The sequence below is a fragment of the Nicotiana attenuata genome, unplaced genomic scaffold, assembly GCF_001879085.1.
Source record: "Nicotiana attenuata strain UT unplaced genomic scaffold, NIATTr2, whole genome shotgun sequence".
Taxonomy (NCBI): domain Eukaryota; kingdom Viridiplantae; phylum Streptophyta; class Magnoliopsida; order Solanales; family Solanaceae; genus Nicotiana; species Nicotiana attenuata.
In genome coordinates, this window is record NW_017670966.1 from 41675 (window position 1) to 110410 (window position 68736).

Here is a 68736-nt window from a genome sequence, read left to right on the forward strand (position 1 = left end):
CAACATGCTGTATAGAAGCAGGGTACAATCCTTTGAGAAAACAGTGAAGCTGTGAAATCTTTAGAAATAATATTGGCTCAGTTTAAATCTCCTTTGAAAATGATCTTTTTTCAACAGTTATGAAACGATTTCAAAACAGTTAGTGCTGAGAAGCACAGAAAAATCCGTCCCTCGGGCACAAATATCAAGTACAACAGGTAAAAAGGCAAGTAATTATGCACGATAAGCACATAAAAGTTCGCCCCTCGGGCAATATCTTAAAACAGTACCAGCCCCTCGGGGTCACTCTCAGAAACACTCTCAGCCCCTCGGGCTCTCTCTCTCAGATCGCTCTCAGAACAGTATCATATAGTAAACGCTGCGGCGTGCAGCCCGATCCACATCTCGGTGCGGCGTGCAGCCCGATCCATATATCGTCTACGGCGCTCACTGGGGGTGTGCAGACTCCGGGAGGGGCCCCTTACGGCCCAAGCGCAATATCAAGCCACCTCGTGGCATATAACATAAGGCCTGAAAGCCTTCTCACATCACACTCGAGGCCTGAAAGCCTCCTCACATCACACCCGAGGCCTGAAAGCCTCCTCACATCACACTCGAGGCCTGAAAGCCTCCTCACATCACACTCGAGGCCTGAAAGCCTCCTCACCTATGGCCCTCGGCCTCACTCAGTCCAGAAAACATCATAAGCCCCTTAGGCATCAATAAAATGGTAGTGCTCAGCCCAAACAACAGTGGAAATATCATTTAAGTCTCAAAGTTCAATTAAAGCGGCTGAGTTTGTAAAACAGTATAATCAATAGGACTGAGTTCAAGTAGTATATCAAAATAGTGAGGAAACAGTGATAAAAATCCCCGAAGGGTTCAGATAATTGGCACGAAGCCCAAATATGGCAATCAGCCCAAATCATGATAATAACAAATAAGTTTCAGTCAAAATACGCGGTAAAATCATCAATCGGGACGGACCAAGTCACAATCCCCAACGGTGCTCTACCCCACGCTCGCTATCCGGCGTGCAAGTCACCTCAATATAGCACTACGGTGTGCAATCCGGGGTTTCAAACCCTCAGGATATCATTTACAATTATTACTCACCTCGAGCCGGCGAAATCTCTAGCTCGCGACGCCTTTGCCCCTCAATTCGGCCTCCACGCGCGTCGAATCTATCCAAAATCAGAGCGAATACATCACAATATGCTAAGGGAACAATACCCAATCGAAAACAAATCGAAAAATATCAAAAATCTCGAAATTAGCAAAACCCGAGCCCCGGGCCCACTTCTTAAAACTCGAAAATCTTCACATCAATAGGTTCCTCATCTCCTCACGAGTTCATACATACCAAAAGTACTCAAATCCGACCTCAAATGGTCCCCCAAACCCCCAAATCAAATTTCAAAATCTCAAGCCCTAGTTTCTTCCATTTTTGCTTAAGTTCCATGAATTTCTAGGTAGATTACACAATAAAAACGAGTTTTAAGTTCAAAAATCTTACCTCCAATCGATTCTCCTTGAATCCCTCTTTAATCTCCACCAAGAAGCTCTCAAAATGATCAACCATGGAGGAAAAATGACCCAAAATCGCGGATGAAGTGACTTAAAACATTCTACCCAGTTCTGAACTTCCTTCATCGCGTTCGCGACCTCAGCCTCGCGAACGCGAAGCACATTTTTATTTTATCCAAAATCAACCTTACGCGAACGCGATACCCGCACCGCGAACGCGACTCACATGATGCGAATGCGAAGAGCAAATCCGCTGGACCCCAACTCCTTATACGCGAACGCGAACAGGTCCATGCGATCGCGAAGCACAATATCTTAGCCTTCTGCGAACGCGGGTCTTCAAACGCGAACGCGAAGGCTTAAATTCCTGCCTTCCAATTTCCTTCTACGCGAACGCGAGGTCCTCTCGTGAACTCGAAGAGATAAATCTCTGCAACACCTGAACTGAAATTCTGCAACTTTTAAACTTTGTAAATAGTCCGATTGACCATCCGAAACTCACCCGAGGCCCCCGGGACCTCAACCAAAAGCACCAACACATCCTAAAACATCATTCAAACTTGTTCCAATCATCAAAACACATCAAACAACACTAAAATCATCAATTCTCACCGAATTCAAGCCTAAGTTCTTCAAAAACTTCCGAAACACGCATTTGATCAAAAACCCAACCAAAACACCTCCGAATGACCTAAAATTTTGCACACACATCCCAAATCACATAACGAAGCTACAGCAACTCTCGGAATTCCATTCCGATCCTCGGATCAAAATCTCGCCTATCGACCGAAAATCGCCAAAATACTAACTTCGCCAATTCAAGCCAAATTCTACACCGGACCTCCAAATCACTTCCGATCACGCTCCTAAGTCATAAATCACCCAAAGAAGCTAACCAAATCATAAAAACTCCGATCCGAGCTCGTATTCAAATAAGTCAACTCTTGGTCAAACCTTTCAAATTCCAAGCTTTCAACTGAAACTGTTCTTCCAAATTCATTCCAAATTTTCCTGAAAACCAAAACCAACGATCTACATTAGTCACAATACATAACACGGGGCAAGTCATGCCCGAGAACTGGCGATCGAAGTGCAAAAGCTCAAAACGACCGGTCGGGTCGTTACATTCACAATGGTCGAGGTCGTTCATGGCTTTACGGCTAAACTCGACATGGTGGAGAATGGGGATGGGGGGCTGCGATACGTGAATTGCAGCGTTGGGGGTGGGAGTGGGGGTGGAGGGTGAGGGGTTTGGGATACGAAGCTTGTATGGGGGAACTGATACGTGTGTAGCAGTTTCCTTATTAAATGCCTAACACCAGGGGATCCTTAATTATCACTAATTATATATAATTGGTAAATTGTATATAAACTTATAATTAAGCTTAAACCGCAATAATTGGTGTAAATAAGTATATAAGTAAAAATTCCTAAAATTAATCATCTACGCCAATCGTAACAAATGACAAGGTATGAAGAAATGTAAAGAGACTGTATATATAGCTGCCTCTAATGAGGTTACCTTTAAATTTGCAAATGCATATTATGCCTCTATTCATTTGATGTGAACATTCCGGTGTGAGTAAGTTTTTACACTCACACACAAAAATATCTCTTTTGTTTAGAAAGTACTAATATCCGTACCCGTGCATTGCGCGGAAAATATTAAGTATAATTTTTATAAGAAAATATTATTTGTAAAATGCGGTAGACACATAAAGGAACAAAATAAGGTGTGAGAAATTTCGAAGCTTCTTAAGGAAAAAAATAACTTTGGTTGAAAAATAAAATAACCTTCATTGCATTCTTACTTTGGTTCATCATAAAGGTAAATGGCTGTGATAAGAAAAATGAAAAGCTATACCTTTACGCTAGTCATGAATGTTAGCAGAATTATCTTCATTGCATTTCCTCCATTTCCTTCTAACTTTGGTTACTCCCTTTCTAATTGAAAAACAAAATTATTTTTTGGTCTGCAATTGACTCAATACATAAGCCAACTCATGCTTTAATATACCACTCTTTCAACCTAAATATTCAATAATTATAGAAATGGCTTTCTCTCCTCCATTGTTCTGTAATACAAAAAGATAAGCATAGCGTTCATACATGGGCTGTTATTCACTAAAAAAACTTTCCTTACGAGCTCGACAAAGGAATAATCAGCAGAAGCAGCTTGGACTACGGACAGAAAGGGTGACGACAACATTCTTGAGGAACCGTCATCAGTTCCTACATTCGTCAACTGTTAGATTGGATTGAAAGCTACTTCACATGTCTTTCGGACATGTTGACCTGGAACTGAAGACAAACTCCTTTGTAGAAGTGAAATATTTCCTTTATAAACCTATTGCAGCAAGACCAAGTAAAATAATAATAAGAAAAAAAAGAACTGTGAGGCGCTTACATTCCCTCTGCCATTAAGTATTTTCACCCATGATATGACGGTAACAGTACGAGCAATAAATTGAGGAGGCCTCATTAATGATAAATCACGGAATTAATCATACTTTGCTGTCAAGGTAACAAAGAGCACAATCAAATAATGAAGTATCAAAAAATATCTAGCACCTAGCAGTAAGCTATTGAAAACCAACAACATTAGGAAATTTATCATATTGAGTATGAGGATAAGCATATTAGCTTTTTTATTTACCAAGTTTATCTTGTCGAGTGGACCTCCAGCAACAGTAGGAGATAAATAATCCTTCGACTTCAATGGTAATATGGAGAACTTTATTTTATCTCAAAGGAACAAAACGGCTTTCATATTAGTATAATTTATCATAAGAAAATATTACTTGAAAAATACGATAGAAATAAAGGAGGATGAAAGAATTCTAATTTTGTTGTATCATTGGCTCGTTATATATGTTGAGGTATTTTTTTCTCTTCATAATATTTATGTACATAATCGACACTCATTGTACGTTTCAAACAAACACAAAATAATTTATCAGATGTAGTTTAATTTTTTTACCATATAAGAAAGTAGATTAAAAAACGTGATGTAATAATACTGGAGACATGTCTTGACATAATAGCTTCTAGCATCATTAATGGAGTACTATATAAGAGAAAAAACATAAATAAATAATGCAGCATAAATGGTGTTCCAATGTAGAGCAACCAAACAAAAGGTAAGCAATAGTAAACATACCCAAGAAAGTTGTAAATGCAACATATTGTAACTTTTGCAGATGAATTGGTATTTCATTTCCAATATCATGATGGATAATTGGGAAGAACGGAGGCCAATTTTTCTCCTCGATAACAATGTCAGCTGCAACTCAAATAAGAATTAAACTTGTAAGATACTGGACAAGTCACAAGATAGAAGTTCCATCTGAAATACAATATTCTACAGAACGTGAAAGTTACTCAATTAAATTGAAAGTTGCATTTGAACAACAGATTACATCAAATATGAAAAGGATGATGAACAACACTATTTGAGAAGCATAAGAAGAAGAAAGAAAAAAAAAGTAGCCCTAGATCAAAATCAGAAGGCTCAATCAGGAGTATAGAGGAAGAAGGTCCTGCTATCTTCCTTTCTTTCATATGCAGTTAGAAATTGTATATGCTTTTCTCCCTTCATTTTGAAGAGTATGAAGAGCAATAATTAAATTAATATCAATATGTACATATTACTGTATAATCAAATAACAGAGAATCACAAACTCCATGAAACATACAGCCAAAAACCTCAGCAAAACATAACACAAAACACCAATTTCTAGCACTAAAAACGCAGCAGCAGCTGCTGTTTGAGGAGCACAAAAAATTATTCCTTTTCACAACCTTCTTCTTCCACCATAAACCCACACAAATCAGCTATAAACTCCACCTTAGAAAAGCCCCAAAATACTCCAAAAAGCCGCGAAAATCAGCAGCAAACAGTCCAAAACGCTGTGACTTTCTCACCCAAAAACAGTCAAAAATTTCCAGCTGAAACCTGCTGCCGAAATCGCTCAAAAAAAGTCCACAAATCTGTACCAAGAGCAGTCAATACTTAGCACGATGATTGGAAGCAAGAAGAAGATAGGAATGCTATAAGCTGTTACTATTAACTACTGTATTATGTTTCCGTTAATTTCAGCTTTCTGCAGTCGTGTGAACATCAGAAGTTAAGTTATTTTGGTGGTGAAGAGAAAGCAATGTACATCTCCAACTAATTATGTGTGTGTATCGTGAATTTAGTGTGCTCTGTAGTATAAATTCCATCAAGCCTAAACAAAATTTTAGCTGCTCCACTCAAACATGTAATTAGCCAAAGTAATGTAGTTATCTGGACCTTTGGGAAAGCTGCCCTTGTTGCACCTATGAACACCTCACACACTGCTGTATTTCTCAATAAAAGCTTAATACGGGGATTTATAAATGTGTGCTGCATTCATGGTGGCGCTTAAAGGAGATATCAAAGTAACTTCCAGTTGATGCTTCTCTCAATTATCTTTCGAACTATGTATCAAGTTATTAGTATGTGAAGACCATGTCTTTTGTAGTTACTTCTGCATTTTAGTTTAATAACATGGCTTGGGCATCTATCTTTTTCCCAAACCTGCACAACATGTATGTATCCATGATTTTGGCTCAGTTTAAGTTGACGAATTAGTTGTTTATCAGGAACGTGGTTTACTTTTGAATTTAAACAGTAGGTTTTGGTGAAGGGTATTTAGGATGTTGATAGATTACTGCAAAAAATAGTGGCTCATGCAGATATAAATTCCTTTAAGGGACATTTGAGCAGAACATATGTTGTATGCTGTAGATAACAGTTGCTCCCCATTCTGATTTGCCGATAGTAAAAGAAATGAAACTTGCTTTGGTATCTGATTAGCTACAAAATGTTCCTAAACCACTGGCATATTAATTTTCTTTTTATGATAAGTTGTAAACTACCTACGTCATACCTCCCTGAATAAACTGGACACAGATAACAGTGGACTTAAAGTACATGGACACATCTAACACTTTGCACCAAAAGAATATGGACAATTCTAATAGTGTGCACTTAAAAGAGAAGCATATTTCTGTATAAATTATCAGTTATCACATTGCTATTTAGAAGTCTAACTAAGAGAGAGAAGCCTTTTACAAAACTAAAAGATATACATTCCACTTATTAAAATTTACGTTCAAGCTTCAAGAATTGGGTTATGCTTCTTAGCTCTATCCCTCTTATAACATAAGTGTCTGTGTTAATCTACTATGGGTTGTGCAGGTATCCACCAAAGTTAGATTTGCATCAATGCCAATCTAACTTTGAGCGTATGCTAATAAAATTATGGTCAAAATTGTGACCATAAATCCTTCACTAAAATTCTGACACCAAACAATGAGCCAAAAACTAAAGCACAACCAATAATGAAGCAGATAGCAAAATTATATGGCAACAGCACCACTTTCATTCGACATAAGTAATAACTGAATTCACGATTAATAAAGATAATATGAAGTTGCATAAGTAGAGTCATTTCACCAGATCACATATCAACAGCAGCACATTCATTCCACATAAGTACAAAATATATAATTGCATAGCTAGAGGCATATCAGTAAAACCAATCAGAGATTCTTTTCTTTCTTTACGACTCTACGAACCTTGTTGCTAGAGAGTTAGAGAATTGAAGTCATCTTCCGGTCCTACTGCTAATGCCTTATTAGCGGATCTAGTCTTCTTGTCATACGTCTTCAAAGGAGATATTTTTTCATTGCAAGCATCACTATCTTCTAACACCGACGATCCACTTTCTGATAAGCTTTTCTCAATGGGAGTTTGCAAAACAGACTTCAGCTGACTTTCGGCCATTAGATCCTTTGGAAAACCAAAAAAATTTAATAGCAGTTGGAGAGAAATCCTGTTGTTAGTTGCATAATTTTGACTAATAATTGTTAAATAAATAAATAATGCTGTAAAAGTGTAAATTTCATGAAATTTACCCCAAAAAGCTTATCTCCACTTGAGCTTTGTCCATCAAAAAACTATGGATCCTGTTAAACAGAAATTAAAAAGAACATTCATTCTATGAGGGCAAAAGTATTTATACTTAAATTTTGTATGAGGAGGTTCGTGAGTTAAAAAAGTTTACAGTGATATTGTCTTCGAATAAACTGTGGTTGTATTCCTTTAGAAGGTCATCATCATCAGTAAGCTTAAGAACTTTGAAGACTTCGACCTGATACTCAATATTCTCTTGCTTAACAATAACCTTGAACATGAATTTTTTATAAAGAATATCGTCCAGTTCACTTGGATAAGAACAGTCAGCATCCACAAGTAATTCTACACCAAATTTCATAGGTTAGAAATATTATTATGGTTAATCAAATTAACTTTAGTAGTATACCTCAAGTAATCTTTCCTTAAGTTCTTTTGCGGACTTCCCTATAAGCTGCATAGCTTCGCGATTCCAAAGCAACAATGAGATAAAAGCGGTTCCATCCATAACACGAACTTGAAGCCTATACCTGCAACTCAATTTTGATTAACCTTATGCATATTTTTTATAGATAGAAGATTTTAAGTATACATAAATAGTAATTACCTGTGAGTAAATGAAATATCTTCTTCATTGCAATTCTTACAAAAGTATTTATTTCCAACTTTATCAACCTTTCGACTACACTTGTTGCATGCCAAGTATAACCATCCCCGGTCAAGTTCCAAATTAACCAATTTTGCCGCAATCCAATAGCTACATTCCTATTTTAAAAAAAAAAAACATTTATTGTAAATGCAAAATAGAAAACATAAGGTAAATATAATTGACAAAGTAAATTAAACTCACTTGCGTGCACTGAACTAAATCCCTAATAGTTTTAAACAGTACAATTCCTTTGTCTAACTCATCTCTAACAGAGTAACTTTGCTGCGAACTTGTTTGAGTGATTCGCTCAATGTTTGATTGACGTGCTCCAAGTAATCTGCATAAGTCAAAAATTGTAATTTATAAATACTATTGTTATATTTTGTGTACATATAGAAAAGGACTATACACTTGACAAACCTGGATTTAAAGTCAATAGACTGCGGCAACGTAGAATTTATCCATATCTTTGTCTGATACCAACAGCTACGCACAGAGTAATTACCTGTGTATCAAATGAATTATAAATAAAAATTTGAAATTTAAAAATTCTTATACACTAAAATAGAAAGATACATGTAATTTATGGTAAACCTCGAAATTTTTGAGTTTTCATATGCTGGAAAACAACAATCAAAGGCTCATCGGTAGATTCATTCAAGTGAAGTTGAATTTGATCCACAAGTTCGCTCCATAAGGTTGCCACAATCCTGTTCCTCCTATACGTTTAATTTCATGGTAAGGTTAATAAACACATATATAGGTAATCTATCTATAAAATATTGCTTATATTTTTGAATTACTTACTGATCATCCTCGAGTACAACATTAATAAAGACACTTTGGTCGTCTCCTTGCTTATAGGTCTTAACATCTTCATAGGTCACAACCTGACCAACAACATCTATTATAAATATAAAAGTTAGTCACATAGTTTTACAAATATCATTAGTTCATTAAAAATAAAAAGAAGAACTACCGAGTAATTCTGTCTCATCGACATCATGTTGATTTGTTAGTTGGTCAAAAGGGCGCAAGTTAAAGATGTTCATATGAAAGGAAGGATCATTTGTTTCCTCAACAAATGTCTTTTGAGTAAATGTCAGTCTCAGGTTGTGTGTCGTAGTCCTCAACTTCAAATTATTTGGTCCGACGACAAAGTAGTTCATACGATATAAGCGAAGTTCATGTATCTTGTTCCTAAAAAACTTAAGAACATACTTTCCGATTGAAGTATGTATACGATCACCCTACAAAATCAGATTCATTATTAGTGCACAATTATGAAGCCAACAATTATAAGCTCGTATATACTTTCATCACTGCCTAAAGTTGTCCTCAAGATTTGATGTAAAAAAGCAGAATGCTACAGTTTGTTGTATATCAATTATGAAGGCAACATTAATGGACAGAAAGAGGACCACTTGTACTAAAAAGAGGTAATGCCGATCGCTTTAACAAAAACTAAAAAGAGAAACTGAGAAGAAAAATAATCTATAAGGCTAATCAGTTCCATCGATGTCCTGCCATGTTGCAGCCTTTGATTTATTTGCTTATCTCATTTTCCTAGCTGGTTTGCTCCTCTGATTCTGAATTTTCATTTAGAATGCGACTACATTACTAAGTTTAAAAGTATGAGAAAGTTTAATGTGTTACCTTAGAATCCTGTAAAACCAATTCAATTTAATAAGGTATTTCCGGCTTAAAGCGATCCGGCATTATCCACATTCGAACGACTCTAACTTTGAGATTCCATTGCATCGAGTTGCCTGAAATTTGTTTGATATCATGAATTTGTGTGGCCATATTTGCAAAGTAATTGTAATCAGACTGGTATACTGAGTAGATAAAATATGAAGTTGAAAAGGTTTTGAAAATATAAAGCGCATAAATCATGCCGTTATAGATGTGTAGATAAAATAAGGATTTTTGAGTTGGAAACCCAAGTTTCGGAGCACGATCAGTCGTGGGATAATGCCGACTGTTTTGCCTTTGATGAAATAACTTCACGTTTGATGAGATGCGGACTGTTTTGTTGAAATAACTTTTTTTTTTAAACTTTTATGTATAAAAAAACTAATTGAAAACTTTAGATGGTAGTTGTTGAGTAAAATAGGGCAACTAAGAAAGTGGGAGGATTCCCTTTTTTTTTCTAATAACAACCACCACAAATAAGGGAAGGAAATTTCGGAAAGCAAAAATCGTGGGAGGATTGGAAACCAGCTTCGTGGGAGTATTGTCAGTTTTTTAGATTTGAAAAATTTACTTTTGCTGATTTTGCTGATTTGTAGTTTGAAGACAAAAACTCCAACTATCTTGGAGAGTTTTCCTAATTATTTACATGTGTTAACATTGTGGATGTTCCACTTGTCAGCCTAACATTATTTTGCCTTTTGTTATAAATAGAATTTTATTTATGGTGAATGTCTATATTTAGAGAGATTTTAGGGTTTATTACTTGGTGGCTATGTCACCCTCTGCCTATAAATAGAGGGTTCTATTCCATTGTAATTCATCTCAAATCAATAAGAATTCTCTCTCCCTACTTTTATCTGCTATACTATTCTTCTTCTTTTATTGTTTTATAACACGTTATCAGCACGAAACTCTAACCAATTGAGTAGAAGCTTTGGGATTGAGCATAATGATTGTCAATTATTCCATGAACTTCCTTCATGATTAAATTCTGGATTTAAGGTATGTATTTTATCGTATATTTCTCTTTTATTCTATAATTTGATTTTAAATACAAGCAAAGAAAATAAATTTTGATTATAACTCTAATGGAGTTAGTAAGAAATTATAACCACTCGAAGTGGTAAAATTTCTATGTCTTGCCATGATCAAAGTCATGTATGATCGTGAGCACAAGAAGTGCAAACCCGTCCCATTGAATTTGCTTCATTCTCATTCCCTTAAGAGAATGTGGTAGCAATATGTGATAAGCCTGAAAGAAGATAAAATTATTACCGTGAAGGTATCAATGGATGTAGACATGGTAATAGACGAAATTATAATCGTCATCATTGTGATAATGAGAATAATAAGGATTCTCAAAATAATCCTTCACTCTGTGAAAGTAATATTTGTCATCGATTTGACATGAAATTTTATAAAGCACATATAGATGATTATGGTCCATTCATGATGTGAATGTGACAACATCTGATGTATGAATACATATTCGTTCTTTAAAGAATATGAACATGCTAGTGGTAGTGAATATACCACACTCACCTCTAGAAGGAGCTTTGAGATGATATAAGAAAATAATGTCATTATTATGGCATGAAGTCATTGGTCACGTACCTATTGTATGTCAAAATATTTTGGCAATGTGATTATTAAAGAACAACAATAATGCAAGAAACATATCTTGCATATAATTTTGACCATGACCATAATGGTATAACTTTCTCCTTGAAAGAGATATATGACCATATGGATGTTGATGAATTTGTGATAGTACAAAACTAATTGAGAACTCTGCAAGAGCCAATTATACTATTTTGGAGAAACACAATTGATTACCAATAAGGTACTGTGTTGTAGTAAGTCTCAAACAAACTTATTCAGTTTCCAAAGTATACGCGAAAGCGGTTGATTATATTGAGACTATAAATAAAGGAAAGATTTAATATCTTCTATTACTACAACTTGTAGCGGGATAATATGTATGTGAAAAGCTACCCGCTTTATTCTCCAATTTGTACTACATAAACAAAAGAATACCACAATGAAATGGATATTTATTGATATAAAAACCCATATCATAATAAACTTGGAGTTTATTCATAATTGCACACATGATGGTGTAAATCTGAAGTTTATCAATATTGATAATTTATTCAGTTGGCATAATTGGTTTACCCATATCAATTTAAGTATGATGTGCAAAAATAAAAGAGAATTCACATGGGTAAATATTAAAGAACTAGAAAATCTTTACGAATTCTCTTACATTGCTTGTTCTCATTAATTAATAGACCAATTAAAATTGGGATTGAATCCCATGAATGCTGGAAATATCAAAGGTGAATATGGGTCCATTCACCTGCCATGTATACCACATAAGATGCATCTATGAGATGGTTACATGTGCAATTATTATTGACCCGCAACCTGGTGTTTGCGAGGTAACTTGCTCAATAATTAAATATAGAGCATAATTTCCAGATTTTTTTATTCAAGATAGTTCTTCTTGATAAGTTGGTTTACATCACAGTTGGTTTAGCAAAATAATTTATTGAGTGACTCCACTTAATAGCTAAACTATTGCTTATGAGAACAAAGTTATCTATATCAGTTTGATATAGGTTATATACGAAAGTATATTACATTCTCCCCTCACAAGTGGTTTCAGGGTCAGGAACCAAATAATTCTATCTCATTATTATTGATGTGCGGTGTATATTTTGATTAACACCTTAACGCACAAAGATGGGTTCTCAAAGTTGAGGAAACAAGTTAGTTTTTCTAACATGAGGGGGAGACAAGATACAACAGTTGAGAAAAAGTTACATGGAATGAATTATCATTTATACATCTAGATCCCCGAATAAAATAATATGAACTTGAAGTTCATAAAAGGATAATTCATGTGCAATTTATTGCAAAGCATGCCAGACGCATTTGCTGACCCAAAGAAAGTAACTATATTCTCATTGCAAATGCTCCTATTAGAATAAGTCTTAGAAGGACAAAGTCTATAGTACGCTCAAAGCATATAGACAAATCGGTTTCAAATAAACTTCTTGATAAAGAAGATGAGAAAATGATCAAAATGATCATAATAAAGGAGGCAAGTGATCTAGAAGATCACATGACATAACACTTCATAAAATCTAAAGAGAGATTCAGGTACCTGAAAATATGAATGAAGAGATCTCTATGTCATGTCTTTATGAAAAAATATTGAAACTGATATAAAATGTTTGTCGACGACATCTATGATAGCGCTATATATATATGAGGATCTTAAGTCTGAAGAAACAATTCAAATAGAATTGGTTTCATATGAAAGCCATGTAGTTTTGAACATGTAGTTCAAACACTTGAAACTATAAGTCAATGGTATGTGCAATCAGTTTTCGATATCTTATATGTCTAGCATGACATGAAAACTTGATATGCATCTAAAGTCTATTATATGGCTTATATAACTTAACAATCCCTGAAAGATTTAAATTGCTTAAAGCATATAGAATTCATGGTCATGAAGTACTACATCCTCAATGCAATTTGTGCACAAATGTATCTTGCTATAACTATATGCATGATAATATGACAGCAAGAGTTTTCATCTCTATGTGAAGATATTGAACTGACGATTCCAACAAGATCATATAAAGACAATCCATCTCTATCAAGATTGATGATTTCAAGGTGCAATATATTCATTCAAGTTAATATGGCTGATTTGTTCATCAAATCTCTACCAAAGATCTTTTGAAGATGGTGCACAAGATTGGAATGCAAATGTTCAAGGATGTGAATTGATGCTCTCATCAGGGGGAGTTAATACGCGTTGTACTCTTTTTCCCTTACAAGGTTTTGTCCCACTGGGTTTTCCTTGCAAGGTTTTTAACGAGGCAACCAAAAGGCGTACTGTTAGATATGTGTACTCTTTTTCCTTCTCTAGAATTTTTTTCCCACTGGGTTTTATTTTAGTTAAGGTTTTAACGAGGCACATTATCTGTTGAATAGACATTCAAGGGGAGGTGTTATAAATAGAATTTTATTTATGGTGAATGTCTATATTTAGAGAGATTCTAGGGTTTATTACTTGGTGGCTATGTCACCCTCTCCCTATAAATAGAGGGTTCTATTCCATTGTAATTCATCCCAAATCAATAAAAATTCTCTCTCCCTACTTTTCTCTGCAATACTATTCTTCTTCTTTTATTGTTTTATAACACCTTTGTTATTCTATATAGATAGATATATACTCTTGTGGGAATTTTACTAATCAAAGTTTTTCCACCCTCTTTTTTCTTTTTCCGTTTTCGGGAGCCACAATTAACTGCTAATGAACCATTTAACGTGTACTCAAAGCCATTCTCACGTTAAATCATCGTGTTAACAAACCAAGTTCTTCCTGAATTTTTACCTATTTGTTGAGAGATTTTCGTAAATGTTATTTTGTTGTTGGAACACTATTGAACACTTCTCTTTCTGGTTATAGAATTAGCTGACGACATTTTTACTCATTTTGTCGCGACAAATAGATGATAAATTACGCTTCACCAATAATTGTAATTGTAACGCTAGCCCCTTTTGCGGTCCGATACTTCAAAAGTTGAAGTTTGAAAAAAATGTACAAGTACAGCTAGTAGAGAATCTAGCTGCATGCTCAAATATAGGTGGCATGTGCGAATTTTACAATCAATTTTTGCCTCTTATAAATGAGTAGGAATTAATTAACTGGAAAATACAATCATATCAGATTGATTTGAATTTTATGTTAAGATCCATAAACTCTGGATAAGATTGCTGTTACATTGTGCAAAAATTCACTTTAATCGTTGTTGTGGAAAACTTTAACAAGTAATCATATTAAACTTTAGATTACTTGAACTAATGGAATATTGTGATCCATATAAGTAAAAGAACGAGCACTATCTATTTGGTCTAGAAATTATTGATAATTGCTTATCCAATAAAAAAAGGATTATTTTTGCATTATATAATAACTAAATATGTTTTAAAAAAATAATTGTTACGAAAAAATGAGAATTTTATTATCCAGAATCAAGTGCAAAACTGATTGACGAGAGACACGTGTCATGTTTAGGACTAGCAATGGCTGATTTGGGCTAGGCTTGCCTTCAACCGGAGGTGGATCTACGATTTTAGTTATATGGGTTCAGCAATAAAACTTATGGGTTCATATTTATTATTTATTATAATTTTTTTATATATAAATTTATATTTTGCGTCGAAAATACCGGGTTTAATTGTACCTAGTATTTATATAGTGCATTCGCCCCTGCCTTCAACGAAACCTGATTTTGCAATGCTCTTGCCGCAAGGAATTAACTTAATTGATATGACAATGTCTTTTCACCATTACCAATTACCAAAGCAATTAATTAAATAATTGGCAGGGGTTATTTTGGATGTATGATTAGGGAATTTTGGAATATGCTGTTTTGGTGTAAAGATGCAATTTATTTCTCCTATATATACTTCTAACACAAGCTAGCACATAATGGGAATCATTGAAATTTGAGGATTATTTGGACGAAAGATTGAGATTTTAAAAAAATTTACATTGTTACTCTTTTTCGACACCGAAGCGGATATATTATACCCTTGAAGAAACAAATGTTAGAGGATAAACAATAGTATAAAAGAATCTAGCACTTAAATTGACATCTCGTATCAGCTAAATAAAGAAACTTTGCTTTTCGATTGTGTTGTCACCTAAAAATCATATAAGCTGTTTTTTCCTCTTCTTTTAGACTTTTAGAGGTTTCTGTCCCAAATTAAGTTACAGTTAGTCACTAATTAGAATTGTATTTACTCTTAAGTCATTGTTTAAGATGTATTTACTTTTTAGTCAGTGCTTTAATAAATTTTTATCTGCCTGGACGAAAATACCCCTGTGTTAAACATAGTGTCCTTAACTTCATGAGTGCTGTGTAAATATTAAGGATATGGTGTCCTTAACTTCATGAGTGTTATGTAAATATTGAAGACAAAGTGTCATGTATTTGTACCTTCTGTTGTTAAACTTTAGGACATCATGTCCTTAACTTGAGTATTGTGTAAATATTAAGGACAAAATGTCCTTAATATTTACACAACACGTATGAAGTTAAGGACACCATGTCCTTAATTAGGGGTGTTCAAAAAAATCCGAAAAACCGAACCAAACCGACAAAAAAAAGCCGATTGTTTTTTGGTTTGGTTTGGTTTTAATAAAAAAATTAACTGAAAAAAACCGAACCAAACCAACTATAGAAGTAGATATTTAAATTTATTATTACACCCTATATATATGTATATTTTTATATAAAGTTTCTAAAATTTTATGGTACTTATTAGTCGTTTATATTTTTAGTCTAGTTTTTTGCTATTATAATAATCTCATTCTATGCCTTTACATTCTAATTTGGTTGGTAGTTTTCTTTTGCTAAGTACAAAGGTTTATTTCATGTTAAAAATAATCGATTTTTAATTGAGTACATAAATTATTCATCACTATTTGATTCAATTATCATAAATATAGCTTGGTAAATGATAGATTTCTCAAAGAGCAATTGGTTTGATGGTGTTATATTGAAAATGTAGTCTCCGGAATATGTGTTTGGTAGTGTATGTCTCATATTTAAGAAAAAAAATGATAAATAACGAAAAACCGAAAAACCGACCAAAACCGATAAAAACCGAATCGATAAAAAACCGACTTAATTAGTTTGGTTTGGTTCCAATATTTGAAGAACCGACTTACTTGGTTTGATTTTTTTTTTTTTAGGAAAAAATCGATCCAAACCGAACCATGAACACCCCTATTCTTATTATTTACACAGCACTCATGAAGTTAAGGGTAAAATCGTCTTTTCATATTAATTTTAATAGAGTAGCGGCTATTTTTGCTCCGCATTAAAAATACTGGATAAAAACTGAATACCACATTAAAAAGTGGCTACCCCACGCCATTTCTACCCAAATACAAAAACTCTTAACATGATGTGATATTGTCTGTTTCGGCCCAAGCCTGTAGGGTTCCCCCAAAAGGCCTTACACCATTAAAAGTATCCAACTCTTTATAAGTAGCTTATTTTTCTTTTTTACTTTTCATGTGGGACTTTGTTCACACACTCCCAACAACCTCCCCCTTGAACTAAGTTCCTCATGACCCATCACCGTTTATGGGTTAATTTGGAGATTAATTGTCTGTCACCCACATGATCCGAATATTTACGGTCACTGAAGCCCAATGAGAGGCTGTGTATGCGTCTTTGAAGCTATGTGTAAAGGTAGTGAACCAGCCCATAGACGGGCAAAGGCACTAAGCCGGGCCCTATGCTATCACTTCGCCATCTCCATACTCGTCTCGCCAAACTATTGGCTCTGATACCAAGATAAAGATGTGGACATTGGGCCTAATTCAACCCCAAAATCTAGCTCATGAGGTGAAGATTGCCCAAGCCATATAAGGAGACCAAGTCCCTCAGCCCTTAGCTGATGTGGGAGTAGGGTGTGCATCGGTCGGTGCGGTCCGGCTGTGAATATCGATTTCGCATATCGGTTATCGGTATAAATATGGTAAACTGATAACCAAACTATAAGATATTCGTTATTGGTTATCGGTTATCTACCATTATCGGTTCCGTTATCCATTTACTCGATAAGATAACTCAATCTAGAGGTAAGAAGCATAGTGTACAACACACATGAAATGAACTTTAATCACTGGAGTTGCTTACTTGACTACAAGATACCATTTGCAAATTCCCTCGATTTTTCACACTACAAACGAAGATAAGGAAGTAATCAAGGAATAGTTTTACGTAAAGTTGACATGAAGTTAAGCAAAAAATAGAAGACAATTCACTTGAGACTGAACGTTACAAAAGATATCCTATAGCTCCTAAATTCAACAACACAAATTTCAACAACGAGCAAACAAAACCTTAAAAATTCAATAAAAGAACTAATAAAACAGTGGATGAATTCACATGTGACTTAGTAAATTTGTATGCAAGAAAAGAACCAACAATACAGTGGGTGAATTCATATGTGACAGTGAAATTGGAACAACAAAGGAATATGCCCACTGTCCAGATATCAAGAGATGTCAACAAACAATCAAATGTTTTAACTCTAATTAAACGAATTAAATCCAGAACTTCGAAGACCAACGCACAAGAATTTTCTCAAAATTTTAGTACATATCTCGAATTAAATCCAAAACAACCTCAAACAATGAGTTAGAAAATCCAAAAACAGTGATCCAAAAAATAATGAGGAAAATGAGAATTGTAAAGTGATGAAGAGAATCATAAACTTACCTAAAATTGATGGAGATTGTCGATTGAGAAGTGAGAAAAACTTGTCAATCGTAGGTATAGGCTGCACGATAGCCGACATGAGTTAACCAAATGAAAATCGAAAATAAAGAATTATAAAACATGAGCACAAAATAAAGAATCGAAAACAATCAAAAATCATGTATTTTTATTATCAAAATCTACTGTAAAACTCAAAAGAAAGGAATGAAATTTGTTCTTAAGAAAGAAGTAAATAAATTTCAAATTCTGGAAAACAAACTTACGCTAAGATTCTAAGAATGTGGTTGTATTTTGAAATTTGAAGAAAAACTGATGAAAAAGTTGAATCAATTCATCACTGAACTCTGAAAAGTGAACTGTGAAACTTGATATTCTGAATGCGGCTCGGGAAATTAGGAGAAAAAGATAGAATGAAGCCCTAGATGTATAGTAGTAACTTAAGGGTAAAATCGTAATTTTATTAAATCTTATTGGGTAACTGAATAATACTCTTCGGGGAACTGAATAATACTCTTCAGGGAGCTGAATAAATTTTTAAAATATTTTTACTTATCTATATTAATTTTGAAACATATTTATCCTCACTATTAAGGTTTTAACTTAATTACAAGTCTATATATAAATTACCAATTTTGTACAAAATAATGTATTAGACTCTAATCTTCCATACACTCTCTCTCTCTCTCTCTCTCTCTCTCTCTCTCTCTCTCTCTCTCTCTCTCTCCTACTCCAAAATTAAAATTATAAATTAAAAGAAAGTTTGGCCACTTTCTCCTCAACTTCAGCCATATCTTTACGAGAACAAAGAGATTGGACATCAAGCAATTCTACTATGTTTTCTCTTTCTTATTATATTCAGGTTTTTTTTCTATGTTAAATAATGAACGAATTATCACTTTTGAATGAGGAAAGTGTCACGACCCAAAATTCACTAGTCGTGATAGCACCTAACCCAACTCGCTAGCTAAGCCAACAACAACAATGGCCCGGTATAATCCCACAAGTAGGGTCTGGGGAGGGTAATATGTATGCAGACCTTACCCCTACCCCGAGGGGCAGAGAGGCTGTTTCCAGGAGACCCTCAGCTCAAGAAAGCAACAAGAGACGATATATTGGTACCATCAATAGTATCATAATAAAATAACAGCAATATAAGAAATACGAAATAGATGGAAGGTATAATAATAACCAGCAGATAAAGCCCTGCATCAGTAGATGACCACTAGCATCCTAAAACTAACTCCTAACTGGCTAGTTTCACTCTAGTGAGCTGTAGAAATATTCACAACTTCCCTCTAACCTACAACCTTAATGCTCGACCTCCACAATTCCCTGTCAAGGGCGATGTCCTCAGTAATCCTAAGTCGCGCCATGTCCTGCCTCATCACCTCTCCCCAATTCTTCTTAGGTCGCCCTCTACCTCTCCTCGTGCCCACCACAGCCAGTCGTTCACACCTCCTCACCGGTGCATCAGTGCTCCTCCTCTGAATGTGCCCGAACCATCTGAGTCTTGATTCCCGCATCTTGTCCTCCATGGGGGCCACGCCCACCTTCTCTCGAATATCTCCATTCCTAATCTTATCCATCCTTGTATGCCCACACATCCATCTCAACATCCTCATCTCTGCTACTTTCATCTTCTGGATGTGTGAGTTCTTAACCGGCCAACACTCAGTCTCATACAACATGGCAGGCCTAACCACTGCTCTATAAAACTTACCTTTAAGTAACGGTGGCACTTTCTTGTCACACAGGACTCCCGACGCTAACCTCCACTTCATCCACCCCACCCTTATACGGTGTGTGACATCCTCGTCGATCTCCCTGATCCCCTAAATAACCGACCCAAGGTACTTGAGACTACCCCTCTTGGGAATGACTTGAGAGTCAAGCCTCACGTCCACTCCCGCTTCCGTCGGCTCGACCCCAAATTTGCACTCGAGGTATTCCGACTTCGTCCTGCTCAACTTGAAACCTTTAGACTCAAGAGCATGTCTCCAAACCTCTAGCCTCTCGTTGACGCCGCCTCATGTCTCGTCAATTTGAACTATGTCATCAGCAAATAGCATGCACCATGGCACCTCCCCTTGAATATGATGAGTTAGTGCATCCATCACCAGGGCAAATAGGAATGGGTTGAACGCATACCCTTGGTGCAACCCCGTAAAAATCGGAAAATGCTCGAAGTCGCCTCCTACTGTCCTAAGACCTCCCTAGGAACCCTGTCGTACGCTTTCTCCAAATCAATAAACACTATGTGGAGATCCTTCTTCCTATCCATGTATTGTTCCACCATCCTCCTAATAAGGTGGATAGCTTCTGTCCTAGATCGCCCCGGCATGAACCCAAACTGGTTGTCTGAAATAGACACCGTCCTTCGCACTCTCATTTCTACCACTCTCTCCCAAACTTTCATGGTATGACTCAGTAATTTGATACCCCTATAGTTGTTACAGCTCTGGATATCGCCTTTGTTCTTATACAACGGAACCATTGTACTCCACCTCCATTCTTCAAGCATCCTATTAGTCTTGAAAAAAACATTAAATAATCCAGTAAGCCATTCCAAGCCTGCTCTACCCACACACCTCCAAAGTTCAACCGGAATTTCGTTTGGCCCGGTAGCTCTGCATGACCTCATCGACCTCAATGTCCCTACAATAACTTAATTCATGGGGACTGTCGGCATTCCTCAATTCACCTAGTACAATATCCTGATCTCCTTCTTCATTTAGAAGTTTTTGAAAGTAGGTCTGCCACCTCCTCTTAATCTGGTCATCCCCCATCAAAACTTTGCCGTCATCATCTTTTATGCACCTCACTTGGTCCAGATCCCGAGCCGTCCTCTCTCTCACCTCAGCCAGTCAGAATAACTTCTTCTCCTCGCCTTTGTTCCCTAGTTCCTCATACAGACGAGCAAAAGCTGCAGTCTTAGCCTCCGTGACTGCCATCTTCGCCTCCTTCCTAGCTACCTTATACCTCTCACTGTTCGCTCTCCTCTCCTCCTCGCCAGTGCTCCCTACTAACCCCAGGTAAGCCCCCCTTCTTTGCTTCCACTTTACCTTGGACAACTGCATTCCACCACTAGTCTCCTTTGTGGCCACCGGTGCGGCCCGAAGATATCCCCAACACCTCTCTCGCCGCCTTTCTTATACAGTCCGCCGTCGTCGACCACATAGTGTTTGCGTCCCCACTACTTCTCCAAGCTCCCATTGCCGATAACCTTCTTTCCAACTCCTGAGCTTTATCCTTAGTCAAGGCGCCCCACCTAATCCTCGGACGGCCTCGTACTGGCCTCTTCTTCCTCCTTATCATAATACCAATGTCCATCACCAAAAGCCTATGCTGCGTTGCGAGGGTCTCACCTGGGATAACCTTGCAATCCTCGCACAACCTTCTGTCGCATCTCCTGAGGAGGAGATAGTCAATCTGAGTCTTCGCCACCGAACTTTGGTAAGTAACCAAATGCTCCTCCCGCTTCGGAAAACTTGAGTTCGCAATTACTAGATCGAATGCCTTGGCAAAGTCCAACAGCGAAGTGCCCCCGCCATTCCGCTCCCCGTAACCGAAGCCGCCATGCACCTCAGTATAACCACCTGCAGACGACCCAATATGACTATTGAAATCTCCTCTTATGAATAACCTCTCGGATGGCGGAATACTACGAACGATCTCATCCAACCCCTCCCAAAAGCGCCTTTTAATCTCCTCATCCAAGCCTGCTTGCGGCGCGTACGCGCTAACGACATTTAAAGTACACTCACCCACCGCCAACTTAATAGTCATTAATCTATCATTCACCCGCCTGACCTCTACCACCGACTCTCTAAGATGGCTATCTACCAGGATACCCACTCCATTCTTACCCCTCAGGACTCTAGAGTACCACAACTTATACCCATCCGCATTTTTCGCCCTCGATCCGACCCACCTAGTCTCCTGGACACACGCTATATTAATCTTCCTCTTCTGAAGGATCTTCGCCAACTCTATAGACTTACTCGTTAGTGAACCTATGTTCCATGACCCGATTCTCAACCTATAGGCTCCATTGCCCCCTCTACCTCCCCTGTCTCCCGTCCCGCCCCCTGACCCCGCCCCACACTCTGCCCCACCCGAGGACATGCCCATATTCTATCATCCCAGACTACAGCCACTACACCTACGACAATCTAAAGAAGACTCGCTAGTGCATAACGGAAACGAAATAAACTAGAAGGAAACAAGTGACTACTAGCACACTAGTTGAATGATTGAACTATTGCGAACTATTGTAACATCAATTTAGCTAACACCAAAAGGAAAACAGTAAAACGGGAGGTACCAACTCCCGGGAACAAAACCTGTGATTGATTTGCTGTACTAGATGTAGTTGTACGCTCACGCTCCGCTTCCCACCGCCCTTTGCTGACACTCGCCCAGGCTGCTCTCTTTGCTAGTGCTCGTGCGCCCAACTTGTCTCCAACAACTTCGAGAATTTCCCTGAAAACACAGAAAATACCACGACCCAAAACCCAAAAAGGGGATGTCACCGCTACCACTGGTGTAGCCCCGACAGTAGCAGGGGAAATGTAGGGAAAAAGCAGAGAACTACACAACACACAAATTAATTTAATTTCCAACACCAAATTAACAAGAAATACAGTATTTCACAATAAGAAATTAACGTAATCTGCAAAAAGCCACCAACTTTATCATCAACCATCCACAAATCCGACAAAATTACAGCGGTAAAAACTCAAAAGCGTACAATCCCTCAAGTCAGCAACAGATAGAGCAAAGGAACAGATTATTAAATTAACTATAAGATAGGTATAGGTAATTTTCAACCGACCGGACCAATTTATTTAACAAAATAGAGATTAAACAAATTCACGAAAGGCAAAAAATTGACGAGAAAATCAGATCTGTGCTCAGGTTAACAGATTTGAAACATATAATCAAATATGTACAACATACATAAAGGAAGACAAAAGAAGAAAGAAAATTCAAAGAAGAAAACTGGAACACACAAAACACACAACGGGACCAAGAAAAATAAAGGAAATGTCGGGCTGCCACCGCTTCCACTGGTGAACACAGATCTGGTGTTGGAGCTGATATCACCGTAGAATAGCGGTGGGGCAGAGACACAACGGGCAGAGAAAGAAGAATAAAAGAAGAAAAGAAGAAAGAAGGAGAAAAGAAGCACAGGGGAGGGGGTTGGGCTGCAACCGGACTAAATAGAAGAAGAAAGGAGAGACAGGCCGGCCCGGGGACAAGTCGCCGGAAAAAATGGTTGCTACTAGGGTTAAGAGGGAGGAGAAGAAGATAAAGTGAAGGGGGGAGGGCAAGAGAGAAGGGAGGAGAGAGAGAATAGAGAGAGGAGAGTGGGGGGGGAGGGGGGTCGGGGTCACTTACCTGGTCGCTATCGCCGGAGGGTTCGCCGGCAAAGTAACAGTCGACAATTGTGGTCGAGGAGAGAGAAAGTGAGAAACTCAGTAACGGTCTAATGACAATTGAGGTCGAGGAGAGAGAAAACCAACAAAAAGTCGAAATTGTTTACAAGAAATTGAGAAATAAATTATATGGATCTATTACAGCTCCCAAGGACTAGTAGTACAAATCATGAGCTTCTAAGAATAGAGTTTACAAAGCTGGTATGAAATAAATACATCTCCTGTTTGAAAAGTACATAAACAGAGTTTTATAAATCAACGACTACCATGAACAAGAGGTAGCCACAACCAGAATGCAGGTACGCCTTCAAATCCAACAACCATCAAACCTATCATCGGCATCCAGGAACTGCACGCACTGTGCAGGAAGTGCAGTATGAGTACAACCGACCCCATGTACTCAAAAAGTAACAAACCTAACCTTAGGTTGAAAGTAGTGACGAGCTGGAACATAGGTCGGGTCCAACACCAATAGCCAATAGTGTCGCGCCCCCTTTTTCCTCCGCGGAAATTAGGTTTGTGACATTTGGGAGGATAACTCATTCCTTTTGGGAATTGGATTTGATTTAAAGAGTCGCCACCTAATGATTAGGGTGCATTAGGACACCAAGGAGGTTTGATTTGAATAACCAGAGATAGGGTAAGGGCTTGAAATTATTCTAAGGGGAAGGTGTTAGGCACCCCTCAGAATCCACTAGTGTGGTTCCCGGCCAGACTATTATTGTGAATTTGGGTACAATTAACATATAGAAAAATAAGGCTCAAATAAGAGGGGATTTTTATCACATAAAGGTTTGAAAGTAAACACGTTTTGAAAGAACAATTAGAAAAGCTGATTTTAAAAAAAAGAGTTTAAAATACTGGAAAGAAAGAATAAAGGGAGGGGGTCCTAGGTTTATTAATAATATGGATCACCCCACACAATGCCCGGTAATCACTCCTGAATGAGGGGCTACACGTGACATTATCGCGTGGTCATCATATCCATATCTACCCTTCCCACCCCGTTAAGGTATTAAGCGCGGAATGGTCTCGCTTACCTATTGCATGCTACTACCCGTCCCAATCCTATCAGTCCCGGGGCATTTAGGACTACTAATCCTAAGGGAGGTAGGGATGTTAGGCTTATTTGTGGTTTTAAAGGCAAAAATTCTAAGGCGACATACAAAACATGTATAGCAAGTTGGGAAAAGCACATAACACGCAAAGGCTCAGATATATCCCCTTTAACAAAGAAACAAATATTTAGCATGACTTACACATACTAGTTAAGGTTTGTCTAAACATTAAACATGCGAGAACTTAAAGGTTAGGCAGACTGATTTATTACATAATTCAGATAAGAAGCCCGAATCAGGCCTTCTTGCTGGTTGTAGTTATTACAAAAGATTCAAATTTTAATTTTACCCTAAGGCTTGCCTAAGTGTGGGACAAGGATCCTATAGGCATGGTATCTACTGAATTACGAACGCAATAACAAAAAACTGAATACGTACTGGTTAAAAAGATAGTCAGATTATTAAAGAAAGGCAAGTTTTTACGAAGGTTGTAAGTTCTGCAAATGATGATACATCGTTATTACTGTTTTTATGTAACGATCCGACCGGTCGTTTTTAGAATTCACGCCTCGATCCCCCATTAACTGTTTCCCCTAAGTTCATTTCTGCTATTTTGGTTTGCCGGGACGTTCGGTGTAGAGTTTTGGAGAGTTTTGGGACACTTAGTCCCTAAATGAGAGCTTAAGAGTTGAAAAATGGTCCGTAATCAGAACAGTGTGAAGACGATATCGGAATGGAAATCCGATGGTTCCGTTAGCTCCGTTAGGTGATTTCGGGGTTGGGAGCGTGTTCGGAATGTATTTTGGAGGATTGTAGCTCATTTAGGCTTGAAATGCCGAAGTTTGAATTTTTGAAGTTTCCGGTCCGATAGTGAGTTTTTGATCCGAGGGTCGGATTGGAATTCCGGAAGTTGCAATAGTTCCGTCATGCCATTTGGGATGTGTGTGCAAAATTTCAGGTCATTCGGACGAGGTTCGGGTAGGTTTTTGATCGAAAGCGTGTTTGGTTGGAATTTGAAGTTCTTAGGCTTGAATCTTTGATTAATTCGGGTTTCCGGCGTTGTTTAGGTGTTTTCAAGATTGGTACAAGTTTGAATAAGGTATTAGGTGGTATTGGTACTTTTGGTTGAGGTCCCGGGGGCCTCGGGATGATTTCGGGTGGTTAACGGAAGAGTTTTGGAAGTTGAGAAATAGCAGCACTGCTGCTTCTGGTATCTTTCCGCTTCTGCGGCTTGGGAACCGCAGAAGCGGAGCCGCAGAAGCGGACTTGGTCGTCGCAGAAGCGAGTTTAGCCCTCCCTCTCAGGAACCGCAGAAGCGGTCGCCATTTCGCAGAAGCGGAACCGCAGGAGCGTTATGTGTCCGTAGAAGCGGACTCTGGTCCATTAAGTGAAAACCGCAGAAGCGGTTGTTTTTCCGCATATGCGGGACCGCAGAAGCGGAAATCCCTGGGCAGAAATAAAAATGTCGAGGGTTTGAGTTCATAAGTTACAAAATCAATTGAGAGCTCGGGAGAGGGCGATTTTGAGTGGGTTTTGAAGAGAAGATTTATTGGGTAACGTTTCTTAATCCCTTCTAGTTATATTTCATTATTTTGCAGTTAAATCCATCATCTAAAATTCGAATTTGGGACTAAAATTGGAGGAATTTGGTTAGAACTTCTTAGGCCAAACTTTGGGATTTTGAGTGAGCATTTGACCTCCGATTTGGGAGATTTTTATATGGTTAGACTGGTGAGAATACGAGGGTTCTGAAAATGTAAAAAATTATTTGATTTCGAGGCGTTGGCCTGAAGGGCATTTTGGTCATTTCACCTAATTTAACGCCGTAGCTTTGAATTAAATAGTAGAATCAATTGCTTGAGATGTTATTTACAATGTGTGATTTAATTGAATAGATTTGGGCCATTTGGAGTCGAGTACTCGTGGCAAGAACGTGGTTGCTAGTTGATTTTAGCCGGTTCGAGGTAAGTATCTTGCCTAACCTTGTGTGGGGGACTTCCCCTTAGGATTTGAGTCTTCCTTGTTGATTGTATTCCTTGTACGCGAGGTGACGAGTGCGGGCTAGGATTTATTTGTGGAAAATTGTCCCTTTTAGGCTCTTAGATCCTTGTAGTCACCGAATATAAAGTTGTTCTTGATACGATTGAGTTCCCTGTTATTAGCTTCACCTTTACATGTCTTACTTGAAATTTATTTGCCCCTTTTTGGCTTATTCTTGTTGCCTAATCGACCTTTACTTGTTTCACTGTAGACATTACCCTTCTATAGTCACATTATCATTCCTAACTGTTTGTCTTTATTTGGAAAGCATTATTTCTATCTCTCGTGTAATTAATTGGTCTTAATTGGAAAGAAGTTAGATATCCTATATTCAGTTGATACTTCCTTAATTGTAATTATTTGATTCCTGTTAACTTCCTTGTTGTTGAACTTAGTATTATGGAACCGTTGTTTCATATTATTTCTCCCTTGTTGAGTTGTTCTTATTGCGCTTAGTATTTCTCTGTTACGGTTATTCCTTGTGAGTTAGTTGTACCGTCTTTTGGTGAACGGAAATACCTGAGTTGATTCTCTTGCCTTGATCCTGTATATATTGTCGTTTGTTGTGTTGTACTTGAGATTGTGACGCACGAGGTTTCTGCCGTGCGGTTGTGATACTGTGATGCACGAGGTTTCTGTCGTGCGGTTGTTGATACTGTGATGCACGAGGTTTCTGCCGTGCGATTGTGAATATTGTGATGCACGAGGTCTTTGCCGTGCTGTTGTTGTTATTGATGTTTTGCACATGCGGCGTAATAAGGCGGGATATGTTATATGCTTATATGTGGGTTGCGCATGTGGCGGAATAAGGAGGGAACATTGTGATGCATGTGTGGGGAAATAAGGCGGTGCTTATTATGTTATTAATTGCACACGTGGCGAAATAAGGCGGGCTATGTCAGGGGATGATTGTAGAGAATTGTGATGGCCTGTGGAGGCATTCCTATTTGTTTAATAATGTGATTGTGGGTTGCTTACCGGTATGAGCTTTATCGCTTGGAAGTTGTGAGGGAACATCGCACGTGCGGTCCGTTCTCCTTTTCATGTTTACTAGCTGGTAGAATTTTGTTAGAAACATTTGTACAAGAATACACGTAGCTGAACACCCCTATTAGAGGTGAATTCCTCCTGATTTTGCTAAGGGTGGAGGTACGCCCTCGTTTATCCATTATATTTGTGAGAGTGGCCCTAGTTAGCCAGTTAGTTGTCGGTATGACCATGAGATTGATGGGGCATAGGATGCCAATTGTTAGATTTCAGATGCTGGGTCTTCGCGAGTTGTGGTTTGTCCGAGACTTGGTGAAATTGTGAAAAGGGTTGGATAAGACCTTTGTGAACATCATTGTAGGATATGAGTTATTGACTTGTTTTTCCCCATTGCTGTGTTGTGGCCTTAGGATTTGGATTGTGATTCTGCCGTCATTTCCTATCCTCATTTATTATATTCTCGTTGTTACTTGTTGTATTTTTCCCTTATTGTGAATTGTAGCATTCTTGGTCATTCATTCAGTCTTTACATATTTATATGTCTTTTCCATTATTCCTATGATTATACTGTTTATTGACCGGTAGGTGCCTTGACTGTTCCTCGTCACTACTCCATCGAGGTTAGTCTTGATACTTACTGGGCACCGCCGTGGTGTGCTCATGCTACTCTTCTGCACATTTTTGTTGTGCAGATACAGGTACTCCCACTCAATTCTGTCAGCCTTGGAAGGAGGCGTATCGGTAGAGACTTCGAGGTATATCTGCTACCTCCGTAGACCGAGGAGTCCCTTTCCAGTTTTCTGTAATAAGTATAGCTCTTTCAGCATTTCTCCTTTGTATAGATATTCTTGAGTCAGAGCCTCTTATGTATCACTTAGCTTGTGATTTGTGAGTTTCCGGGTTTTGGGAACTGTTTTAGACTTGTGATATTGAGTTGTACTTGCCATGCGGCATTCAGTACAGTTTCCTTTAGATATTTGATTTGATTTTTCTCTATTTTTCTGCAATTATTATATTTCCGCAAATGTTAGGCTTACCTAGTCATGGGGACCAGGTGCCGTCATGACATGTTCACGGTTGGTGAACTAGGGTCGTGACATTTTAGCTCTATGCGCGAATGAAGCGATTCAGATTCAATTAATAGTTCCTATAGACATACTTTCTATGCGTAGTTGGTTTTATGCCTTTTGTGGATATGGTATAAAAATGCAGAAGACTCGTTTTAAACCTATGAACATGATATCTAAGCGCGGAAATTGTTAAAACCTATGCACATGATATCTAAATGCTGAAGTTGTTTTAAACTTTATGAGCATGATTCTAGATGAAAAGATGAATATACAGGATTCAGAAGGACCTATAGGCATATTTTCTATATGCATATGCAGAGTTCAGATTTCCAGATACTTATGGACATGATTTCTATATGAGAGAAATTATTCAAAAGTACCTATAGGCATGATTTCTATATGCATTTGAATATGAATAATTCAAAATACCTATAGACATGGTATCCACCCGCCCTTTTCACTAGCCATCCTCAAGAGTTTATTACAAGTTATTACAGCCCAGAATAAGGTAAATACATCAAAAAAAAATAGAAATACAAGTACAACCAAGGAGAGCCTAATTCAGACTTCATGTCTGAAATATGAGGTAAACCAACTCCATAAGATCATGATCCAAAGCCTTTCTCCCATTTGAGTGTGTCAAAGTTCCCTAAGAGCCTCAAAGGGACTCCGGGCAATGCTTCACCCAAATGTAATATCAGATTGGAACAAGTACAGTGTGGAAAGGCCAGCCGTCAAGTGTCTAAGTTCAGAGAGAGCTCAAGGGTCCCAAAGTAAGGCTCACAAGAGGGGGCAGAACTTAAATACTACGAGAGTGTGCAAGTGCAGAAATAGAATTCTAAAGGGGGAGAAGAAAGGGAAATAGCTACAAATAAGTACACATAAGGGATTCATGGGGGAATATGGAAATTGAAAGAGGCAAGAGCAGGCTGTGGGCATACCCAGCAATGGAGAATGCTAGCACACCCATAAGCCTGTTAGAACACACTATTAGAGGCTAGGATCCCAAGGGATCAAGCTTAATTCATGGACAATAATTTGCATATTGCCCTGCCTTAAGCCATAGCTCAAACACATAGGGGGCAGGTGTAACATCCCACACATTCGGATTAGGTATGAATGAGTTAAAGGAGTAGTAAGGTTATATTTTGGACATATGAAGTCCTATCGGGATGATTATGGGTGAAAATAGTTGTTTAAAAATCAAGATGGAAAGAGAGGTGCATAAGATTTGACAAAATCGACTAAGTTTGCAGAAGGTCTATATTCCATCAAGTTCTAGTGAAAATGTGTAAGGAATTGGGGAAAACTCAAAGCATAAAAGTTTTAGGCCTTCGAAATGGCTTTCCAACGATATATTATGGAGCCCCAACGGATTTCTGTGCAAAAAGTTATGTGTATTTTACGGAACAGTGCGTGCATGCGCGCCCAATAGCGCGCCCAGTAGCGCGGCCGCGCTAATTTTGAGGCAGTGTTACTGCCATTTAGCGCGGTCAGTAGCGCAGGCAAGCCTCCAGTAGTGAGGGCGCGCTAGTGGGGGGTCATTTTAAAGCTATATTTCGTCCCCACAGCCCCAAAATATAAAAACTTGCTCTAGAAAGGGGAACACTCAAAAACCTAACTCCTTAAGGGTCCTTCCACCACCCAAGATAAGTTCTAATGGTGATTCTAAGTTAATTTCAATTTTCCAACATCTTATTAACATGAGTAAATCCTCCATATCATTAGATATTCGATTGGGACATCATTGTTGAGAGAAGGAAGCCTAGAACTCGGAATTCAAGGGTTTGAACTTCAAAAAGGTAATGTCTTCACCCTCTAATTGATTATAGCATTGGTTTAATGATTTTAAACCCTAGTTCATGAGATATGAGTTGATGGGTTTGATAGAAAAGCATGAGCAATTATAGGTTTGGCTTGTTGATTGTGGATTATTGGTTAAAGGTGTTGTTTATCTTATGGGTGAAGAAGAATGACATTCATTATAACCGTTTGAGACTTTAGAATTTATCTAGGATCAAGAGAATGGCTTGTTGGGTGTAGAAACACCATTAATAAGGACCATGAAGCTTTATGTCACCAAGTGTTTGAGAAAATGTTTAAGTGACTAAAACATGAGAATTTATGCTAATATGGAATCCCTCTGACTTGTATTGATATAGATTGAAGTTGGAAGGGTTGGCGAATGTTGTATTATGCTTAAGAGCAAGAAGTTGAGGTATGTGAGGCTAACTCTCTATGTTTGGGAATTTTAATGATTCTCCCTACAGTACGTTTCTTTTACGACGTATCAATTGCCTCAGAAATATAGTTAAGCATAGTTCCTTGAATAGTTGTAGAACTTCTATTCTCTAGCTTCATAACTCGTTCATGACTTTCATTTCGAACGTTGTGAGCTCAGTTCGTATTCAATATAGACTTGGCCTTGATGTCCCTAAGTCTCAGTATAGCTTACTCAGCATGTCTAAACAGTCGAAGTTTCAGTGTTCATAACCAGTTCAAGAATACATGTCTCATTCTAGTCCTATTCAGTATTCCAGTATTATGTGACTCAGTATGATTCAGTATTCCAGTATAATGTAACTCAGTGTGATCCAGTATTCTAGTATTATGTAACTCAGTGTGATCCAGTATTCCAGTATCATGTAACTCAATGTGATTTAGTATTTCACTATCATATATTGCAGTATGATTCTCAGTTCCTGATTTTAAATCCCTGAATGTTGAACACTTGTATTTGGGCCTGAGGCCGCAGTTTATGCTTTATACATTTTGGACCTCGAGGTCACAGTTATGTATACGTATACTTGGGCCGAGGCCGCAGCTTGTGCACATATATATAATTGGGCCCGAGGCCGCAGTTTAATATTCAGATAAACAGGTTGTTCATCATTCACAAGAGGGAGTATTCATAACCTTACTCCTTTATTCAGTTCATTATCAAGTTATTAGTTATCTTTTCAGTTATCAGTTCAGTTATCAAATATCAGTTATTCTCTTCAATTATCAGTTCAATTATCAGTTATCAGTTATCTTTTCAAGTTATCAGTTCAGCTACCAGTTATCAGCTTAGTTTCAGTTTCAGCATTTATAATTCTTTCTTTCAGTTGCTTTACATACCAGTATACAATTCAAATGTACTGATGTCCCTTTTGCCCGGGGCCTGCATCTCATAATGCAGGTAATGATTTACAGGTTGAAGATTCAGAGTCGCTAGGATTCTCTTACCAGTTGTTTGGTAGATCCCCAGTTCTTTCGGGGCATTATCATTACTTTACAGTCTTTCAGTATTTACAGACAGTCAGTGTTTTCAGTACTTCATTAGAGGCTTTATAGACTAGAGTAACAGTTAGACCCAGTCACAGGCTTTTCATATTAAGCATGTTGGCTACAAATATATTTTAGAATTGTATTAGTATTTCCGCACTTTGATTTATATCATCCAGACTTTCATGTATATCAGCATGTGTTAGTTTATCTTCCGCATTCAGTATGTTATGATACCACATGTTGATTCAGCGAGCCAGTTGGTTCGCTCGGTCACATGTAGTCAGGCACCGAGTGCCGTGTTACGTCCAGGCCCAGGTTCGGGGCGTGACAGCAGGCGTTTGGATTCATAATAGAAACAGGCAGAAGAAAATCAACATGCTAACTTGAGTGTTTGAACTATGCAGAAACAATAAGTAGATATGGATAACAAAAGCAGTAAATAAAAACACATGTTGTGGTGCTTAAGCTTAAATCAGGACATACCAGTTTCAAAGAAACAGATAGAGAAAAGCAGTAGTTGTAAACAGGCCACAGTGCAGACAAGAGAGAGAATACTATGTGTGTATAAGTGTAAGTTCAGAAAGACTATGAATGAGTGATGTGTGTTAATGTAAGAGTCGTGCATTTATAGTGTTGAAAATCAGGCAGAAATAAGGTAAGAAAACAGTTAAGGAACTGAAATCAATTAAGAATCAATCACACAAGACTTCCTTTAATAAGGATTTACAGATTCAAACGGTAAAAGTTATTTAAGGAAAGAAATCAAACAAGAATTTTGTGCAAAGTAGGCAATTAGGGGTAAATACATAGAAGTTTATTTTAGGGGCAGAGCTTTGAAATACACGGTTGCATAAATAAGGTAAGAGAAATCAATTAATAGCCAGTAAATCAAGGATCGGAGATTTTGTAATCACTGGTCCATGAATGAACCAAGTCAGAAAAGTTAAGGAAAGTCAAATAACTTAAATCGAGTCATAGGAAAATCAGCAAACAAGGAAAGAAATCAATCAAACCTATACAGAAGGAAGTCTGAAACTAATCAAAATTTGAAAGCCATTTTAGAGGGGAAGTTCAACGCATATAAAGAGCATACAAACATGTTAAGAAGATGTCGTGTCAATGCAAAATCAGTAGATAATAGACTATAGGAGCATGGTAGTCACATAGGTTAGCAATGTAGAAGAGAAGTAGCATCTAGTAGCATACAAAAGATCCAGTCTAAAAGACCTTAGAAAAAGTTTTAGCGGAAAGTCAGAATTGCTTAAAGAGACAGAGGTTGAGACAAAGAATTTCGAGACTCAGTTGAGAAACAAGTTCAGAACCTCGAAATAGTTAGGGTTTCTGAAATCAGACAGCTTTAAAGATGAAGAACAAACATATCACATTGCCAATGTTCTCAAACCCGGATGAACCCCTAAATTTTAGGGTTTTACCATCAATCGAGTGCCAAGATGAGAGGGCGAGTAATCAAGAAGGCAAAAGATACTAGTCGAAACAAGTTCAAAGGTCTCAGAAAGGAACTGGGACCTTCGACATGCTTTTCAGTAACAGAAAATCATGAGAAACAAAGTGAAAAATAATATACGAAACAACAGTAGAAGAACTGGTAGAAGAAACAAATAAGAACATGGTAGGAAAATCTTAACAAGAGCACAGTAGGAGCAATATAATAGAAGAACATGGTAGAAGAGATTTAACAAGAACACAGTAGGAGAAACATAGTAGAAAACGCACAAGAGAAGAAGAAAATCAGAGAAACATAACTCAAAACCCTAGATCGGAAAATAAAGGTTTTGAAAGCATAACTTTTTTTTTGAAAAAATATCAGAAAATTGTTTAAAAACTTAGGGAAAGCATAAATCTGGGACAGATCTAAAGAGATCAGAAAAACCTCAAAGCTAGGGTTTTCAGAGGAACCCAAGCGGTGAGAAAGGCTTGGATCTAAGCAGGAGGAGTTGAGGCCAGGCTCGAACAGACACGGCTTGCCGGAGCAAGGCCGGAGATGGTCGTGGAACTTGAATCGACAGAGGTCTGGACCCAACTCTTCGTGGTCAAGTCATGAAAATTCAGTAACCAAATGTGAGGAGCCATATGTGGCTTTGTGGGTGGTGAAACCACCATGGATTAAGGTCAGAAGGTGGCCGGAGAAGATGAAGGGAACTCATCGGAGAGAAGGGGAAGGGGGGAAGGTTCTAGAGAGAACCAGAGGTTAGAGAGATGGAGACGAGTGAGGCAAATGAGGGGTTTGGGGGGGTCGTTTGGCTTAAAATGGTAAGAACGGATGAGGGCCATAGATCTTTTAGATCAACGGCCAGGATTTAATATGGTTTTGGGTCGGGTAGGGGTAATGGGGGCCTGGGTCAGGTTTTAATTGAAATTGGGCTGGAAATTGGGGTCCAATTTGGGGTCAGATTTTAGGCTAAAATTGAAACGAATTGGGCTATTATTTAAATAGCCAATTTTTCCTTTTAAAATTATAAAAAATAGTAAATTGATTTCTGAAAATAAATTGAAAGCACCAAAATTATCTATAATACATAATTATCCATTTAAAAATATGAAATCTCATTTTTGTGAATATGAGACGAATTTAAACCTAAAAATGGCTAATATTGCAATTATGCAATTCTATCCTTAAAAATACAAAATAAATTTGTAAAAAAATGTGTAAAAAATACCTTAGCCATATTTTAATATGAATATAAAATTTCAATAAATGAATTACCAAAATAATAATTTTGAAAATAATCATTGGGTTTTTTATGGATGAAAAAGGGAAATAAATCAGTTTAAAAACCTTAAAAAAAATTATGGAAAAAATAGTAAGATGCTTGGACATACTTATATATGCATATATATGCTATTTTTTGAAGATATTTTGCATATAAAAATATACATGAAAAAATTGGGTATCAACAAATAGTAGTTCATAACAATGTAAAGCAAATAAATAAAGAAATAGCTCAGAGATAAAGTGCTCAGCCTTTTCATAGTTTTCCGAAAATCGTTCCACTTTTCAAGTATACCAATGAAATCCCTTTACCGAAATCGTCAAAAAATATGAGTAAGTTTGAAAACTGCAACTTTTCCAAAAATCCTTTCAACAGTAAATATGATTTTTCATTTTCTTTCCAAATAACAAGTATGAAATACCACTCTATGCCCACATATCAATGTGTATAAAAAGTCATGAATGAGGTGATACCGTACCACATGAGAAAAATGCGTCTCTATGCATGTATGCCATATATGCATGCCAATGCCATGTATCTCAGAGATGAATCATGAAGTCACATTCTCAGAGTAATCAACCTCGCGGCATCCCACTCAACCACTCGGTACTGTATATGGCCCATACGGACCAGGGAAACCTATCGCGAAACATATACAACATTGACTATAAGTCGCCCAGTACCGAGGATAAAGGGTAATCCAACCCTGTGGAGAAATCCATCTCCAGGTATCAAGTACTTCGGACAAATCCATGCCCAGGGAAATCCATCCCTCAATAATACATAAATGCTCAACCATCCGGTACCGTATATGGCCCATGCGGCCTAGGGAAATCCATCCCGGAACATACTCAACAATGACTATACGTCACTGGGTACCGAGGAAAAAGGGAAATCCATCCCTGTGGAGAAATCAATCTCCATATATCAATACTTCGGACAAATCCATGTCCAGGGAAATCCATCCCTCAATAATATCATCTGCGCTCACTGGGGGTGCGTTACAGACTCTGGAGGGACTCCTACAGCCCAAGAGTTATCATAATCATCAATATAACAGTTGCGGCGTGCAGCCCGATCCCATAACTGTCACTCATAATCAGGCTCTCGGCCTCACTCAGTCATCACTCTCCAGTCTCACCCACGGGCTTACAATGTCATGAAAACTGACCAGGAACAATGATATGATGTATCAATAAGTAACAACTGATACTGAGATATGATATGAATGCATGAATACGACTGAGTACGAAATATCAATAAAATCAATGAGATGACATCAAGAAACAACCACTATGGATCTCAGCAATATTAGCATAAAGCGTAAACATGATACCTAGCATGATGTACATCTCATTTACTTTATCACATGGTGAAAAACACAAATATCAACAAAGTGGGCCACTAAACAGTGCCTTGGAAACAATAGAGTCATGATTCACAGGGTGCACGCCCACACGCCTGTCACCTAGCAAGTGCGTCACCTCAACACCAATCACATAACACATAATTCGGGGTTTCATACCCTCAGCACTAAGTTTAGAAGAGTTACTTATCTTAAACAAGCCAATTCCGACACCGAACAAGCCAAGTGATGCTTCAAGAACGCCATCACGCGCGTTCCGACCTTCGAACGGCTCGAAACTAATCAAAAATAACTCAAATATTCAAACAATGCTAAAGGAACCAATCCCAATCGAAAAAGGTCGAATCTTTAATCAAAAGCCCAAGATCGGCCAAAAAGCCCAATCGGGCCCGCACCTTGGAACCCGTCAAAACTCACAAAATCCATCAACCCATTCAATTACGAGTTCAACCATACTAGTTTCACTCAAATCCGACTCCGAATCGCTGTTCAAAACTCAAAAATTCATATTATGAAACTTTAGGCCAAAACCCTCAATTTCTTCTTTAAAATTTATCAACCAAAAGCTAAAATCGAAGATAGATTCATGAAATATAACTAAAATCGAGTAGAGAACACTTACCCCAATTCATATGCTGAAAATCGCCTTGAAAATTGCCCAATTCCGAGCTCCCCTACTCAAAATATGTTAAATAAACAAAACCCTCGTTTTAACAATGTTCTGCCTCGTTTCTTGTGCCAAAAAATCTTGAAACTCACTTTTGATGCCTCCAATGGATTCCTTGTGAAACTATATTCAAGTTAGGCTCTTGAATCACTCCATTTGACCTTATATTGAAGGAGATATGTTGGTTTCAATATTTGGAAATAGTACAAATTTTTAAATACGCAGTCAGTGGCAATTTCGTAATTAATCAGAAAAATCTGGCTACCCAATAATTGACCATAAAATCCTCATACGATGTCCAAATTTGACAATTCTTTTTGTTATGGCTCCGTAATTACGGTACGGATCTAATGCTTCAATCAAAACAGAAATCGAAGCTGATTTGTTCAATGTGGTAGCATTTATGCTTGAAGAAACGACGTCGAAACATAAGAAAAACGAGTTCAACACAACTCAAACCTATCTGAAACTCACCTAAGCCCTTCGGGACCCCGTCGAAACATACCAACAAGTTCCATATCATAGTACGGACCTACTCGATGCCTCAAAACACACATAAAATATCGAAACGACGAAACACACCTCAAATCAAACTTAATGAACTTTCAAACTTTCGACTTCCAAAAACTCACGCCGAAACATATAAAATCAACTCGGAATGAACTCAAATTTTGCATACAAGTCCTAATACATCATACGGAGCTACTCGTGCCCCCAAACTACGGAGCGAAGTGCAAATGCTCAAAACGACCGATCGGGTCGTTACAGAAAGACCATTAATTTCTTTTAGCTTTTTGGAATCAATAAACAAAATAGTATTAATCAGAAGCGAGTAGATTGAATTGAAAACTATGTTAATCCATTACAAAGCTTAGAAGCTTTGAATTCGAAAATCGAATTTGCAAAAAAAAAATTGTTTGGATTGGGCCTTGTTGAAATGATTGGAAATATCCTCTGGAGTTTATATCTCAATTTTGAGAGAATTTGGTGAAGATTGAGGTGGTTTTGGTTGAAATTTCACATTAAAACTTGAAAAAGAAGACATAAACAAATTGTATATATTTTGTATGTCGGGTGTAGAAACGGTATGCAAAATATCTACAACTTACATAAGTGTATACAAGTTGTATATAAATTATAGTTTTTGGTACAAAAATGTTTATAATTGTAGATTTTGACCAGATATATATGGTTTTTGAAAAAACTTTAGTTACTTTCTGTAAATATGAAAACTTAGATAAAACTGAGTAAATAAATTTAAAATCTCGTATATATACGAAAACGCCCCAATTTGTAATCTCAATCAAATAAAATTTAAGAAATGTTTGATTTAATGATATCCGAAATTTCAAAAATAATGTTTATTTTACAAATATTTGAGATACTTGTGTGGTACTCATTTGGAATGTATATATGTTTTCGGAACTGCAATCTAATATAAAAAGTAATTTTCTTTTTATGAAATATAATTTGTATTCTTTCATAATTTTGAACAAAATGCTAATGATTGACGGTTCCGATTGTAACATGATGGAAACATTCATAAACACTTTTTTCGTAAGAAAACAAACAAGCAAAAACATTTTAATAGAATATATATATAATTTTAATAAAAGAAATTTACTTATTAAAAAATACGCGCAAGGCATGTATCCAAACACTAGTTAGTATAACACAAAAAAGCATTCATGAAATTTTGGTCAAAAGTAACTAAGATTTTCATTTAAGGAATGCAATTATAAACTTACGTAATTACAAAATTAATAGGGAGAAATTCAAAAATAGCCAGATTTATCACTGGTCGTTGAAAAATAGCCAAGTTTCAAAAGTCATCGAAATTTAGCCACTTTAAATCTGAGCGAAAACACTGTTCAAAATCCGGAAAAATACGCCCGCAAATTTTACGGGAGTTCCAGCATAAGTATGCTTGAACTCCCATAAATTTTACGGGAGTTCCAGGATAACTATGCTGGAACTCCCGCAAATTTTACGGGAGTTCAAGCATAATTATGCTGGAACTCCCGCAAATTTTACGGGAGTTCCAGCAAGTATAATTGTCCAGTATAATATACTGGAGTTTGGAGCACTGGTGCTCCAGTCTCCCGCAAATTTTACAGGAGTTAGCAAAGTATACCGGTCCAGCATAATATGCTGGAGTTCGTACACAAATGCACCAGAACTCCCGTATATTATACTGGACCGGTCCCTGTTGCAGCAAAGTAGTGGCTATTTTTCATTGACTTGATAAACGCTGGCTATTTTTCATTGACCAGTGTGAAAACTGGCTATACCATGATATTTTATCAAATTAATAATCTAAATTATAGAACTACAAACCCAAGTTCAGCATGAAGAAAAAAAAAAAAAAAAACAGAAAGTCTGAATAAAAGTCAACCGCGAGCCTTCGTCTCCTCCCTTCTCCTTCCTACCATCTCCCACTTCTCCTATTTTCTCTATAAATTCACACCTTTGCTTTCGCCCACCTAGCCACTACCACTACACCCCCAGAAAATAAATTTACAGCCATAGGAGTATATAAAGAGATCACCATTTTCAGTATTTCTGTATATCAAAATTTCATGGTTTGTGGCTTTTCTAATTAAAAATAATGATGCTTGTTAACTGTTCCAATTGCCACACACCTTTACAATTGCCACCGGGGGCAAAATCCATTCGCTGCGCAATCTGCCGAGCCATTACCCTCATCGCCGATCCTCGCACTGCCCCGCCACCACCACCACCAGCTTCCGCCTATAGCAACCACTACTATCCTCCATCCCCTGCCCCATCTCCTTATAGTTACCACTCAACTTCTAGTCAAACCCCGTCGTCGTCGTCACACGGCGGCCGCAAGAGAGCTGTGATTGTCGGAATTTCGTATAAGAATACACGGAATGAACTGAAAGGCTGCATCAATGATGCTAAATGTATGAGGCACTTGCTGACTAATCGGTTCAAATTTCCTCAAGACTCCATTCTCATGCTTACTGGTAAAATTCTTTATTTTCATCTTACTTCTATTCCAGATTGATCTATCTGACTGCATTGTACATTTCTTGTTGATATATATTACTGCTTCCTCATCCTGGATTACTTGATTCACTTGATTTTGACTTGTTCTGAGGTAAGTTTGACTATTTCTGAATACTGTGTGTCCCAATTTTTTTAAGGCAATTACATTAATCACTTCATGATATACAAAAAATTTGAGCTTATTAATTGAATTTCCAAAACAGGGGTTAATAACCAATACTCTATTTTGGAGTTCAGGGGGGAAACAAACTAGCAATTGAAAGAATATCAATGAATAAATACTTTACCTTTCGTTACAAATTTTTACTAAGAATGGAGGGTCCAAACAAGCATTTTAGGTTCTCGATTAGTTATTTTGTACAACTAGAATATTTTATAAATCTCATAACCAACTGATACTGTTGATCTCCAGAAAAGTAAGAGCAGGTGCTCAGAACTGACTAACGGAAAAGTATTTTTTTAACACTTCATTTACAGGAAAGAACGACCACTTTTTGTGTAACCTTTTCACTTAGTTCTTCTCATGTGAACTTTTCGTAAAGCAGTGCTTCATTGTCAATTCTGCCTAGTTAGGTTCTTTATGTATCTCTTACTACATAAGTAGACGAATATTTCCACTGTGCTATTACTAACCAAATTCTTGAGTTGCCAGTTGCCACTATTCAGCATAAACTAGTTTAATAGTTAGAGATTTTGTTGTTTTAGAAGACCAGTAATGTCTGTATTTTATTTCTCACCAGCCGTGGAAACAGCCTCTTGCAGAAATGTAGAGTAAGGTTGCGTACAATAGACCCTTGTGGTCCGACCCTTCCCTGGACCCCGTGCATAGCGGGAGCTTAGTGCACCGGGCTGCCCTTTTTACTCCTAGGTTTGTGCTGTATGTCTAAGGCACAATAGAATTCTTTTAACGTTTGTCCTATTTATTCCTCTGTCTCAATTAATGTACTACTGTAGTAACTATCTTTCCTTTTTGGGAAGTTGCAAAATACTTCAAAAAAATTGCAACCTTCACTAGTTTCCAAGAAATTAAACTTGTTTAACAAATTGTATTAAACAATAATGTGGCATTTTCTCTATCAACTAACCTTTAGCTACAATTTAGCAATAGATAAGTCAGATTAACTTCTAAAACTGTGTTTAGTCAATTGTATTACATAAGAGGAGACAGAGAGAATACCATGAGGAGACAGAGGGAACAACATTTAATAAAAAGAGATGTACTTAAAGCCCTTTATTTTTTACTTCACACCTTTATGTGACAATCACAGCTTTCTCCCAAAGAGTGTGCTGATGTAATGCCTGGAAGTGAGATGTCAATGCTGGAACAAGCAGCTGATGTCTCATATCCTTAACTACTATGCATAACTCAATCATCAATGTTAAAATAACCTTATTAACATTTGCTACTTAGCGTCATGACTTAACCATCTGAAAGCAGCGTGCAAGCTTCCCCAGAACAGTAAAAACAAAAAAAAAAAAAAAGAACCTAAAATTGACACAAATCAGAATGTATTGTTTGAGGATTTAATTCCATGTTGAAGCTTGAGGTTAGGTCCAGACTCCAGACTAATCAATGGAACATATAGGTTAGAAGTTCTCTGGTATATAGAGAACGGCCTTGACATAGAAGTCTCATGTCTAGAGCCATGTTTTAAAATCATGACTTCGTGCATTCTTGTAGAGGACTGTGTTACTTTGTGCTCACAAAAATTGCTGTTAGTATTCTGTTATGTGTTTCTCATGTTTGGTGTCTTGGTAATAATCCAATTCATAAAGGCTATTAAAATTTTCCTCATTTATTGTGATCCCAAAAATTGCAAGTTCTCATATTATATAATATATCAGTCTGGAGAAGCTCACTATAACTAATCCTAACTACGAATCTCCATTTTCCTACGGAAGTATACTTTCAGAAGAAGAGAGGGATCCATACAGAATTCCAACTAAACATAATATAAGAATGGCAATGTACTGGCTTGTGCAAGGATGTCAAGCAGGGGATTCTCTGGTGTTTCATTATTCAGGTCATGGTTCACAACAAAGGAACTACACTGGAGATGAAGTTGATGGGTTTGACGAAACACTTTGCCCTTTGGATTTTGAAACTCAGGGAATGATTGTTGATGATGAAATTAATGCAACACTTGTTAAGCCTCTTCCACGTGACGCTAAGCTTCATGCTATTATAGATGCTTGTCACAGTGGTACTATGCTAGATCTACCGTTTCTTTGTAGGATGGACAGGTCTGTAACACTGTACTTTTTCAACTTAATGCGAAATTGTATAATAGGCTAGGTGTTAGGAGGATGAGAATAGAATAGATATTGTTTCTGTTCAATGCACAAATGTCTAATAGCCATAGGTGCTAAAACTAGACTATAATGGATGGCTCTAGTCTAAAACCTTTCCAGAAATATCTATATCTCATATTTGATTCCTTTTGAATATAGAACTGGACGATATGTATGGGAAGATCATCGTCCTCGATCAGGAGCATGGAAAGGAACAAGTGGTGGAGAAGTTATATCCTTCAGTGGCTGTGATGATGATCAAACCTCAGCTGATACAGATGTAAAATTCCTTTATCCTCTTAAGTTCTGAATTCTGGATATGGACGTTAATTGATTCAATGTAATGGGAGACAATTGAATGACCTTTTGATTGATGACAGAGTTTGTCCAAGGTCACTTCAACTGGTGCAATGACCTTTTCCTTCATCCAAGCAATTGAGCACGGACAAGGAACTACATATGGGGCTATTCTAAATGCAATGAGATCTTCCATTCGCAGTTTTGATCATGGTATAGAGGGTGGCATTGTCACATCTCTTCTGATAATGCTGATTACTGGAGGAAGTGTTGGTACTGGAATGAGACAGGTATATTTTGCTAAAAGAATATGTTTGTTTGCTTAATTTAAATGTTTAAATCATAATTCTAGGTAAAAAATTTTAAGAAGAATTTTAGGACTGGATGTGGAATAGGTTCATTTGTAACCAATTGCCTATGGTACATAGAATTGCATGATTGATAGCTTTTACCCATTTTTTTCTTCTCAAGAAAAGTTCTTTTTTTTTCTTCTTCAAATGGAAGGTACTCTTTTCTTTGTTCTCATCAGTACCAGTCCAATCATAAACATTGAAACATAAGTGTCTAGTTATATGGAATCAATATTTGAATGTCAAACGTGTCGTTGTCCTCTTTGGTTGCAGGAGCCACAGTTGACAGCCAATGAGCCATTTGATGTTTACACCAAGCCATTTTCATTATAGCATCTTATCAAGCAAACACTAACAACCGAGGTCTCAACTTTTCATATTATTTTGGGTGTAGAGTTCCTGTACAGTTGTCAGTTATTAAGAAGGCACTTGTAGTGTATTAAGATTCTGAAATTCATTTTCAAACAAGTTAATCATGTAAAAGTCTGATTATCGTAGTAGGAATTTCATCTGCATTGGAGTATTAAGATTCTAAAGTTCTTCAATTTATACAAGTTATATTCATGTAAAACTTGTGATTGTGTAGTTGGCATTTCATCTATACTGCTGGAGTATAGATCAATATCTGTGTGCTTTCCCAGTTTCACATTCTTCATCCCTAGCTTTCCCCAGGATATCAACAGACCATTGAATAAAAGCATAAGTATTAACTTCAAATAATTTACGAGGGCGAACATATTTAAAACAAAGTTTGCCAAAGTAAATGAACTATGCGGACGTCAACAGTAGAATTACAGCTGAAGAGGAGATAAATAAGTAATCTCGTATACTCCTGGGCATTCTTTATGCATTCACATGGGTGTTGTGATCATTTGTGATTCTTGCCACTTCCTCGCATCGTTTCTCAGTAAGATGCACTGTCTCCTGTACCTTAACCTTAAGTCATCCTTGGAAGCCATATCTTGAATCACCTATCAATGCAAAGAAATTATGAACAAAAACACTCAAAGAAAAAATAGAACAGATAATCAAATATCCTTTCCCAAAGAAAGTTTAGGATTCCCATTTTTCAGGACCTACCAAGAAGAAGTTCAAATACCTTCTTTTGACCACGGGAGAACTTAGACCATTTCTTACTCAATCTCTTGCTCGTTTCTCCAAATGAAGAATGCTTGACTTTACTCCAAGTTGGCAATATAATTGCCATCACAAAGAAAGAGTAGGAGGGCTTGACTGGAATTAAAACCACGCCGTTGATGTTCAAGAACTCTTTCCAACAAATTAAATCTCCTTTTTCTGTTCCTCGAAACCAAAGCGCGCCTTGGAACATGCACCCCATAACTGCTGATCGAGGAGAATAGTTCACAGGAGACTAAACTCCACTTCTCAACCTCGTTAGAATGATGTCTCTTTTGCCATTGTTATTGTCACCATATTGCTTTTGAATGGTGTAATTGTGTTCTTGATCCTTATCATCAGGGGTTAAAATGGAATTAGGAGTGGAATCAATCGGGGCTTGAATTTATGTATGTCTGGAAAAGGAACACAAGTGTGAAAATCGATGGAGGTTATGTAATTAATTGTATAGAGAACTGTAAATTGGCCAAAAACTTGAATGGTGTTACAGGGGGCGTCTCCATCATTAAAGCAGAATGGTTTAATCAGTATAGCGCGCCAAGATATGTGTCGTTTCTTATTCACCTTGGCGGTAGTAATAATAAGAAATAACGGATGCGTCTTTCCAGAAAAAGCAACTTCTCAGACTTCGGTAGCCACTTTTAAATCAACCTCTTTCTTCTAATTTTTTCTCTTAATACGTACTACATATTCTCTTCTTTTTCCCCTCTCTCTCTATATATATATATATATTTGGCATTATCTAACTTCTTATAATCATGTACTTCTAATTTCTTAAATTGGCAAAAATGAAAAATAGGCTGACGAAGTTGACTACGGAACTCACTCTAGTCTCATGAGTGAACCTGTAATTGCGATACATACATCTTATAAAAAAATCAACATTTTTCTCAAAGCGAGAAAACATTACTGCTTAAATTAACGACGTAGAATAAAAATTTATCTCACATTGATATCAATATTTTCTGCTTAAATCTATCTGTCAAAATACTTCACCAAGCTACCACCACAAAATTAAATATACTAGTACAGGAAAAAAAATTAAAAAAATACGTTGTTAATTTAGGGCCTGCAATTTGCCAAGCAAGCAATATTTGGACACACGAGCTAATCAAGAAAGCCAGAGCGGCTCAAAAGCAAAACTAACAGGTTGTTTGGATGGGTGTTACCCATTGTATTGTATTGTTACTTTAAATATGTTTGTTTTGATTGTTATGTATATTTTATTGTATTGTATTGTTAAATCCGTCGTTACATAACGACAAAATGTGCCACTCTATGTAACGACCGATTTGGTGTTACCTTGTCTTTTTCTCTCAATCTCACCCTTTATTATTTAAAATAATTTTATTTTATCGTTTACCTTACTTTTTTTATATAGTAATCTTACCCTGTATCATAATCTTTCTTTATAATATTACAAATTTATTCTTTATATTGCCGGTGCGTGATATCATGATTGTAAGGGTGGGTCTATCCAATAGGCCCACTGATAAACGAGTGGCTCTTGGATTTGAGAAGCCGTTCAAGTCCTCCTGAACCGGATGCTAATTTTCAAACCGACTGGCAACCTTTGGATAAAAATACCACCACCATATCCTCTACTTTCTGCAACACTAAGTAATTGCAGAGCAGTGAACTTTTCTTTCTCATGGCTACTGCAACTCATTTTTGTTTCCCTCCACCAATTTCAGTCTCTGCTCAGAAAATTCAAAACGCTAAATTTTTTACCCCCAGTCTCCAGACTACCCAATCTCAAATTTGCACCAGAATTCGTTGCAATGGGGGAGACCTATTGGGCGATTTTGGGGCGAGAGATCCGTTCCCAGCTGAAATAGAGAGTAAATTTGGTGAAAAAGTTTTGGGTAATACTGATACGGAGCACAAAATTCTCATCCCAACTGCTTCTGCTCTGTCCCTTGCTCAGCAAGAGTGCACTGTTATCTCGCCTGGTCAAACTCCTCTCTCGGAGTATGAAGCTCGCCAGCTCCTATTCAAGGTTAGCTATATGAATTACCCAGTATACCCCTCCATGTTCTTTGCTTGCTTTGGAAATTCTGATTTATCTGAAGCTCATTTGTTGCTTGGATAAGAAAATGTTGTCCAGATAGAATAAATATTACTAATACTACTACTTCTCCCATTTTATTTGTTTGATTAGACATGTATTACTAGTCTACTGCATTTGTGATGGTGGAAAAAATATTTTGAAAGTTGTGGTTGGAAATTTAATTTGGCAGTAAACGATCTTTAAAATTTGACTGCTTATATGAATTTGAATTGCTGAATGTTATGGAAGAATAAAATATTGCTGGAAAACATGTAGAACATTTTAAATAGAAAAGCGTGTCATATAAATTGAAACGATGGAGTATCTTTTTGTTGACGTACTAGTATCAATTGAGAGAGCGGACTGTGAGCCTAAATATCTCTTCTTGTTTCAGAACCTAGATTGGAAGAGGCCAAGAGGGCTAGAATTTAATAACGATTCTTGAGAAGAGGGGTAAGGTCTGCGTACACACTACCCTCCCCAGACCCCACTAGTGGGATTTTACTGGGTTGTTGTTGTTAGATGGGACCAGGGTACATTTCTCCTAGGTAATTCAAATTTTTTTTTAAAAAATTTAGAATGTGAGAAGCTAGGCCCCTAGCTTCACCATTTCTCTTCTAACAGAAAACACTTTGAAAAGACCTACACCGGACAGCAGGAATTTCAGAAGGTACTAATAGATCAATGGCTGTTGATGATTGGTTGAATAAAGTACTAGCATTGACTTGAATGAATTAAGTCATGTAAACCTGGTTGTATTGGTGAGAACTGTGGTTTAATAAGTAAAACCTAAGATCTTTATTAGGTTATATTGGATAAACATACATTGTATAATGGATAAACAAAAAGCATTCACGTTTTAACGCACAATCTGTTCTTCAGGTTGTTGGATGGAGACTGGCACATGAAGGTGGGGTGCTCAAGCTACAATGTACGTGGAAATTAAGAGACTTCGAATGTGGGGTTGAACTTATCAATAGAATAGGCAAGGTGGTGGAAGGCACTGGGCACGTCCCCACACTTCTTCACTTAGAGCAGTCCAATCAAGTTCGTGCTGAGCTATGGACTGCTTCCATCGGTGAGTACACTTTTTCAGTCGCTCCTCTCCTCCATCCCCTTCTTTTGTCATCCCTGGCATTGTTCACAAAATCATCTAATAGGGTGTTTTAAGTGATGTCATTAAGAACTTGCAGCAGAAAAGGGTAAGAAAACTTACCAAAATTAGGATTCTTGCCAAACTTGCTCCATCTAGGCATGAAAATGAAAAGCCTCCTTATGAAACAGATATAAGCATGCCGTTTCAATAGAAACCTTAGCGTAGGTGGTTTACCAGAGGAATGTTATTGCTTTAAAAATGCACTAGTAGAAGATAACACTGGGAAATGGCAAAAAACTTACAGAGAACAGTAGTGGTTGTGTGGTTGTGATCAGTCAGATCTTTTGAAAGTTGGATCATTCGCCTTAACAGGATCTGAATCCAAGCGTGGAATTTTGAAATGATACTTTCCCAAATGTCAAATATTTGGGAAATTCTTTAATCTATTAATGTCTATAACCAGACATGCTCTGCTTCCTACCTTTATCACATGCCGATACAATGTGGTTTTCTATAAATTTTGCGCGCTATAATAATTCCTCCTGGAAATATTTAACATCTGATTCCCCCTTCATACTTAAAGAATGTTGTCTCTTGTACTTGTATCAGAATATTTGATGATCATAGTGGTGTACTCTTATTGCAGGAGGTTTGAGCATAAACGATTTCATTGTAGCTGCTAAAATAGATCAGATAAAGACATCGGACCTTGTCCCAAGAAAAAGAGTTTGGGCATAATCAGATAGCTTTGCATTTTGCACCAAATCCGGCTTCCACAATTATATTCGCTTGTTTTTTCGAATTGGACCTATAAAACAGATAGTGATGGTGGTAAAACCTTGTCTTAAGCAAATGGCAAGGATTATCGCAATGATTTTGTATTAACATTCAGAAGCAATAAAATAATATATGTCGTGATTCATTCTAAACAAGTAACAGTCCTACTTTTAATATTAAGTTGTCCCAAAATAGTGTTTACTTTCCTACAACAGAAACTAATTCGACATTTATCTGCCCTATTTCATTTAATTATGAAAAAAGTAATTTGAGACCTATTTTTTTTTTAATTAGATTAAATTTCGAAAAGTCAATTTCATAATCTATTCCATTTATAATCAAGTTTAAACTTCAAATTTAACATGTGACTGGCTTAAGGAAATAAACTTTTGTTTTAAAAAAAAAACCTCTTTTAAGTTTGAAAAAAAAAACCTTTGAAGTTTGAATTTTAAAAAAAAAAAAAATTGGCTAAGCAGCAATGGCAATGATTTTCTAGCAATGACTTTTATTACTCTTTAAAAAATGAAGTGCATCAGAATCTTTTTGTAATGGTAAAGTAAATAAAATGGAATCAAGTAATTAACATAGAAGTAATGGTCCACCATTAAAAAAAAAATCAAACTCTGAACCAATAACATTAATCCATAAAATATATTTAGTACATTCATCCAATAATTAAGCAAAATAGAATCTTTAAACCTCCAACAACAGCAGTAGCAAATGGAGTAAACATTATTACAAACCCAAATAAATATAAGTCTTAATTAAGCAAATAAGAGTAGGCTGTTTCTCGTTTTATTCTAACTCCTTGATAGGAAAGCGGAGGGATGAGACCATATTAAGGCCACTTAAGGGATTATGATTTCGAAGCTATTAAACTTGGGAACGCTACAAATAGGGCAGGCACTCGCAGCAGCAGCACATTTTGCGCAGAGACAAACATGGCGACATGGCCATATCATCATCTTTGCATCTTCTTTGTCACAGGCCTTACATGGCCCAATTTTCCCTGGTTCAGCTCTATGTGGATCAACAAAAGAGGACTCAGCGTCCTCTTGCAACGGCGCCTCAGGGCCGCTGAGCCTGGCGCCTGCACCAACATTGAAAGCACCACGTAAAGTAGCATCTTGGAAAGCTGCTCTCATTCCAGCATTCTGATTCTCCAAGGTTCGAACTCTGTTCTGTAGAAACTGTCCCTGGTAGGTCAGTTGACCGACGACCGCGTCCAGTTCGGCTATCCTCATCTTCGCTTGCCTTAGTTCCTCCTCTTTCTCCTTCAGTTTTGTGCTTGCCTCCTCGTACGCGCTGTTCATTATGTTCTTGTAGTGCCGCATCCAAACATCAAACAACATTTTCCTCACTTGGTCAGCCTGCATTAAATTAAAGTTATAATTTAGACGAATTATGTACGTGAATAGAGGAACTATATAAATAATCATGCATGTGGAAAACACAAATAATGAATAGACGTACGTGGGCTTTGGTTGTCTGTTCGATTTGGTCCTGCACGCGACGGAGACTAGCCGGGCCATAATCTTCTTCTGCTTCAGTTAATAAAGCAGTGTAGGACGTAAAAGGCCTAGTCAAAAACCTGTCCAAATTGTCGGGTTCAGAAGGCTGGGAAGTGAATTGGGAAGGAAGTGGTTGGTTAGGCGCAGCAATGGGGACAGGAAACAAATTCGGAGTTGGATCCACCATCACTTCTTTCATCTTTCTCTTTGAATTCCTTGCATCCGAATAAGGAGCCGCTGCATGCACCAAATTCCAAAAACAAAAAATGACAATATTTTTTTCAGGACAAATTAAAGAAGAAGAGTTTAGAATGTGAAAGGGGGGAGAACTAACATCCGTGCTTGGGAGGCATTCTTGCAGTTTTCTCTGGCGGATGCGCTGTGATAATTCTGCACAATAAAAGAAGAAAATTAAGTGAGATTTGCATGGACGAGACCATTAATATTGGAAGAAAGAATAAATTAAAGAAATGGTTAGAATTTGAACCTGAAGATGGAGAAGAATGGCGATGAGGAGAAACAGCCATAGGGGAATTGATATTTAAAGAGAATGAAATGAAAAGGTGGCAACTCTTCGCCAAGAGCAACGATGGTTTAACATGTCTAATGACGACAACTGCTACTGTCAATCGGTATGATCCCTTTTCCGAAACAGGGCTTTCTTTTTTCCTTGTTCGTTTATCTAATTATCTGAAACAACACCTGCTGCTTTTTTTTTTTTTTTTTGAACAATAAAATTTCAGGGTATTATCATTTAAATTATTTATATTTGGTAGCCGACAAAGTGTATAAAATTTATATATGACATATCGAATGTATATATATATAAATTTTATACATTTTTCGGTTTTTATTTTTATAGCGGCTATACAATGTTATTTTTCCATCATTTTCTTTTATGTTATTTTCCTAGGCAGCCCAAAAATTACACTTAACACAACTTTAAAAAAAAAAATCTTTTTTTCCATGTTAATTTCCTAGGTAGCATTTATGTTGCGGCCAAACGCACACGCAAGTATACGCGGTCGTCAAGTAATAAAGTGACTAAAAGTCGGATGTCGATCCCACGAGGACTTGTGATTAACTATTAACTAAATTAGACTATCCTAATTATCTAAACAAGAATTAAACCTAGAAATATTTGATTCTAAACTAATTAAAATAAATAAAAACAAATAATGAACTTTGGACAGAGAAAGAACAGATTTTTATGATATCAATGTAATAAAAACGATCTAGGGTTATGGGCTATCTAACATTCCTATTGTATTCTTCAATTGAATTGACTAACTAATTTATCGAGTTTATTGGTTGACAGGGTTAATATTGCTCATAAGAATCTGTCGAGTTCTTACTCGCCTATTCAAGCTAACCTAACGCCTATATGTCTATGGAATTAGAATCAACAAGAACGCATTTATAATTCCTGTAAATCAACCAAGCAAGGCAATTAGGTATATGTCTATCCTAACCGCGAATCCGTTCCCCGAGGCCCAGGTTCAAGAACTTGCTCTACTCGATCCTATATGCAATCTAGAATTCCCACTTTCGAGTTCAACTCTAGATTAGTAGATAGTATTTAATTGGTGATCAAGCAATTAAATAATTAAGCGCAGGATTGAATAAATAAACCAATATGATAAACTAAGAAATCAAAATCAATATCCGAATAACAATAGTCATGAAAGAACCACAACCCTAGAACGTGAAGTTTAGCTCCACATAGACATGGTAGCAAAACAACAAATCATACAAAGAAACATAAAAATTACTAAGTTGGTGGAAGAAAAGATGAAACCCGGCCTCCACGGCGGCTCTGTGCTTTTCCTTCGTCAAAAATTTCTCTCAAAAACGTTCTCCTATGTATATATACCAAGTAGGGTTGGGCCCAAACAATTATACCTTCTCCAATGTGAAAAAGGACACTTTTCCCGGGCTTAACTAGCGCTGCAGCGCATTTGACCGCGCATTTGGGCGCGCTAGTTGGCTGACTTTCTGTTTCTGGGCGCGCTAAAACTAGCGCGGTCGCGCATCTGGGCATTTTTCACCCTGTTCCGTTCCGAATTTGGAAAAACGTAAAACATGAAATTTGTAGCCCTTTGAGTTAGCTTTCCAACCATATATTGTAGACCAAAATGGAGTTCTTAGCGAAAAGTTATGTCTATTTTACTAGACAGTGCGCAATCTGCCTACTGGAGTCTTCGTTCGCTCTAACTATCATCCGTTGACCCCCAAACACGATCCCGACTTAATTCCTTGAACTTTTACTCAGACTTCAAAGCTTAAAATCACTTAAATTCATTGCATAACATCTATATAGCTCGGAATCACACCTACAAGGCATAAAACACACAATTAGTGCAAAACACTAGCGATTAAAGCGCAAACTCAACTAAAGTGCAGTAAATTAGAGTGTAATAATCGACTAAAATACGTAATTATAGCCTATCATCAATTTATATTAAAAAAAAATTGGTAGCTCAAATATACCAAACAATAAGGCCTTAGAGGAAATAATGCAGTTCTCTTCAATCAGCTAATGTGCAGACTAGAACCTTTTTTTTCCCTTTGGTTTTATGAAAAAATCAAACATATTATTCCGAGCAGATTTAAGATGTTCAATTTTAGAATTACAATTGTCGATCAAATCGTATTAAAATGAAATACCAAATTTTAAAGAATCCATATGGTCTTTTAACTATTGTTTGCTCCCCTTTTTATTATATCTGTTAACACGCTTCTGACTTATATTTGCTGTAGAACCAGCATTGGTTTGGAAGAAGGCTGGTAGAACTAATTATTTTCGTTGTAATTTGAAGAACTCTAATATTCTAGTAATGCCAAGTATAATTCAGCAATTTCGTGTAACATTAAGACTATATATTCACTAGCGAAATGGCTTTGGAATTTATCTATTTCCAAGAAAAATATTTTTACTGAATACATTGAAAACAAGGGTGTGTTACATATGAGTCCATATCATCCAACCATGTAAATATAGACAATTAATATGAAGTTAAATTACTCAGTCATTTGGGTGCTGCATGTATTGCGCGCTCGTCATAATCATTGGTCCGTATATTTGCCTTGTCATAGGGAAATATATCTAGGGCAATATAGACCTGTTCCATGTAATTTTTTTTTTAATTGTTTTCCTAATTAATTGTAATACCTAAGTAAATACTTCATTAGTTAATAAATTATCCTTCGTTTCTATTTTGATAATATATTTTTGAACTAATTTCCTAATATTTGAAGCGAAACCATATGAAGATCGCCACTCATTTTTGTGTTCTTCGAAAAAATTAATATTACTGTTTCCCGTTGTGGAATAAGGATCGACTTTATTTGCTATTGGCTCGAGTGAGACCGAAGGTACCCATAGATCGGAATCGAGAAAGGACAAACGATACAAACAGGTCTCGAGCATGGTCGAACCCGAAAAGAATCGAGCTCGAGTGAGATGAAGAATCGAGGGTAAAGGAAAGACGGTTAGAGAAGGCAAACGAGGAGCCGAAATATCCGCCATCAACCGGATATGCGGCGTGAATCACGCTCGGTATTGGGTGCTGATCATATTTTCGTGGAAAAGAAGGAAGGAAAAGATTTTTACCTTATTTAGACTTGTATTAGGGTTAAAACTCCTCTACCATATAAAAAGGAGGACCTCTGCATTTTTTGACACTGTTTTGCACGCATATCAAGGCAATAGAATTTATTTTGACTCACGGCAATTGTTCTGAGTGTTCTTCAATTATTCATCATTTAGCTGGATCTGGGCTCTATCTCGAGGACTCGATTGAAACTGACAGTCAGCATTTAAGCCTGATGGCCATTGGGTTGATCGTTTTATCTCATTTCAATTTCATTATTTACTGTTCTTTGATCATTTATGTTATTTAAACCACATATCATTTAAACCGCATACGAATTTAATTGTTATCCATTTTAAGGATAAACAAAGGTAAAAGAGGGTCTCAGGTAATTATTTGAGTTTTATAAAATGTATTACTATGACCGAAAATTGTTTGATGGATAGATTCCCTCAACGTTAACCGGAGGTCCTGCTAATAAAAAAAAAAATCAATAGGGAACGCTTTCCCCAATGAGCCTTACATGGTGTGGATCAGGGGCGGAGCCAGAGTTTCGGAAATGGTTTTGGCTGAACCCAGTTGCTTTGGTTCGAATCCTGTATTTATCTTAAAAAGGTCATTGAATATATATAAATTATTAATTTAGAACTCATTAGCTTAAAACGATTAGAATCCCGAACCCATAAACTTGAAATCCTGACTCCGCCTCTGGTATGGATCAGAATTAGTCAGGGGCACTCTAGGTGGAAAACCACAATAAAAAATGTATTTCATATTTCCTAAATAGGTGTCCTACTTCCAATTTAAGTTGCTTACTATTGTGTTTACTTTCCTACAGTAGAAATATCAAACCCTCTGCGAAGAAATATATATTTACTTTTTCTTTTTAAATAAAAGTAAACATAATATTATCTTAATATAGGAAAATTTGTAAAAGCAAATATATATATATATATATATATATATATATATATATATATATATATATATATACTAGTATCTATAAACGTGTGTTGCACGTTAATAATAGCACATGATGATTTAAATATTTATTTATATAAAGGAATAATAAATTTTAATTAATGAGAGAAATTTTATATATAATACTACAACAATCATCTAAATGCCAAAAAATATTGTTGTTAGCATAATACGTGAATTCAGAATGAAAGAACATCATCAAAACTTACATAAATGATAATTTTAGTCACGTTAAGTAGATAATTATGTATTGTAGTTTAAAGGTATCTAATGTGATGGTATCTTACCGAATACTTATAGACTGTATTTTTTGGTATATGTTTCCTTCTAATGCTTTGGTTACTCTACCATAACCAGAACTCTTGTTGTCGATATTGATACCTCTATTGAAAGTGCAACATATAGTTATTCGTGCAAGAAAATATATTGTGATAAATATAGTCCAATATTTAGGATGTTTGTCCTTGTGCTTTATTTATTATAACTACAAACATAAACATACTGAAAATTATTTTAAAAAAATTTAGAAGGTTATTCTTTAGTTCCGGAAGACGAAAGTTGAATTCGGGAATAAACATATACTTAAAGCACATTTACCAATATCATAAGTTCTGCATGTATGACGTTATTGTCAAAAATTCTATATACCATATGTGTACTATTACATAAGCTATTCAGCGGATCTAAGTTTTCAGTAGCACGGCGGGCATATTTTTCTTCAAAATCAACCTATATGCAATGCAAGATTAATTTTAACTTAGTCTATTATATATATGGTGACACTAACATACGTAAGAAATAATGAACTTGAGAACAAACATGTATGGTAGAAGGCCATTTAGTATTAAAGTATTTACGTATTCTTCTTAGTAGCAATTGTTGGTATCATCTTTTGCTGAGTCAAAACTGAAAAATGTTTTATTTTTACTATAAAACTTAGCAATTAACCTTTTATTTAGTTGATCAACATATTCATTTCTACTAGTTAATATAGCTTAATTTTCATAAATTGTGTTTTAATATAATGATAAAAATATTTTCCTTATTAAATGCACTACTATTACTGTGACGACCCGACCCGTCGTCACGTGAGTTACCGCCCCATGTTCCCCATTTTTTCTATTTCTTTATGCTTCATTATCAGTGTTGGGTGTGAACGAGTTGATTTGGATTGGTTCTAGAAGGAAATGAGACACTTAGTCTCTTTAAGGAAGGTTTGTTTTGGAAAAGTCAACCGGATGTTGACTTATCCGTTAGAGGGCTCAGATATAATTTTTGATGGTTCGGTTAGCTTCGGGGGATGATTTGTGACTTAGGAGTGTGATCCGAAGTAATTTTGGAGGTCCGGTGTCGAATTAGGCTTGAATTGGCAAAGTTAGTATTTTGGCGAATTCCGGTTGATAGGTGAGATTTTGATCCGAGGGTCGGAATGGAATTTCGAGAGTTGTTGTAGCTTCGTTATGTGATTTGGGATGTGTGTGCAAAATTTCAGGTCATTCGGAGGTGATTTGGTTGGGTTTTTGATCGAATGCGTGTTTCGGAAGTTTTTGAAGAACTTAGGCTTGAATTCAATGAGAATCGATGGTTTTAGTGTTGTTCGAGGTGTTTTGATGATTGGAACAAGTTTGAATGATGTTATAGGATGTGTTGGTGCTTTTGGTTGAGGTCCCGGGGGCCTCGGGGTGATTTCGGATGGCTAACGGGAGGTTTGAACTTGGAAAAATGCTGCAGAAATGCAGCAGTGAGTGCAGCAGGATTTTTGGTCTTCGCGAACGTGAGTGGGACATCGCGTTCGCGTAGAAGGAATTTGAGGGCCAGGATTTTTGACCTTCGCGTTCGCGTTGGAGGACTCGCGATCACGGAGGGTTAGGTGATCAAGCTTCGCGTTCACGGGAGAAGGTCCGCGTTCGCGTAAAGGAGTTGGGTCCCAGGGCAGTTGCCCTTCGCGTTCGCATGGAGTTGTACGCGTTCGCGTAGGCTATTTTTGTCAGAAACAATTTTTGTTCATCGCGAACGCGAGTGGACCCTCGCGTTCGCATAGAGGAAATCATCACTGGACAGAAGGGTTTTAATAAATATTTCATCCGCGAACTAAGTCCTATTTTCACCATTTTTGAGCATCCTTGAGAGCTTTTGGACGGGAATTGAAGAGGATTTCGACTGGGATTGATTGGAGGTAAGCCCTATGAACTAAAAACACGATTTTAATGTGAAATTGACCTTGAAATCCATGGAAACCTAGCAAAAAGGTGAAGAATTAGGGCTTGAGTTTTAATATTTCAAATTGGGATTTGAGGGGTCATTTGGACTCCGATTTTGGTAATCTTTGTATGTATAGACTCGTGGCGAGATAAGGAGTCCGTTGATGTTAATTTTTTTGTATTTTCGAGAAGTGGGCCCGGGGCTCGGGTTTTGCTAATTTCGAGATTTTTGCTATTTTTCGATTGTTTTCGGTTGGGTATTGTTCCATTGGCATATTGTGACGTATTCGTTATGGTTTTGATCAGATTCGACGCACGAGGAGGTCGATTTGAGAGGCAAGGGCATAGCGAGCTAGGATTTTGGCCGGCTTGAGGTGAGTAATAGATGTAAATGATGTTCTGAGGGTTTGAAACCCCGTATTTGCACATCGTAGCACTATATTGAGGTGACTTGCACGTCGGGTAGCGAGCGTGGGGTAGAGCACCGTTGGGGATTGTGACCTGGTCCGTCCCGGTAGATGAATATACTGCGTATTTGACTGAAATTCACTTATTATCATTTTAACTGAGCTGATTGCTATATTTGGGCTTCGTGTCAATTGATTGAATCCTTCAGGGATTGTTATTACTGGTTTCTTACCATTTTTACATATCCTTGAACTCAGTCCTGGTATTTAATACTATTTTGCAAACTCAGCCACCTTTTCTTAAACTTGAAACTTAATTAATATTTTTAATGAAGTTTGGGCTGAATATTTCTATATGATTGTGCCCGAGGGGCTTATGTGATTTTGGACTGAGTATGGGATCGGGCTGCACGCCGCAGCGGTATGATATTGATATTGATATGAGGTCGAGGGCCTAGTTGATGCCACGAGATGGCTTATTATTGCGCTTGGACCGTAAGGGGCCCCTCCCGGAGTCTGCACACCCCCAGTGAGCGCCGTTGACGATAAATAAATGGAGTGGGCTGCACGCCGCAGCGGGTACTGGAGAGTACTGGTCTATGTGTTGCATTGCATATTTGATTGTCTTTTACTTATTTATTTGTTGTGGTATTTCCATACTTGTTTTCACTGATTTACTGATTTTATACTACTGGGTTCAAGTTGCTGTATTTATAGAATTACTTTGTGCCTATTCGGGATTTCTTATTCTCAGTCTTTATTTATGTTTATTACTCACTGGGTCGGAGTACTCACATTACTCCCTGCACCTTGCATGCAGATCCAGGTACATCTGAGACTGTGTGAAGATTCTTCTCTGCCTAGCATCATATCTGGAAGTTTCAAGGTAGTTGCATTTGACGTTCCCACTCCTGATCTTCCTTCTATCTTATTTACTTTATTTCCGCATTTCTAGAGAACGATATGTAGTAGGTTGATACTCATGTATTAGAGGCTCAGACTTGTGACACCGGATTCTTCGGGCTGTGTAGTTGTTTATATTTTGGGGTTTCCGCTTGTTTAACTCTATTTCAGGATTTCAGTATTATGACTTAGTAATTTAGCTGTGTTAATTTATTTATGTACTGTGATTAGTTGGTTAAGGTTGTTGAAATGGTCGGGCTTGCCTAACAGTGNTCTGTGCATTTATTAGTGAAAAGTACCGGTTTATGTGTTGCATTGCATATTTGATTGTCATTTACTTATTTATCTGTTGTGGTATTTCCATAACTGTTTTCATTGATTTACTGATTCTATACTACTTGGTAAGTTGCTGTATTTATAGAATTACTTTGTGCCTATTCGGGATTTCTTATTCTCAGTCTTTATTTATGTTTATTACTCACTGGGTCGGAGTACTCACATTACTCCCTGCACCTTGCGTGCAGATCCAGGTACATCTGAGGCTGTGTGAGGATTACTCTGCCTAGCAGCTTATCCGGGAATATCAAGGTAGCTGCATTTGACGTCCGCAGTCCTGATCTTCCTTCTATCTTATTGCTTTATTTCCGTATTTTCTAGAGAACGATATGTAGTAGGTTGATACCCCTGTATTAGAGGCTCAGACTTGTGACACCGGATTCTTCGGGCTGTGTTGTTGTTTTATATTTGGGATTCCGCATGTGTTAACTTTATTTCAGAATTGCATTATTATGACTTAGTAATTATCCATGTTGATTAATTCATGAACTATATAAAAATGGTTAAGGTTATTAAATTGGTCGGGCTTGCCTAGCAGTGTGTTGGGCGCCATCACGACCGGGGTTGGGGTCGTGACAAGTTGGTATCAGAGCCTAGGTTACTTGGTCTCGCGAGTCATGAGCCAGTTTAGTAGAGTCTCGCGGATTGGTACGGAGACGTCTGTACTTATCCTCGGGAGGCTGCAGAACCTTTAGGAAAACTTCACATTCTTGAAATTCTTGTCGTGCGGCTTTGTTGAACCGAGAACTAAACTTCTATTATTCTATTCTCTCACAGATGGTGAGGACACGAGCTACCGGACGTGGCGGACGACCACCAGTGCCACCTATTGAGGCCGCCGAAGGCCGTGGACGCGGTCGTGGTCGTGGCATAGGCAGAGCAGCCGGGGCAGCACCTGCTGATCCACCAGTTGCCCCAGCTCAGGATCAGGCTCCAGCTGTGGATACTCCACCAGCACCTGTTCAGGCACCAGCTGTGCCCATCATGATTTCGGGACTTCAGGAGACCTTGGCACAGATATTATCAGTCTGCACTGGCCTGGCTCAAGCAGTTTCAGCCACCACAGCAGCAGCAGCTACTTCACAGGCTGGGGGAGGCAATCAGACCCCCGCTGCTCGCACACCTGAGCATGTGGTACATGGACTACAGACACCTGAGGCACCTCCAGCTCAGCAGGTTGCACCGGCTCAGGGCTTCGTGGTTCCAGCTCTGCCAGACGATGAGCAGTGTCGTCTCGAGAGGTTTGGTAGGCTCCGGCCTCCGACATTCGGTGGTGCTGAATGCGAGGATGCCCAGGGTTTTCTTGACAGATGTCAGCGTATGCTCCGTACGGCAGGGATCCTTGAGTCGAGTGGTGTGGCATTTACTACTTTCCAGTTCACGGGGGCTGCTCTTACTTGGTGGGAGGACTTTGAGAGGTGTAGGCCTGTCGGTGCAGCACCTCTGACTTGGCAGCAGTTCTCCGCTCTTTTTCTGGAGAAATATGTACCTCAGTCCCGCAGAGAGGAGATGCGTAGGCAATTTGAGTGGTTGACACAGGGGGATATGACAGTGACTCAGTACGAGATGAGGTTTTCACAGTTGGCTCGTCATGCTACCTGGATGGTTCCGTCAGATCGTGAGAGGATCAAGAGATTTGTGGATGGCCTTAATTACCATCTCCGTATTTTGATGACTAGAGAGAGAGTACTGGGTGCTACGTTTGAGGAGGTGGTGGATATCACTCGTGAGATCGGGTCAGTTCGCCGTAGAGAGTGAGAGGAGAGGGAGGCCAAGAGGCCTCGTGGATCGGGCAGTTACAGTGGTGCTCCTTCGAGGGGCCAATTCCAGCATGGTAGAGGTCGTTCTTTCAGGCCTGCTCAGTCGGCCCGTCCAGAGTATCGTGGGGGATCTTCCGGCTGTGGTCATCATGGGTCCCAGCAGGGTCAGTCTTCACTCAGCGCCCTCCCAGCTCAGAGTTTATCTCATGCCCCATCAGCTCAGGGTTCTTCTGCGCCGAGTGCATCTGCTAGTCACTCTGGTGCGAGGGGTTCCCATCAGTCCCCATCTCCAGCACCAGGCAGTTGTTATGAGTGCGGAGAATTTGGTCACTTGAGGAGGCAGTGTCCTCGCCTTCGTGGCAGTCTGCATCGGCAGAGGGGTCAGCCCTCGACTTCTGCTCCAGTTACATCATCACCCGCCCAGCCAGCTAGGGATGGAGATCAGGCAGCCAGGGGTCGTCCCAGAGGTGGAGGTTGATCAGGCGGTGGCCAGGCTCGTTTCTATGCTATGTCGGGCAGGACAGATGCCATTGCTTCAGACGCTGTCATTACAGGTATTGTTTTAGTCTGCCATAGAGACGCCTCAGTATTATTTGATCCCGGTTCCACCTATTCATATGTGTCTTCATATTTTGCTCATCATTTGGGTACGTCCCGAGGGTGTCTTGCTTACCTGTTTATGTATCTACCCCGGTGGGCGATACTATTATTGTAGACCATGTATACCGGTCATGTTTGGTGACCATTGGGGGTCTGGAGACCCGAGTTGATTTATTGCTATTGAGCATGGTGGACTTCGACGTTATTTTGGGCATGGATTGGTTATCTCCGTGTCATGCTATTCTAGACTGTCATGCTAAGACAGTCACTTTGGCTATACCGGGTGTACCGAGGATCGAGTGGCGTGGTGTGACTGACTATGTTCCTAGTAGAGTTATTTCCTTCTTGAAGGCCCAGCGTATGGTTGGGAAGGGTTGTCTTTCCTATTTGGCGTTTGTGAGGGATGTTGGAGCTGAGACTCCTAGCATTGATTCCGTTCCAGTCGTGAGGGATTTTCCCGATGTATTTCCTGCAGACCTGCCGGGCATGCCGCCGGACAGGGATATTGATTTTGGTATTGACCTGGTGCCGGGCACCCAGCCCATCTCTACTCCGCCATATTGTATGGCACCAGCGGAGTTGAAGGAATTGAAGGAGCAGCTTCAGGAACTCCTAGATAAGGGGTTCATTCGGCCTAGTGTGTCACCTTGGGGTGCGCCAGTCCTATTTGTGAAGAAGAAGGATGGCACAATGAGAATGTGTATCGATTATAGGCAATTGAACAAAGTAACAGTGAAGAACAAGTATCCCCTGCCTCGCATAGATGATTGTTTGACCAGCTTCAGGGAGCGAGGGTGTTTTCCAAGATTGATCTCCGTTCGGGTTATCACCAGTTGAAGATCAGGGATTCAGATATTCATAAGACTGCTTTCAGGACTAGATATGGTCACTATGAGTTTCTGGTCATGCCTTCGGGCTGACCAATGCCCCAACAGCGTTCATGCACCTGATGAACAGTGTATTTCGGCCTTATCTGGATTCATTTGTCATAGTGTTCATTGATGATATTCTGGTATACTCGCGTAGTCAGGAGGAGCACGCGCAGCATTTGCGAGTTGTATTGCAGAGATTGAGGGAGGAGAGGCTTTATGCAAAGTTCTCCAAGTGTGAGTTCTGGCTCGGTTCAGTGGCTTTCTTGGGACACGTGGTGTCCAGCGAGGGTATTCAGGTTGACCCGAAGAAGATAGAGGCGGTGCAGAGTTGGCCTAGACCGTCCTCAGCCACAGAGATTCGTAGTTTCCTTGGGTTGGCAGGCTATTACCGCCGGTTTGTTCAGGGTTTTTCCTCTATTGCATCGCCCTTGACCAAGTTGACTCAGAAGGGTGTTTCATTTGTATGGTCGGACGAGTGTGAGGAGAGCTTTCAGAAGCTCAAGACAGCTTTGACCACAGCTCCAGTATTGGTTTTGCCATCAGCTTCAGGTTCTTATACGGTATATTGCGATGCTTCGCGAGTTGGGATTGGTTGTATTTTGATGCAGGAGGGTAGAGTTATTGCTTATGCTTCTCGTCAGTTGAAGCCCCATGAGCAGAACTATCCCGTTCATGATTTGGAGTTAGCTGCTATAGTTCATGCATTGAAGATTTGGAGGCATTACTTGTATGGCGTATCTTGTGAGGTATTCACTGATCATCGCAGTCTTCAGCATTTGTTCAAGCAAAAGGATCTTAATTTGAGGCAGCGGAGGTGGCTAGAGTTACTTAAGGATTATGATATCACCATTCTGTATCACCCGGGGAAGGCCAATGTAGTGGCCGATGCTTTGAGCCGAAAGGCGGTGAGTATGGGGAGCTTGGCATACATTCCAGTTGGGGAGAGGCCATTTGCAGTTGATGTTTAGGCCTTGGCCAATCGATTTTACTAGATATTTCAGAGCCCATTCGGGTGTTGGCTTGTGTGGTTTCTCGGTCTTCCTTGTATGACCGCATCAGGGAGTGTCAGTATGATGATCCGCATTTGCTTGTCCTTGAGGACAGGGTTCAGCATGATGATGGCAGAGACGTGACCATTGGTGATGATGGTGTGTTGAGGATGCAGGGCCGGATTTGCGTGCCCAATGTGGATGGGCTTCGGGAGTTGATATTGGGGGAGGCCCATAGCTCGCGGTATTCCATTCATCCGTGTGCCGCGAAGATGTATTAGGATCTTAGGCAGCACTATTGGTGGCGGAGGATGAAGAGAGATATTGTGGAGTATTTAGCTCGGTGTCTTAATTGTCAGCAGGTGAAATATGAGCATTAGAGACCGGGTGGCTTGCATCGGCAGATGGTTATTCCTGAGTGGAAGTGGGAGAGGATCACTATGGATTTTGTTACCGGACTCTCTCGGACTTTGAAGAAGTTTGATGCTATTTGGGTGGTTGTAGACAGGCTGACCAAGTCCGCGCACTTCATTCCGGTTTGTACTACTTATTCTTCAGAGCGGCTGGCACAGATTTATATTCGGGATATTGTTCGGTTGCATGGTGTCCCAGTTTCCGTCATATCAGATTGAGGCACTCAGTTTACCTCTTAGTTTTGGCAGACGGTTCAGCGAGAGTTGGGTACTCAGGTGCAGTTGAGCACATCCTTTCACCCTCAGACGGATGGGCAGTCCGAGCGTACCATTCAGATATTGGAGGATATGCTATGCGCCTGTGTTATTGATTTTGTAGGGTCATGGGATCGGTTTCTACCGCTTGTAGAGTTTTCCTACAACAACAGCTATCAGTCCAGCATTTAGATGGCGCCGTATGAGGCCTTGTATGGGAGACGGTGTAGATCTCCAGTTGGTTGGTTTGAGCCCGGGGAGGCTAGATTGTTGGGACAGATTTGGTTCAGGATGCATTGGAGAAGGTGAAGGTGATTCATGAGAGACTCCGTACGGCGCAGTCGAGGCAGAAGAGTTATGCGGACAGGAAGGTCCGAGATGTATCCTATATGATTGGTGAGAAGGTCTTGCTGAAGGTTTCACCCACAAAGGGTGTTGTGAGATTCGTAAAGAAAGGGAAATTGAGTCCGCGGTTCATTGGGCCTTTTGAGGTACTTAGGAGGATTGGGGAGGTGGCTTATGAGCTTGCCTTGCCACCTAGCTTGTCGAGCGTGCATCCAGTTTTTCATGTTTCTATGCTCCGGAAGTATATTAGAGACCCGTCCCATGTCTTGGATTTCAGTACAGTTCAGTTGGAGGGTGATTTGACTTATGATGTAGAGCCAGCAGCCATTTTGGATCGTCAGGTTCGGAAATTAAGGTCAAAGGATGTTGCTTCGGTGAAGGTGCAGTGGAGAGGTCGGCCCGTGGAGGAGGCTACCTGGGAGACCGAACGGGAGATGCGGAGCAGATATCCTCACCTATTTGAGGCTTCAGGTATGTTTCTTGACTCGCTCGAGGACGAGCGTTTGTTTAAGTTGGGGAGGATGTGACGACCCGACCCGTCGTCACGTGAGTTACCGCCCCGTTTTCCCCATTTTCTGCTTCTTTGTGCTTCATTATAAGAGTCTTGTGTGAACGAGTTGATTTGGATTGGTTTTAGAAGAAAATGAGACACTTAGTCTCTTTAAGGAAGGTTTGTTTTGGAAAAGTCAACCGGATGTTGACTTATGCGTTAGAGTGCTCAGATATGAATTCCGGTGATTCNATTAGGCTTGAATTGGCGAAGTTAGTATTTTGGCGAATTCCGGTTGATAGGTGAGATTTTGATCCGAGGGTCGGAACGAAATTCCGAGAGTTGCTGTAGCTTCGTTATGTGATTTGGGATGTGTGTGCAAAATTTCAGGTCATTCGGAGGTGATTTGGTTGGGTTTTTGATCGAATGCGTATTTCGGAAGTTTTTAAAGAACTTAGGCTTGAATTCGATGAGAAATGATGGTTTTAGTGTTGTTTGAGGTGTTTTAATGATTGGAACAAGTTTGAATGATGTTATAAGAGGTGTTGGTATTTTTGCTTGAGGTCCCGGGGCCTCGGGGTAATTTTGGATAGTTAACGGGAAGTTTTGATTTGTGAAACTTAAGAAATTGTAGCTGTTTCTGGTATTTTCGCTTCTGCGGAAATGGTACCGCAGACGCGAGGGGAGAGTCGCAGAAGCGGCAGGGACCGCAGGTGCGGATTTGGTGACCGCATCTGCGGAGTCACAGATGCGACAAAATGGCCGCAGATACGAGATTTGGATATCTAATGGGATCCGCAAATGCGGAGCTTGGTCCGCAGAAGCGGAAGCCGCAGATGCGGGAAATCGACCGCAGAAGCGGTTATTTCCGCAGAAGTGGCCTGTTGACCGCAAAAGCGGGAGTCGCAGATGCGACCATGGAGCCGCAGATGCGGAAATGACTGAGCAGTGTTATTAAATTTCATCTTCGCGAAATTTCAAAGGGTTTCATATTTTCACTTCGGACTTGGAGAATTTGGGCGAGTTGGAAGAGAGGAATCAAGGGACTTCTTTGAGGTAAGGATTTCTGAGTATAAAACACAATTCTAAGGTGTTATTACATGAATTTAGACCGAAAAACTAAGGAATTAAGGAGTTAGAATGGAGGTTAGGGCTTGGAACTTAAGAGAGTTAAAATGGGGGTTTGAGGGGTCATTTGGACTCCGATTTTGGTAACCTTTATATGTATAGACTCGTGGCGAGATAAGGAGTTCGTTGATGTTAAATTTTCTGATTTTCGAGAAGTGGGCCCGGGGCTCGGATTTTGCTAATTTCGAGATTTTTGCTATTTTTCAATTATTTTCGATTGGGTATTGTTCCATTGGCATATTGTGACGTATTCGTTGCGGGTTTGATCAGATTCGACGCACGAGGAGGTCGATTTTAGAGGCAAGGGCATAACGAGCTAGGATTTTGGCCGGCTTGAGGTGAGTAATAGATGTAAATGATGTTCTGAGGTTTGAAACCCCGTATTTGCACATCGTAGTGCTATATTGAGGTGACTTGCACGTCGGATAGCGAGCGTGGGGTAGAGCACCGTTGGGGATTGTCACCTGGTCCGTCCCTGTAGATGAAAATTACTGCGTATTTGATTGAAATTCACTTATTACTTATAATAAATGGCTGATTGCTATATTTGGGCTTCGTGCCAATTGATTAAATCCTTCAGGGATTGTTTTTACTGGTTTCTTACCATTTTTACATATCATTGAACTCAGTCCTAGTATTTAATACTGTTTTGCAAACTCAACCACTTTTTCTCAAAACTTGAAACTTAAATATATTTCTAATGAAGTTTGGGCTGAAAATTTCTATATTATTGTGCCCGAGGGGCTTATGTGATTTTGGACTGAGTATGGGATCGGGCTGCACGCCGCAGCGGTATGATATTGATATTGATATGAGGCCGAGAGCCTAGTTGATGCCACGAGATGGCTTATTATTGCGCTTGGGCCGTAAGGGGTCCCTTCCGGAGTCTGCACACCCCCAGTGAGCGCCGTCGACGATAAATAAATGGAGCGGGCTGCACGCCGCAGCGGGTACTGGAGAGTACCGGTCTATGTGTTGCATTGCATATTTGATTGTCATTTAATTATTTATCTGTTGTGGGATTTTCCATAATTATTTTCACTAATTTTACTGATTTTATACTACTGGGTTCAAGTTGCTGTATTTATAGAATTACTTTGTGTCTATTCAGGATTTCTTATTCTCAGCCTTTATTTATGTTTATTACTCACTGGGTCGGAGTACTCACATTACTCCCTGCACCTTGCGTGCAGATCCAGGTACACCCTGAGGCTGTGTGAGGACTTCTCTGCCTAGCATCATATCTGGAAGTTTCAAGGTAGCTGCATTTGACGTTCGCAGTCCTGATCTTCCTTCTATCTTATTTGCTTTATTTCCGCATTTCTAGAGAACGATATGTAGTAGGTTTATACTCATGTATTAGAGGCTCAGACTTGTGACACCGGATTCTTCGGGCTGTGTAGTAGTATTTCTACTTGGGTTTTCCGCATGTTTTAATTATATTTTAGAGTTTCAGTATTATGACTTAGTAATTATTTGTGTTAATTGAATCATGAACTGTATAAAAAGGGTTAAGGTTGTTGAATTGGTTGGAATTGCCTAGCAGTGTGTTGGGCGCCATCACGACCGGGGTTAGGGTCGTGACAAGTTGGTATCAGAGCCTAGGTTACTTTGTCTCGCGAGTCATGAGCCGGTTTAGTAGAGTCTCGTGGATCGGTACGGAGACGTCTGTACTTATCCTCGAGAGGCTGCGGAACCTTTAGGCAAACTTCACATTCTTGAACTTTTATCATGCGTCCTTGATTCAGCTTGAAAAGAAACTCTTGAAATTCCTTCCACGTGTTCGTACGCGCACATGAGCGCTCAGTATCAGATGTGCCTTGATGGCTTGTGATTCCCCGATCGAGGGGCGAGATATAATCTCTGTGAGTTTATGTTGGGCCAGTCTGGAGGACTTGAGGACGGATCTTTTCCTATGGCTTGAGCACCGAGGTGCTGATTGTGTGAGCAAGTGTTTCGAACTTATATGTTCGGCATTGCCCCTATTAGTAGGAGTGACGGCTGGTTAGCTACGTGGTGAGTATGTTAGTGCTGCAAGGTGCATCTATGTGACTTGGAGGTGATGAGGAAGGCCTACTGGATGATAGAAGAACTATTAGGTGTTTGAATTCCATTGCGATTCGAGGTATAGCCTGATTTATGGGCGCGTGAAGAATCTTTTCATGTTTCCAGTTGAGAGTGAAGTAAAAATTTTATGTTGCGGTATGAGTTCAGATTCAGGAAGACTAAGCGACTGCATACAGTTTAGGACGGTGGAAGGTATACAAAAATGGTAGTTGGAGGCAAAGCAGGTGGGTCATCTCCTGCGGAGTGTTCTAAAGTTGTGTGATCCTTATGTTATCTATTTGAAGATCTCATTTACAAGTGAAGAAAATGTGTTGACATCTAACTTGGATCGCCTAGAGAGTGGGCTTAACTGTTGTGTGAGTGAATGCGAGATTTGCAGAAGAGTTAAAAAAAAAAGTTCTAGATGATTTGTGTTTCCACAAGCTTATGAAGGATTGAGTTTAATATCACTATGGTATTAAGGCAGCAATGGAGTATGTGCGTTATGAGTTGTTGGGAGTGTTTTGATCTGTGGCTTCGAGCCAAGTTGGGGAGTTTGCTATTGATTAGCTAATTGTACGGTTATGTGCTATGTTGGTTCTGGTTTGAGGCATGCTGGCGAATCAGTTCTGGTTGCGAAAATTTAGCCGAGGATGGCACGAGTGAAGCAAAATTTTGACAAAGGTTATATGGTGCTTCATAGATGTGTGAGAATCACAGGATGTCTTAAGCTGTTGTTGGTAAAGAATGCTCGGTGCATGGAGCATGAAGATGTTTGTTTGTATTGGGATGAGGTCATATCCTGCGGTGTTAGAATGCTAATGAGGCACGGGTGTTATGTTTGTTTGATCAGGTGAATTGCAGTTTGAATAAGAAGTAAATGACTCTTGAGAATGATTTTAATGTGTTCAAGATTCTACATGTAACAATCATATGTCTTAAGGTTGTGTATGTGGTTAGAGACTGTGTTTTCATTGGAAAAGGTCAAGACTTGTGGTATTTTATGTTAATTATGGGATTCTATGTATCAGTATCTGGAAAGTAAAGGTAACGGGTTTAGATTCGCAGGAAGTTCTTCAGAGTAAAGTATTTTGGAATGTGGTGTTTCTGGGAATATTTGAGAGAGGATTCAGTGGCTTATGGGTCTTAGACAGTGTGGTCTTGTGCTTGGGTCTCGTGTAGTGAGCCTGGGTTGAGGAACTGTGGTGCTACAACAAGGGGGAATATCAAGTTGATGATGAATCAGAAGGGAAATTAGATAGATGGAATATCTTGATAGTAGACCGAATTGGTATGGTAAGGATATGATTAATTCTTCGTATGTGTTCGAGGTAATGAGCCCTTACAAGTATTTTGCAGCAATGCTCTTGGGTTTTGATGGCTTGCTTAGCTTGGTCGAGTTAGAAGGATTCCGTCCTGGCAGTTTAATTTATGCAAACGAAATTGAGAGAGTTCATGTTGATTTCTACCGTGCTTGAAGAGGTGCATTTTCTACGAATATGAGAGACATGGAATGTGTAATTATTTTTCTTCTAGATGGGATCAATGGAAGTTCTTGACTAGTTGAGTGCGTTGATGTCTGTGGCTCGGAAGGGAGATAAAAGTTTTCCTGCTATCCTTGGATGGTATGGTATATGCGGTATGTTGTGGAGGATCGAGATTTGCGTGTACGAGGTTTCAGTTCAGTTCTGAAATGAAGTTCATAAAACTCTTAGGCAACGGGTCGCCTCAGATAATCAAGGAAATGGCGCTGCTAATTGGAAGCGATTTGACGAGAGTATATGTCTCAGAAAAAGGGTAATGTGATTAAACTGATGATACTTCGGTAGTATTACGACATTTTCTTGTTGGATCAACTGGTGGTATTCGGGTTTGGTTGGTGGCACAGGAAATTTTAAAGTATCTATCGTGGAGTGATGGGGTATTTAAGGTGTGGTATGCGTTCGGACGACAAAAATTGGGATCAGGTATGATGATTCATGTGCTATATGGAGTTGGAGACTGGGAGTTCTCATGTACAGGCTATGTGTGGTTGTGGATCGTGTGTATTCGGCACTGTTTAGCAGCAATCGGGATTTGGAGGCTCGAGTGGATCTTTATTTGCTGGTATGTTAGATTTTGGATGTGATGT

General features: G+C 38.6%; 5 protein-coding genes across 5 annotated transcripts; 2 read left to right on the forward strand and 3 right to left on the reverse strand.

Moving 5' to 3' along the window:
* Positions 1-7117: 7117 nt before the first annotated feature.
* Positions 7118-21192, reverse strand: LOC109244886 (replication protein A 70 kDa DNA-binding subunit A-like). Its single transcript, XM_019412046.1, has 9 exons — positions 21003-21192; positions 8904-9000; positions 8691-8815; positions 8517-8601; positions 8298-8433; positions 8055-8212; positions 7857-7977; positions 7599-7718; positions 7118-7324 (listed from the first exon to the last, which is right to left on the reverse strand). The coding sequence occupies exons 1-9, from the start codon at positions 21190-21192 to the stop codon at positions 7118-7120; spliced, it is 1239 nt and encodes a 412-aa protein (XP_019267591.1).
* A 7-nt stretch (positions 21193-21199) lies between these two features.
* LOC109244887 (craniofacial development protein 2-like) lies at positions 21200-22246 on the reverse strand. Its single transcript, XM_019412047.1, has one exon. The coding sequence runs from the start codon at positions 22244-22246 to the stop codon at positions 21200-21202; it is 1047 nt and encodes a 348-aa protein (XP_019267592.1).
* Positions 22247-39110: 16864 nt separating this feature from the next.
* Positions 39111-43340, forward strand: LOC109244889 (metacaspase-1-like). The gene is made up of 5 exons (XM_019412049.1): positions 39111-39733; positions 41690-42020; positions 42228-42348; positions 42449-42655; positions 42989-43340. Exons 1-5 carry the CDS (start codon positions 39352-39354, stop codon positions 43046-43048), a joined length of 1101 nt encoding a protein of 366 aa, XP_019267594.1. The 5' UTR covers positions 39111-39351; the 3' UTR covers positions 43049-43340.
* Positions 43341-45381: 2041 nt separating this feature from the next.
* LOC109244890 (putative pterin-4-alpha-carbinolamine dehydratase) lies at positions 45382-47930 on the forward strand. Its single transcript, XM_019412050.1, has 3 exons — positions 45382-45851; positions 46785-46980; positions 47645-47930. The coding sequence occupies exons 1-3, from the start codon at positions 45504-45506 to the stop codon at positions 47734-47736; spliced, it is 636 nt and encodes a 211-aa protein (XP_019267595.1). The 5' UTR covers positions 45382-45503; the 3' UTR covers positions 47737-47930.
* Positions 47931-48391: 461 nt separating this feature from the next.
* Positions 48392-49794, reverse strand: LOC109244891 (probable BOI-related E3 ubiquitin-protein ligase 2). Its single transcript, XM_019412051.1, has 4 exons — positions 49774-49794; positions 49621-49676; positions 49249-49523; positions 48392-49145 (listed from the first exon to the last, which is right to left on the reverse strand). Exons 2-4 carry the CDS (start codon positions 49637-49639, stop codon positions 48624-48626), a joined length of 816 nt encoding a protein of 271 aa, XP_019267596.1. The 5' UTR covers positions 49640-49676; positions 49774-49794; the 3' UTR covers positions 48392-48623.
* Between the last annotated feature and the right edge of the window lie 18942 nt (positions 49795-68736).

Excerpts from the sequence above, each read along its gene's own strand:
- LOC109244886 (XM_019412046.1), bottom strand. The coding sequence starts at position 21,192 with ATGCAGTTGTCCAAGGTAAAGTGGAAGCAAAGAAGGGGGGCTTACCTG. Across the intron at positions 8,213-8,297 it reads ATTTAGTTCAGTGCACGCAA|GAATGTAGCTATTGGATTGC; the intron begins GTGAGTTTAATT and ends TTTTTAAAATAG. Across the intron at positions 7,325-7,598 it reads TATTCGAAGACAATATCACT|GATCTAATGGCCGAAAGTCA; the intron begins GTAAACTTTTTT and ends GGTTTTCCAAAG.
- LOC109244887 (XM_019412047.1), bottom strand. The coding sequence starts at position 22,246 with ATGGGCATGTCCTCGGGTGGGGCAGAGTGTGGGGCGGGGTCAGGGGGC.
- LOC109244889 (XM_019412049.1), top strand. The coding sequence starts at position 39,352 with ATGATGCTTGTTAACTGTTCCAATTGCCACACACCTTTACAATTGCCA. Across the intron at positions 39,734-41,689 it reads CTCCATTCTCATGCTTACTG|AAGAAGAGAGGGATCCATAC; the intron begins GTAAAATTCTTT and ends GTATACTTTCAG. Across the intron at positions 42,349-42,448 it reads AAACCTCAGCTGATACAGAT|AGTTTGTCCAAGGTCACTTC; the intron begins GTAAAATTCCTT and ends GATTGATGACAG.
- LOC109244890 (XM_019412050.1), top strand. The coding sequence starts at position 45,504 with ATGGCTACTGCAACTCATTTTTGTTTCCCTCCACCAATTTCAGTCTCT. Across the intron at positions 45,852-46,784 it reads CTCGCCAGCTCCTATTCAAG|GTTGTTGGATGGAGACTGGC; the intron begins GTTAGCTATATG and ends TCTGTTCTTCAG. Across the intron at positions 46,981-47,644 it reads GCTATGGACTGCTTCCATCG|GAGGTTTGAGCATAAACGAT; the intron begins GTGAGTACACTT and ends CTCTTATTGCAG.
- LOC109244891 (XM_019412051.1), bottom strand. Across the intron at positions 49,146-49,248 it reads AACAGACAACCAAAGCCCAC|GCTGACCAAGTGAGGAAAAT; the intron begins GTACGTCTATTC and ends AATTTAATGCAG.